Below are 72,089 nucleotides of genomic sequence, written 5' to 3' on the forward strand. Positions count from 1 at the left end.
GACTGAATTATATTATTGGGTTGTTGGGAATTTATTGAGCTGAATATTGATTTACTGTTATTTATTTGCATAATGGATCTCGTTTTTCATGGTTAGGTGCATAAAGAATCAAAGATGCAAAATTTTCTTTTTATTTGCCTTTTGGATTTGTTTGACCTTATGCTTAGATCAGCGACATTTGGGATTTGTGTGTTTGATGATCTTCTGAATTGGGTTATGCAATTTGTTGATCCTATTGGGTTTAGAAAGCTAGGTATTTGAAGAGCATATGATGCAAGAATAAATTCTAGTTGCATGTCTTAATTTGAATCAGAAAGGTCAGAGTTTGATTCAACTTATTGAATTTCATAGGCTAGTCTATGCCTGAAGATACTGAAAGCTTGAAGAATAGTTATTAGCATTGCCTTTCTTGGTAAGGTTCACACTGTCTTGATCTCGAAAGCTACAACGATAGTCGACTACTATTTATTTACCATAAAATAATCTTCCCTGAAGGTTATATAGGACTCACAACATTTTAGATCATCTGATACAAGATTATCATTGTTTGGTATGATTTGACTTGTTAAGAAAAAGATTGATATGCAGGATTGTGTACCTGTGATCTTTGAAATGTTGTATTGTTTAGGAAGAGTACTTTATCCCTAATACTTACAAATGTTTATTAATCAAATATTTATCATCTTTATGAAATTAGGAAGAGTAAGGACAAGGTTGTGGGTTGAGCTCTCTTCACTGGTTGCAACAAAAACTTGATGGTGAGTTGAGCAAAATGGAGTTTTTGGCTCCCATGGAATTATTTAAAGTCACCAACTTCTTGGCCAAAGAACATGACCTTCTAAGGGTCTTTTTGAACATGTATGATGAAAGAAAGAGTGCATATGTGGCTACTTTGTTGCAAACTTTAATGCATAATGACATCTAAGCGATGGTCCAAAGAAAATGAATGCTAGTTGTTTGCTATGATGTGCTCGCTGCCATGATAACATATCAGGGAAAATTGTGAATGTTTTGTAAAGCTAATGACTGATTAGATGACAACATGATGGTGAAGAACTACTTTTTGTTGATATTATGATGTTTAGGCAGGTTAGGAATATTTTGTTGACAATTTGATGTGTAGACAGGTTATGAATATTTTGTTGATGATATGATGCCTAGGCAAGGTATGACTAGTTTTTTTAGGTTGGTTATGACGGTTAGATAGATATACTTTTATGTAAAATATTAACTTTAATGAAGTTATTTCCTACTCTTTGTTTGTTCCTAATGTTTTTTCTTCATTTATTTACTATTGTACAAAATCCACCTCGTGAAGATCTCTTTAGTTTAAGGAGAATCAAGTTTTTTTTTTTTGGTTTGAAATGGTAAAAATCATTCCTTCTACTCATTGACATCATGTAACAAAATATATCCTCGAAGAGTTAACTAATGCTCCTAACAATTTCTTTCCATGTCCTTCTACCTCATCAAGCACAACTCCATGCTCATTCACATTATGCACAACTCCATGCTCATTCACATTATGCACAACTCCATGCACATTCACATTATGCACAACTCCATACATATGTCGAAGAGAAGAAACTACAACTTGAGCGAGAAAATTTCGATATTAAAGTAAATGCTTAAATTTATAAATAAATAAAAAAGAAAATCATTTTAATGTGTCTATGAAATAAAAAAGCAATTTAATTTTTTCTTACTATTATATACTATATCAAATTTTATTAAAAAAGGTATATAAAACATTTGATTTGGGACACGGGCATTTTAGTAATCATACTGGTTTATATTCCGATTCTGGTGAATTAGTAAACAGCTTTATGGAATTCTATTCCAATTCCAGACAGTTTTAGTAAACAACTTCGACAGGAATCTGATTCTGATTCCGCCTCATTTCAATTCCTCCTCAATTCAATTCCTCTCAATTTGATTGCGGATTAGTAAACGCGCCCTTAATATATTTCCTAGAAGTTTCTTTTATTTATCTGAGGAAGTTGCTTTGAATGTCTTGAAAATAACAATACGTGGGGTACAAATAAGTGGAAAATATAAGGTATCAAGTAGTTTTCCAACCGATAAAAGATTGCACCTAACATCATGAACTAGTAAAGCATGGACCAGTGATAAGGTCGGGGTGAGAGAGATAGTGGCTTCACCCTTCACAGGGATGATCTTCCATTTGCACTAGTAATATACGGATCATGAAATAGTCACATAGCTCATCAAACACTCCAGGGTCACCAGTCACATGATCAGTGGCCCCAGTATCAATTATCCATATATTTGTTCCACCTAGATGCATAACAACACTATGATTATATTGAGCCATTTAGCTCAAACACGAACAATAAAGGCACAAAAAATACGCAGGCGAAATTAAGATAATTTACTAGATCACTGTTCTGGCATTATAGCAATGCTCTGTTTATGACACTGTAGCATGCACTGTTCACTTTTTTTTTTTGGCACGATATTAAGAAAAGTGGGCACAAAATTAAAGCACACAAGTCACTAAGAGCAAACTACTCCGAGGCCAAGTTGAATTAAACATGGTACAATACCAAAAATATATATGACAATATTTGGGAATTTCTTGTATATTCATTAATCTTCAAAGTGAAGTATATATAGGAGTTACCATTAATATTCCATATGCACTTCTTCAATGTGAAACAACGGACTACTATTTACACTTTAACTAATATATAAATATATAACTCTCAACAGACCCCTTAATTTAGATAGTACTAAACCGATATTTAATTTAAGGACCACGCACAATATGAGCAAGGGATTGGTGCATGTATATCATTTTCATGGCGGAGTTTCTGTATTCTTCCTGCCAACAAGACCTTTAAATAACCTTTCCAGAAGAAAAATATATATATTTTTAAATGAAAAAGTAAGGACTTGATCTTGCTCTTCATAAAAATAATAAACACAGCATGTTATTAAAATCCTTTTTCATGAGGGAAGAATATAGCTTTGGTCTTTGTTGGCGGCCATATTAGGCAACTGTCCCTTCCTACCAAAACCTACAACGACTGCTTGCTTACTTGTAATACTAATTAATGAAATTCTAATTAAGAATGATTTGGCCCTTGATATAAGCCTTCGTGTTACATACGACTTATTAAGCAAAACTTCTAGCTAACTTCTTTTACTATTTGGAAAAGAAAAACAAATACTATTAATTTAGGACAAAAATCGAAAACAAGAGTCACGTTAGGGTTGCGATTCGATTTGTATGTTGGACTGTTTTTTTGTCTTAAGCTGGGTACAAATTGTTTAATATAAGAAAACATTCTTGGCTTTCTAGTCAAACTCCCTAAAAATAAATCACAATTATAGATCAATGATTCAAAATCAACCAATTATTGAAAATGCTTAACGTGCGAAATAAGAACAATTAAAATACAGCATTAATTTGCTAGTGGAGGACGCGAAGTTCCTACAATACAAGAAAACATGGATTAGGCCTACTATGGGATACAAAACAATTTTGGAATGTTGTTTGTCACATAGCAAGTCTAAATTCCTCACAAATTTTTTGGCGCCAAATTTTGCTGCCCCAATTGTTTTCACTAGGTGACAAAAAATTGGGTTCTTCACATAACCTAAGATTAGGTCACCTAGATATGTGAGAAAAGTCAATTCGTCACCATTTGTTTTACTAAAGGCAGAGGGAAAAAAAAAAACATAAAAACAAAGCCCCAATTAGAACTCATCTATTCTACTTCCACCCCACTTCGTCTCTTAGTCTCTGAACTTTGCTGATGACGGATTGTTGGTGGCCATGACTGCATCGCACTTTCGTCTTCCTTAAACCTCAGCTGCTTGCTCTCGTACTCTACTCTCTTTGGTTTAAGAAGACCTAGTTTCTTAGCTATCTTTTCTCACAATTTCTTCTCAAAAGGTACTCAAATCTCTCTTTGTCTCTTGAAATTACTACACTTTTCTTGATTTCTCTCTTGTAAATTTGTCTCAACCGTGAAAATTTGAAATTTTGCTTAAATAGGTCTATGTAATTCACTGTTTTCCCAAATGGGTCTCTCTTGTTTTCTCCTACATTTGATAGTTTAGCTCTTGTTCTTGTGTTTGTGTAATTACTTTCATGCTTTGGATGGCCTTTGCCAGATGGTACTAAGGATGAATCAATCAAAGCGGGTTCCGCGGTACAGGGTCATATATTTAGTAGTTCTTGAATCGATTTGCCTTTTAGTTAAGTTGATAATGATACTCTATCTATGTTTACAAGTTACGATGAACAAATTTTTGAAATATTAGCACAACGCAAGTTTAATTTTTAAGAAGTACTATATATATAGTTCCTTACTTGATATTAGGTGCATTGTCTTAGAGGCTTTTATTGCATTGTTATAGAGTAGGTTTTTCGCTTAGTGTGGGATGGACCAGAATCTTCTCATTCAAGTGCTATTTAAGTAAGAGGGGTTGACCAGTTGATGAACTTTGTTGGGGGATAGTCTGATGTTATGTTCTTGAAATGTAAAATGATATTTATGAGAGCATTTAGCACATGGAGCATGATTTCTGTCGGGTAATTAGTACTATTAGACGATGTGGGGTGACTGATGATGTGTATGGATATTAGACAATATAACTGATGCTGCATATGAATATTAGACGATATGGAGTGACTGATGCTGCCAGATTTTATGTTTCCTCTTTCCATGAGATTCTCTATTAAGTCTAATCCCTTAATTTGAGGAAGATTGACATCTAGATGACTTGTTGATAGTTGTTTCCTAGCTACTTGTTGCACTCCTTTAATTTAAGGAGTGATAGCTTTAGGGTTTACCGGGTTAGTAGGATTTGCCAAGGTAAGGTTGCTTGTAACCTTCTACCTCATTATATATCCCCCCCTTGTACATTCAATCAATCTATGAAAAATACATTCAAACAAACTTAAAATTTCCACAAATACACATTTGTCTTTTAAAGTTAATATGGGGATGGGAGTGGAGTATTTTTTAAGTAGAACTTATAGAATCTGTAAGAACATTATGTGAAAATACAAATATCATCAGTTTATAGAAATGTAGGGGAACACCTGTTTAGTTTCTTTTATGTCTTGCAAAAAATTTGAAATATCTCGTTTCATCATTCGAAGAATGGTTACTTTCTTTTTCAGCTCTTGTTCTTGTGTTTATGTGTCTGTGTTTGTGGAATTGCTTTCATGCTCGGGATGACCTCTGTATTTGTTTATTTTATATGTCAATGTTTATTGAATTGTTGCCATGGGATTTGAAAAGACTTTCATTGTGCTCGTTGGTTTTTTTTTAATCTTCAAGAAGTGTCGGATCTGTTGCTGAATAATGGGGTCAATGTGGCACCAAGCGGATATGGTTCCATGTGAGCAACTTACATTGAGTAGGTTCACTATCACATGGTGTTCAGTAATACAATTCCATGTGTAAGTGGCAGTGAACCCGTTCCATTTAAGTCTTTCTCCATGTTTAGGGAAAAGGTTTGGTAGCTACATTTTCGTTATCTCATGATTTGGAGGATCACATATTTTGGAGAGGATATTAAACTACTTGTTCATAGTGTATATTTTTCTTAGTTTAGAGAAACATGACTTGTTTTGGTAATGTTTTTAAACGATTTTTCTATTGTAAATGATCCAAACACTTTCTGAAAATGCTGTTAAGCATAACACCTTGTGCAGAGTCCCCAATTTTAGGCTATATATATGATAGAAAATAACGTAGAAGTTTTGGAATTTCTCAACATTTTGTTTTATATTAAATGATCAAATGTGTGCCTGCAAGATGTTGCTATCAAATATTTTGTTAATGAGTTTCCCATGATAATTGACTAACTTATTTGTCTTCATGGATAGGGTGAAGATGAAGAGTTAAACATCAATTGGAGAAGAGTGGGTATAACCAGCTTGTTTGGATTTGGGTTTGTCGGCCCTGTTGGCCACCTCTGGTAAGGAATTTGTTTTGGTGGAATAGATCATTCTAAGTATGTGCAGAGAAACCCAGTAGTAGAAATCTCACTCGTGTTATTCGGGTAGAAGATTTTTCTATTTTTGTTTAATTAAATTTTAGGATGATGCCATCGACATAGCCCATAAGATCACGACTAGAATCTGGGCTAACCATAGAGGATAGTTAGTCCTATCTAGTTGTTCACAATAGTAGTCATGTAGGAAGACATATTTGCAGTAGGGACTGTAGGTGGGGGGGTTAATCTTCTGTCGTTGGACTTATAGGGCTTTGAGTACCATAAAGAACTAGAGAATCATAGAAGATTATAAAAGTAGAAACTCGCAGGAAACTAAAAACTATGAACAAGGTTTTCTTCAATGGTTTTGCATACCCTTAATAATGTAGGGTGCCATGTATTTATAATTCAATACATATTACATTAGGGTTTTGAAAATCCTATTTACAAGCTATAATTCAAAATTCAAAATCACCATCAGATTAAATGATGGAAGCTAATCACAATAATCTTTGAAAAACAAATATTCAAAAATATAAAACCTATCCAACGTAGAACTGTTGACCGAGTAACAACTTAAGAGTTTCTTTTGGATGAGGAGTCAGGACTTAGTCTTACAGTTGATATATATTTCTAAATTAGGGTTTACAATGTGGGTGTGAATACTTAAATGACATGCTTTTTTCTATAAAAAAAACAAAAAAAATTGTATTTAGATGGGTGCGAATGCTTAATGGTCTACTTTCTTTGTTTTAGCATCTTCCTAATCTTGAATTTCGAGTTATACGAAATTCATCTTGCTATATTGTATGCCTATCTTTGCTTTCTTTGTTTTATTGACATTCATCTTTACTATATTATATGCCTATCTTAACAATTCTTTTTTTAAATTTTTATGGCAACCTATTAGAATATATGAAAGTTTGCGCCCAATACTAGTATTGAAGTGATCTGACGTTAAGGATAGACAATGGATTCGTTGTTGGAATCGCCTTAGTTCCAAGTATAGAGAAGGGGACCAATCATTCATTGACGCTGCTTGTCACCTTGTGAACCAGAATAATCAGATACTGTGTCCTTGTAGGGTTTGTCATAATAGATTTTTTCGCTCAGTTGAAGATGTTCATCTTCATTTATTGAATTCTAGTATGGATATAAATTATGATCTATGGATAAATCATGGTGAGCATATTAATCAAGTGCAAGTAGAGTCTTCAATGTCTACGAACAACGAGCTGATCCATAATTCTAATGTCAACATGTTAAAAATGATGGATGATGCATTTGGAAGAATACATGATGATGATGATGATCAAGATACACTGGAGGTCTAAGATACCATGTGGGGTGGAGATATGACCAATGCTCTTAGGGTAAATGTTCATACTTATGATATGTTGCTTCGTGAAGCTCAAAAGGAACTATACACTGGACGCAATTAATATACAATTTTGTCTTATGTTGTGGAGTTAATTCAAAACAAAGTTGATAATCACATGACAAATAAGGCCATTGATAAGATGCTAGCAATGATGAAGAAGATGTGTCCCAAACCAAACAGTGTTCCCGAATCGTTCCGTAAGTGCAAGAAGTTATTGAAAAGTCTTGGATTGGGGTGTGAGAATATACATGCTTGCTATTATGAGTGTATATTGTTCTATAAATAACATGAAAAGAAAGATAGATGTCCAGTTTGTAATGAGCCAAGGTATAAAGATAGTCATTATGAGCAAAGAAAAAAGGTTCCAAGAAAAGTGTTACGATATTTTCCACTTAAACCCAGGCTACAAAGGTTGTTCATGTTGAGACATACGAGTAAAGACATGAGGTGGCACAAGGAAAAAAAAGTTAATAATCTGAACACAATGAGACATCCAGCATACTCTATCACATGGAAAGAATTTGACCAACTGTACCCTCATTTTGCTTAAGACCCATGAAATGTCAGATTAGGCCTTGCAAGTGACGGTATTACTCCATTTTTAGATATAAGTAAGCTATACAGTATGTGGCCAGTTGTTATATTTCCATATAATTTGCCCCCTTGGAAATGCATGAAAAAACCACTCTCTTTTTTAACCTTGTTAATTCCTAGGCCAAAAGCACTTGGAAATGAGATTGATGTGTATTTGCGCCCATTAGTTGACGAGCTTAAGGAATTGCGGGAAAATGGCTTTCAAACTCATGATAAGATGACTGGGAGTACATTTAATTTGTGTGGAGCTGTTATGTGGACCATTAATGATTTTCCCACTTATGGAAATTTATCAGGTTGGAGCACTTACGGTAAGTTGGCATGTTCTGTGTGCAATGAGGATGGATCGTACACCAAGTTGAGAAGTAAGTATTGTCATATTGGACATCATCGCTGTTTACCTATGAATCATTCATGGCGTAAAAATACTCAACTGTTTAATGGTCATCGAGAGATGAGACATCTTCCACGAGAATTCTCAGGCGATGATCTACTTGATCAATTTGATTACCCTGTATCCCGTAAGTTTGGTAAGCATGATAGCAATAAAAATAGGAAGAGGAAGCGGAATGCTGAAGAATTAAATTGGACAAGGAAAAGTATTTTTTTTTTCGAGTTGGAATACTGGTCCAAATTAAAGATTAGGCATAATCTTGACGTTATGCATATTGAGAAGAATATATTTGATTATTTGATCTGGACATTGCTGAATACGGGGAAGTCAAAGGATACCCTCAAGGCGAGGATGGATTTACAAGACATAATATCAGGGAAAGTTTGCATTTGAAACTAAATGCACTTAATATATTGGATAAGCCTTTGGCTCAGTATGTATTCAAGCCATCTGAGCATAAAGATTTCTTGCACTGGTTGAAATCAATAAAATTTCCAAATGGTTATGTAGCAAATATATCCCATAAAGTGAGTGTGGATGAAGGGAATGTGTTAGATTTGAAGAGCCATGATTGTCATGTGTTGATGCAACGTGTGCTTCCAGTGGGAGTTAGAAAACATTTGAAAAAGCAGATATATGGCCCATTTGTTGAGCTGTCAAGTTTCTTCCAACAAATATGTGCAAAGACACTGATTGTTTTTTATCTTGATAAGTTGGAAGAAGACATTATACTCATATTGTGCAAACTAGAGAAAATATTCCCGCCTGCATTCTTTGTTCCCATGGTTCACTTAACAATGCACTTACCACGTGAAGCAAAATTGGCAGGACCAGTTGGATACCGATGGATGTATCTTGTAGAAAGGTAAAATGCCATCAGGTTTACTTTAATTGCATTAAGTGTGTCTTTCTACATACTGATAATTGTTCATTTACTAGATTGTTGGGCTCATACAAGAAATCTGTATGTAACAAAGCTCGCCCTGAAGGCTATATTGTGGAAACACACTTGGCATACGAGTCCTTAACTTTTTGCTCAATGTATTTGTGTGATGTTGAGACTTTATTCACTCGACCAGAATGAAACGATGACGGTGGTGATCCTAATGTGTTGCTCTTAGTGTTTGCACAAAAAACACGTTTATTTGGAGCTCATGTATTAGTTGAACTTTCGAGGGAAGATATAGAAGTGGCATATTGGTATAACTTAGACAATTGTGAAGAAATAGAAGACTTCAAGAGGTATGTGATAGTAATGGTTTTACATATATTGAAACTGTGGAAATTTTAAGTTTGTTTGAATGTATTTTTCATAGATTGATTGAATGTACAAGGGGGGATATATAATGAGGTAGAAGGTTACAAGCAACCCTACCTTGGCAAATCCTACTAACCCAGTAAACCCTAAAGTTGTCACTCCTTAAATTAAGTGAGTGCAACAAGTAGCTAGCACACAACTATCAAAAAGTCATCTAGATGTCAATCTTCCTCAAATTAAGGGATTAAACTTAATAGAGAATCCCATGGAAAGAGGGAACATAAAATCTGGCAGCATCAGTCACCCCATATCGTCTAATATCTATATGCAGCTTTAGTCACCCCATATCATCTAATAGAAATATTTATAACTCTACAACTCTAACTTATATTTTTTTATTTTTTATGTATCCAGTGAGCATATCAGATTTTGAAAAGAGATAATCATGTCAATGTACAATTGAGACATAAACAATTATTTCCTTAATGGTTTAGGCAGCGGGCCATGTCATTGTATTATCAAGAACCTAGACTGGTGAGTGAAGAAAAATTTTCATTAGCCCAAGGTCTGGATCGACGTATTGTCCAATACACAGGTTGTATTGTGAACGTCATTCATTATTTGGTTGCACAAGTTGTTCAAAATCGTACAATGCAGAACAGTAGGGTAATGACACCAGGGTCGCATAACGGTGAACCATGTAACTTTTATGGCAGATTAATTAATGTCATTAAAGTACAATTTATAAGAGGTTATAAGGTGATTGTTTTCAAATGTCAATGGTACAATACAGATATCAGAGGAAAAAGATTTATTCAGGATTATCATCTTACATCAGTCAATGTAAATAATTGGTAGTACGATAGTGATCCATATGTGCTAGCTAGACAAGCACATTAAGTATTTTACATTGATGACTTAAAGTTGGACCATCCTTGGAAAGTTGCGTAGAAGATTCAACATAGGCACGTTTGGGATATCCCTGAGAAAGATGATGATAGTGTGGACCATGATAGTGATGAAGACGATGATGATTATGTAGATGAAAATAAAATTTTCATGAGACCAATCTTGAATGAGGATGACGAAAATAATATTGAATTATCTAGAGATGATGTTAATTCTGAATCTTTTGATGCTAATGACAAAGAGGTACGAATAATGTTAAGGCTAGAGAATGAGGGGGATGAGGATGAGGAAGAGGATGATGAGGAGAAAGAAGAGGAAGATGAGGAGGATGAGGAGGAGACGGAGGAAGGGGTTGCAACTTGTGACACATATAGTGATTGATGTTACATCCCGGCCCGGGCCCCCACCACATCCCGGACTCGATTCCACTGTAGCACGATATTGTCCACTTTGGACCCCGACCACGCCCTGACCAAAATCAAGGCGTGATGGCCGTCACGTGAGGGTGACATAGCCAACACGCCTTGATTTTGGTCGGGGTGTGTCAATTGATGATTATGGTGAGATATGTACATTAGAAATCAATATTTATATTCTCCAATAGTCTATTTGCTTATATATTTACTAATAGTCATATTATTTATAACAAATTAATGTTTATTATTATATGGTTATAATGATTTATCTATGATGTTAGTTTGTTACGTACATATTATTATTATTATTTTTTAAATTTATTAGATGACAACTCCTACTCAACGAGGAAAGAAAGTGAAACGGGTGAGGGATGCCCCACCTCCACCTTCACCACCACAACCTCCTCCACCACTGGCTTCTTCACCGGAAGAGCCAGCAGACATGAACTTAGGTATTTGAGAAATGCTACTTACAATTCTTTCAACAATTTTATTTAGGAGTTGATCTTTTAATGCTGTTTTAAACAAGTTATAAAAATAATCTAACACATATATTCTTTTTTAATTTTTAGAGACAGATTTTAACTTTAATGCCAAAAAGATGACACATGGAAAGTCACGTGGGAAATGCCTCCACGATATTTTGGAGGCAAATAATGGGAAGAAGATGCTAGTCATATTTGATTTCAAACTTCAAGTTCCAAGTGATTTGGTAGTATCAGGTTTTTTCATTACCGAGATAAGGAATATTGTTCAGACTCACTCGCCAATTTGCTACAAGAAAAGGATGAAGGTCCCATCTTCATAAAAGAGGACACTACGGAATAAGTTGCTTGTGAGTTTGATTTTAATTTAGTTTATTCATAATAATTTCAAGCACTCACTTTTATATATTTATGCTTGATAATATAGGTATTATTTGTGGTGGACTTATCACATCCAAAGATAATTGAATATGTTGATAAGAAGATGGCGAAGTTGTACTCTGTGTTTAGGCACCAGTTGTATCAGTACTTCTTGTCATGTGGAACACCTGCAAAAAGGACGAGCTAATCTGCCAAATGATCAGATATGGAATGGGAGACCTAAGAGTCTCTGGGACTGGCTATGCGATAATGTTTACACTACTACCCACTTTTTGGTATGCGTTCTATACATCATTTTCTAATATATGTCCAAGTTAGATGCCAAATTTTTTGTATATTGTTGAACAACAATTTTTTTTTATCACAAGTTGATTTTTTAATAAATGGAATGAGCATGGAACAGTGCTTTTATTTATTTATTTATTTTATTTATTAAAAGTTAATATATAAGCATATATTAACTTTTACATGTATTTGTTGGTATTAATATATATATATATATATAAGCTTGTGATAAATAATCAAATGCAGGGCTTGTGATAAATAAACTATGCTTCTCCACTGGTGAGCTTATATATATATATATATATATATATATATATATATATATATAATAAAGAGCTTGTACATCAATGTTATTGATAAATAAACTCTGCTTCTACACAAGCTTTTACATGTATTTTATTGGTATTAGGCAAAATTGAATGCAGAGCTTGTTTGCATTTATTAGGCTATTTATTGCTTTTAGTTCTACATTTTCAGGTTGGTAAAATTTGAGAACATCTACAAGAGAACGAGAGCAAAAATCATTGGATATAGTGTTTAAGAAAATTAGATTCTAATTGATTGGAGAAGATGTTAGATAGTGGTATTCTATTGCATTCGAACAAATATGTACAACTCAAATATATGAATATGTATAAGTCTAGGAGGTAGGAGCTTCCCAAATTGTACACCCTTACAATACTAACACTTCTTTTGCTTGTTATGTACCACTTGTGTAATGTAGGAGCTTTCAAAGCAAAATGTTAATAATAGGAAGAAACTGAAGTATCACCACAAGGGAGAAGCAAGGCCATTCATCCAACATGCTAGGACAGCTCACAAGGTAAACTAAAGTACTTATAATACTCATTATGCACTCTCACGTTTGTATCCTCATTATTAAACAGAAAGGAGATTCATTATCAGTGATTGACAATTGGGGTGCTCTTCACAAAGACAAGAACGGCCAGTGGATCAATGATGTTGCTCGAGAAAAATATGTAAGTCATTCATGGGCCACTCATTTTTTTTCATTTCAAATGCACTGGAGATTAAAATTTTACAATTGACAAGATACAACTTAAGAAACACAGTTGAAATGAACATGCAAAATTGACATGATACTACTTGTTTGTCCCACCAATATATCTTATGTTAACTTTGCGTCTGTTACTTGTTGAGAAAAATATTATATGTGCCTAGTCCAATTTAATCCATAGTCAAATAGAAACTACAAATCATGTTTACATACAGGTTTTGCATGGTGATTTGCTTCTGCATCAGATAAGGATAACATACAAATGGTCAAGTTATGTTTTCTTAAGCATATTATAGCTGAAATGTTTGGAATGAAAGAAACTAAATCGTTTCTATTTAATTATGAAAGGATAACATGAAGAAAAAGAAGGATGAAATGAGGGAGAAATTGATCCAAGAAGCACATGAAAGTACACCATCAGATTTCGTACATTTGCCATTGGATGATGAGTTTGGAATCATGGCTGAAAACCTCGAGAGTAATGATGATGAAAATCTGTTCACAAAAATCAAGGCATTCATTGCTTCAAGTCAGGAGAAGACCAACAACTCTACAAAATCTGATGGTGATATTTCAGAGGGTGAAAATACTTATCTTGAGCTGGAAGAACATGATTTGGAAGAGGAATGATGTCCATATTGTGTCTTTTGCGGTTAGTTTTAAGTATGCACATGGTACACCTATTTTGTTAGCACATGGAACACCTCTTTTGTTAATTAGCACCTAAATGTGCCTTGGACTTGTCATTTGTTAGTACCCAAGATGTCTATATATAGGTGTTACTACTCTTAATTATTCTAGCTTAGACTTTTCTTTTGTTGGTACCTCAAGCTGTCGTTTGTTAGGCACCTCAAGCTATCTTTTGTTAGGCACCTCAAGCTCTTTTAAACTTCTCTTTTGAGATAGGTCACCATGACTTTAACTTTTGGGATGTACATTTGGTGAATGTATTCGACTTATGTGTTTTAATTTTTGATTAATGAAAATGTGAAGTATTACCTTATAATTGTTATGAATTGCAATTCTAGATTATGAAACAAGGGTTTTTGAGACGGAATAAAATAAATATTTTCAATTGTCGGGCAAGGGTTTAAGCGACAAGATGTTCGTCGCTAGAACCTTTGCGGGACGAGATTTCGTTTCACAAAAACATTGTAAATGGTCGGTTAGCATTTAAGTCATTGTATTTACTGCTTAATGACGCGACGGAAGTTTGGTCGCGCAGAACTTTGTGGGATGAAACTTCGTCATGCAAAGCCATGATTGGTGGTGTTGAAGTTGTGTTATATATTGCGTATTTATTTCGTTCTTTGTGCAATGAACAATTTGTTGCACAAAGGTTGTAGTCCTGAATGCACTACGAACATTTCGTCGCATAAAGTGTTACGTGTTCTTTATAAGCACAAATTGTGTTGCAGTTTTTATCACATTATTTTGTAACGTGATGGTAGATAATAAAGACAGTAGGAGAACGGCAGTTCGGGCTCAAATGGAGGAAGGAAACTGATAGAAAAGCATGCCCCCCGAGCCCCATGATATGACGCAATATGTGGAGTTTGTGCATGCGATTGGTGTAGAAATGCAGAACAATTGCCCTACTGCTGAGTGACGTTCTTAGAAATATGTACCCGAGGATGTGAAGAAGGCGGTGATGGATCAATTATTAGTAAGTGTGACAAATGTTGAAAAATATTTAATTTTGCGAAATTGTTTGTTATATGTTGTAATTAATTATTTGCATATATGTGTAATAATGTAACTGTACTCTTGATGATACGAACAAAGATGAAGTTGATGGAGAAGGCGTTGAAGACGGATTACAAGTAGTGGCGTTATGACGTGGAGCGGAATGGAGGACCAGTGGAGCTGTAATTTTAAATTTATGTTTTTGAGGACAATATCTAATTTTAAGGTTTTCTTCTAAGTTATGTATTTGGACTTAATTAGGCTTTAATACATGTTTTGTTGTTTAAATAACTAAATGGGTTAATTTAATTTATTTAAGTTTTCAATTATTTTTAGAATAAATATTATAATTGAATATTTGTTTGTAATTATGAAGTTACGTAAATAACTTCATAATTACAATCACTTACGTATTCGTTCGTCGCTATAAATTTTGCGCGATGAAATGTTAGTCTCATAGAATTTATGTGACGATCTCATAAAAACTGTGGTTAAGTTTACCGTCATATTTCGAATCCATATGTTTTGCGTGACGAATGGTTCGTTCCGTAAGGTGGTAAAAACAGGGGTATATTTGGCGCCATATTTCAAATCTATATGTTTTGTATGGCGGCTAATTCCTGAATGGGATTAGGGCCCTAACCAGAGGTATAATGTGACAATATCTCGTTGAAGTTGTGTATTGATTACAATTTTATTGTGCTTGCAGACATTATGGACAGACACTGGATACAGAATTCGAACAGATGTGCACCCGAGTACTTGGATGGAATAAATGAGTTTATTGAGTTCGCATGCAGACACAACATAGGGGTAACTAGAATCTGGTGTCTATTTAGGAGGTGTAAAAACACCTTAAAGAAGACCTTTGAAAATGTTTGATTCCATTTACTAAGAAATGGGATGATAGATACATATACGACTTAGAATCACCAAGGGGAACAATTAGACTATACTTCGTTGTCAAACGTGACACGAATGGAAAATGTTGAACCTAATGTGGATCCTAACGAACAGGTTATGAATATTATAAATGAAACTTTTCCATTTCCCTTGATTAATACGAACGAGGGAGGGGATGATGATGTGCTTAAACTGATGGACAGTGAAGCTTTCGAACAATTTGAAAACTGTTAAAAAGTATGAACCAAGATTTATACCTAGGATGTGAAGACTATTCGGTGCTCATGACCATTATGAAGTTGGTGCATGGCAAAATAAAATATCGAATTTCCAACTAGTGCTTAGACTATTTTTTGGGGGTTATAAAGAGAATGCTGTTAAAGGACAATAGTTTGTCGAAAGATTATAAAAGTGTGCAAAAAGTGTTGAATGGTTTGGGATTGGGTTATGAAAAAATTCACGCTTGCAAAAATAATTGTATATTGTTCTATAAGGAGAATAAAGCGTTGGACAAATTCCTGGTATGTAACGAGTCGAGTTTCAAAATGACATCGCAGAATAGACTGACGAAGATTCCACAGAAAGTTATGCATTATTTGCCACTAAAGCTGAGGTTGCAATGATTATATGTGTCGACGCATACTGCAAGTGACAGGAGATGGCATAAAGAAAGTCGGGTGAATGATGACATGATGAGGCATGGAAAGATTTTGACCGGATGTACCCCAATTTTGTAGCTGAGGCTCGTAACATTAGGTTGTGACTTGCCACTAACGAATTCAATCCTTCCAGGGTTCTAAACCATTACCACAACACTTGACCGATATTTGTTTTTCCTCATAATTTGCCGCCTTGGAAATGCATGAAGAAAGAATATATGATGTTGACTCTTTTGATCACCAAGGTCCTTGGTAAGTCTATTGATGTTTATTTGTAGCCGATGGTTAATGAGCTAAAAGATTTATCGGAAAATGGTTTCTGCACGTACAATAAGTCTACGGAGAAGATGTTCACATTACCTGCAGCAGTGATGTGGACAGTATACAATTTTTTGGCATATGCCATGGTTTCCAGGTGGACACTAAAGGTTATTTTTCATGTCCAGTTTGTAAGGATGACATGACATCTGGTTGTCATGCCGGAAAAGTTTGATATCTTGGTCATCGGACATGGTTGCCTTGGGACCACGAGTGGCATGAGAAGGACAAAGAGTTCGACGGAAAAATAGAGCCTCGACTTAGACCTAGAGAGTGGTCCGGTGACCAAATTTTAAAAACAAGGCCTCGACCAGCAACCCATCTGAATTGAACCCACAAATCTATGTTTTCTAAGCTCCCGTACTAGTCTAAGCTAAAACTGAAACATAACCTCGATGTTATGCATGTTGAGAAAAATGAGTTTGACATATTGGTGGCCACAATTCTAGATATTGAGGGCAAGACGAAGACACTGTCAAAGCTCATCTTAATCTGGAGCAAATGGGAATACAACCCCGTTTATGGATGAATAGGGACAGCGACACAACGAGAAGGTTCCCTGCGTTTTTTTCACTCTAACCAAATTTTTGGGGGCTGAGCGTGATGACAAGTTGTGTACACAAAATAACGGTGTCCATGTCCCGAGTGGTGGCAAAAGTACAAACTTTGAGTTTTATGGCAAACCATCCAGTGTCATACAAGTGCTATACAAAAACCATTACCAAGTTGTCATTTTTAAATGCCGATGGTTTGATACAAACCGACATAGGTAAGGAAGTGTTAAGAGGGACCATGGCTTACTCTCAGTCAACACTACCAGAACTTGGTACGATAAATTCAATTTTTTATGATAAAAAATTAAATTTTTTTAAATTATTACACATTCTTGGCACACTGTTAAATTTAACAGTGTGCCAAATATTATAAATTACATGCGAAGCCTATTTACGCAACGAATTTTCATGTTTGGTTGTGTAATTTCTAATATTTGGCACATTGTTAAATTTGTCTTGAAAAATTTAAATTTCCACAAAAATTCAAAAAATGTGCGACGACTTTAGGGTTTGCGCAATAGATGGCTTTATAGCGCGAATAAATATACGACTTCTGCGCAACAAATCGTGCATCGCACAAAGGTGTTCGTTTTAATTATTTCAAAAAACCATCCTCCTTTCCCCTCACTTTCTTCTTTCTCTTGCCGTGCACTCCCTTTCTCCGCTGTTCTCACCCTCTCTCAGTCGCACTCTCCTTCCTTCCTAGCCATCGTCCTCCTCTCTCCCACCTACCCTCCCCTTCTCTCACCTACTCTCTCCCTCACTCAGGTGTAGTCTCCCTGTCTCTCTCCTGCACAACCCACGCCATGCGTCCCTCCCTCTCTCACTGTTCGTCAATGCAGCCGATGTTCTCTATTCTCAGGTATCTTGCTTTTCTTTTCTTTTCTTTTTTAATTTCATTTTAATTAACCATTTAGGCTTATTACATTAGGGGATTAGGATTTGCCGATTAGGATTTCGATTTGGGGATTAAGGTTTAGAATATAGGAGTAGGGTTCGACATTAGGGTTTCCTGATTTGGGGAATTTTATAATTTGGCCTTAATTTGTAATTAGGGGGAATTTAATTAGAGAATCTAATTTGGGGGATTAGGGTTAGGGATAGGCACGGATTAGATTAGGGATAAGGGAATTTTCTAATTTAAGGGAATGGTATATAATTAGGGCTCAATTGAAATTAGGGGTAGTTTTTAATTAGGGGGAATTTAATTAGAAAATGTAATTTGGGGGTTAGGGTTAGGGGTAGGCATGGATTAGATTAGGGATAGGAGAATTTTCTAATTTTGGTGAATGTTGTATAATTAACTTATAGTTATATAATTAAAATTACATTTAGCTTAATTTTCTAAATTATAGTTATATAATCAAATTAAGGTTAGGGATTGTTTTTAGTGGCCAGATTAGGTTAGGGTTCTAGGAGAATAGGTTACGGTTGTAGTGGATTAATTTAAATTTGTACATTCATGTTATATAATGTTATTTTGTAATCACACATTTAGTTTAAATTTGTTTACCTATAATAGTTAAATTTTAAATTTTAAATTTTTTTCTCTGTTAATTTTGTAGATGTCTCACCTTACATCTACCTGAAGGGCTGCGAGTAGTGGGTCCCCTGCACCTTGTCCACCACCTCCTACTGCAAGAAGTGCTCCAACGACAGTGGACCGTCCTATGACTGTGTCAAGAGGATTCGATGTGGCATAGGCGCCGGCATCATCGACGCCTTTGGTGGCACTTCCGCCTAGTGCAAGTCTTACTCATCAGCATGCCTGGACTCCCGCCACGGCATCCACATCCACATCCAAAGCCACCCGCTCATGTAAAATAACAAAATCCATTTAATTTAGCTAATTCAAATACAATTATTTGCAACTTTGACAAAAAGAAATGGAGAAGAAAAATCTAAACCTAGCTAAATGACTAGTTAAATATATTGATTTTTATCTTAAAAAATGTGTTTTAGATATTTCATCCCTTAAAAAATTGTTCACAATGTTGCTTGCATGTGTGCTTTATTGTTTATTACGGTTTGCATGTTTTGAGAATTGGTATAAATGTAGGGGAGGTTTTGTTGAAATTTTGGTAAATTTTTAACTTAATGTTTGACGTTTATTTTGTTGTTTTGCAGCTAAGAAAAACACCAAAAGACCTTGCCAATAGCTGAAGACGGGGCAGATCACCTAGGTGACAAATGATGGTATCACGATTGGATATGATGAGAGGCATCGGGCTACACCTACAACGGAGCAGCTCAGTGCATTGGCCCACGACATGGGACATGTCGTTAGGACCAAGTGCCTTATGCTGTGGAAATTGTGGCACGAGATCCCGACGAAGATGAAGAACTTAGTCCACAATCGTTTATCGGTAAGTTCCTAACTTTGTTTTATTCAATTATATATCAAGTTCATATTTTTATATTAATTTTTTTCCTTTTTTAACTTTGACTTCAATTTTAATTTAATACTCGGTAAATTGTAGACAAATTACAATTTTGAAGACATAAATGAGTCGATGGACAACTAAATAGGCAGGTTGTATTACGAGTGGTACAAGTAGTGGAAGAGCAACCTCAACAAACATTATGAGTTGTTTGATGATCCGAAGGTCACTTTAGAGGAGGGTTGCCTATTGGAGTTGGAGAATCTGCCGGACAAGTGGGCGTAGCTTTGCGGCCATTTTCAAGACCCCTCCTATGTGGTACGTTTTTATATATGTATTACTTATTTAATTTTAATTGTTTTAAAAATTATTCCTAATTTGGGCTATGCGTTTGTTTCATTATCTTTAAATATTACACTAATACGTTTCTTTTATGTTAACAAAAGAAGGCGAAGGCGAAGGTGAACAAGATCAACTAGGAGAAGAAAAGTCTTCTCCACCATTCTGGTTTGAGACCCATCTCCTATAGGATGGAGGCACAACGATAGGTAATGAGAGTTTAATATTTGCACTTATAATTTCTTACAAATATTCAATTTATTTTCCGCTGTTTTTATGTTTTTTTTGTTGCTTTTATTCTAGGGGGTTCTAAATTTCCTGAGATAGACGTCTTTAAGGAAGTTTATGCTTGGGTCGGGGATGAGCTTGCTAAGCAGCTACACATAAGTACTTTTTTTCAATTTCCTATTTTACGCTTCCAAAAAGTACAAAATTTAATTTAATATTAATTCTTACTAATCCACTTCTGTCTTATTGTCATAGTTGATGATGGTGGAGAGGACCTAGACCGTCCTTTAGGAGTCTGCCTTCCAGCTTCCCCTGGACACTTCTATCGAATATTTGGCTCCGCCTGAGAATGCAGGGTTTCAGATCTTAACTGAGACCTTGGATATGACCCTTGGGAGGAGGCTGGGGAAGTATTGTCGGGGGATGGGGCAAGCTCGTTAGTGCACTACTAGGGCCTTATCATCATCACAACCACAAGGCCCTAGCGTCACTAGATTGACGCATGAAGTGGTCGACCTAAGGAGTAAGGTCACGTTGATCGTTTAGGCCTTTAGCTTGAATGGCATCTGTCTCCCACTTGGCGTTATGGTCCCTTCCATCTTCGAGTCACATAACTCGTCAACCTCCGAGCCCGTCCACTAGCTTGATCATCATCCTGCCTAGCACACCAACTCGCATCTCATCCAACAGCCCGACTTCCAGCCTGACCCATACCCCTACTCGCACCTCGACCCGCAAACGACCCCATTTAATGACCAAATAGATTATAGGTTTCTTTTTTCTTAGTTTTAAACTTTTTACTTGTATGTACATTTTTATTTGATATATAAATGGCATTTTCCCCTCCATTCATTATAGTTGCAATTTTAATAATAAAAAATTAATTATTATTTAAATAAATTATGTAACCAGAACCAAAAAAAAAAAAAAAAAAAAAAAAAAAAAAACTAATTAATTAAAAAAATTTACACCACGCAACGAACACTTGGTCGTGTTAAGTTTTTGTGAACTAGTGTCCTATATCAAGTATTCGTCGCGCAAACATACTGGCCACCAAAACCACCGTCCCATGTACTGTATCCCTTCCAGCTCACTTTGTTGCATTAGGTTACGTGCGATAAACTCATTTTGTTCCCTTAAATTTTGCGCAACAACGTCTTCGTCGTTGCTCATTTTCATTCTTGTGCGACAAAATTTTTGTTCTTGTCGCGCAAGTCTGTTTTCACGACCCTTGTGTGATGAACTTTTTGTTGCATGAATTCCAATGTGGTATCCTTTACTCGACGAATTACCTTTCATCGCGAAAAGTGTTAAATGTAGTAGTGTATTAAGTAATAATCTTCTTATAATAATAAAATTATTTAGTCCAAAAATATTATTGTAGAGAAGTTTTACTGTATATGTTAGCTGAAGGTTGAACATTGCCCTGTCATTTAGTTCAACTTTTAGTAAGGTTATTAGGTTTTTATAATTAATTTATTTATTTTTAATAAAATATTTTAAACTTGGGAGGGTGACATTGTAGCTTGGCTATAGTGCAATTGTGGAGAAAATTTGGTTTCAATTTCAAAATTGTCATTTTTTTAAGGGTAAATTACACAGTAATTATCTCAACTATTGGGTCATTAACAGTTTCATACCTCGTCTTTAAAAAGTTTCAATGTCATACTGTATCTACGAATTTCTTGCAGTGTCATACATTCCGTCAGTTTGTCTGTTAATTCTCTGTTAAATGCTGACGTGTCTTTAAGCGGGACCCACTCTTTATTAAAAAATTAATTAAATATTAAAAAATTAATTATTATATTTTAATTTTCAATAAAATAAATTTTTTTAAATGGGGTATCTACCCGTCCACCCGTGTCCCTTCTTTTTCTTCTTCTTCTGTTCTTCCCCATCCACCCGTGTCCCTCCCCCTCCCCCCCCCCCCCCCCCAAAACAACCTTCTTTCACCACCCCACCGCTGCCCTTTCTTCCTCATATCCACGCCGACGAGGAACACCGCATCAACAATCCACCCAAACAGTCCCTTAAACCCACTAATCCATCCAAACAATCCCTTAAACCCTACCATCGCCTCCCCCAACCTGCAGCTCACCTCCGCCAGCACATCCAGGTCCCGAGAGTGAGTCACCGCCTATACAATCTCCCTTGCCCGCTTCACCGAATCGCCGTTCCTAAACACGTCCGACCCGACAAACACCTCGTCTGGGTTTAGGTCGATGTCACCGTTTTGCGCGTTAGGGTGCAGATTGATAGAGGGAAGGGGGATCCATAAGTGAGATGAAGGGAGGTGGAGATGGAGGAAGAGAGGGCGGCGATGGGGTGGTGAAGGAAGGTTGAAGGAAGGTTGACAGACAACTGACGGAATGTATGAAATTGTAACAAATTCGTAAATGAGGTATGACATTGAAACTTCTTAAAGACGAGGTATGAAACTGTTAATGACCAATAGTTGAGATAGTTCTGTATAATTTACCCTTTTTTTAATGTAAATATGGGCTATGTTGTGGGTTTGTGGGTTTGGGCCCTACATGGGTTGTAGTGTAAATCTGTAAGTTTGGCCTTGTGGTGTTCCTTGACTAGAGTAATGCCTTTGCCCATTTAGGCATGTACTAGGTCTGACACAATTAGTTGTGGCCCATTTAAATATACCTGGTTTTTCTTTAGAGTTAATGGTTTCATTAGTAGGGCAAAGTTCATTTTCGTTAAATAAATAGTGGGTTAGATGCCATAATATAAGTACAATTAGTGGTATTATTGTCGAAAACAAATGTATTTCTTTTTTCATATTCCTCTAATTTTATTTTGGGAAGAGAATAGACAAAAAATTTTTTTCTTGCACAAATATATGGTATTAATACTTTTAGTATATTTCTTTATTTACATGACAAATTTATCTACCGCCATAGGACACGGGCATGAATACTTGTTTACAATTAGATGTGGGGCACTTGAGGTACTTACAAAATAATTTTATCATAATAATTTGATATTGAACTGGTCATCCACAATTATAAAATAACAAAACTTTGTGTGTCGCACCTTATCAATGATTATGAAAAAAGTTGTACTCTCATCTCTTCACATATCAAGGTTTTAACGAGGTTAATCGCCTCCAGCACCTTATCAATGATTATGAAAAAGTCATAATATCTTCCCTTTATTTAGGCTGTCCCATTAGGTTTTTAATTGGAGGGTTTTAACGAGCAACAACCATTGACTAGTGAATATTTTGTTTAGATTTTGGGTTCATCTCGTTAGAATTAGATTTTAGTTTGCTTGCTTATAATGAATTATGGTTAGTTTATTATAAATAGGGTGTTTTTTTTTCTTTCTATTTTTTGAACAATCGATATTATTTACACTAAGGGGATGGGGTGAGCTTAATCTCACAATGGGCTAGCAATAATGTGGTTCAAATTCATCCTTGGCAAGAATCTCAAACCTAAGACCTCCCATTTATCAGTGAAGAGGAATACTGTTAGATCGTAAAACTAAGTGGCAATAGGGTGTTTTGTTATTCAATTGAGAATAACTCAATCAAGATGTAGTCCCTTTCGTTTGTGTAGCCTTCTTGACTGTTAAGATTGTGGAACCTAAAATAATCCCAAAAATTCTAGAGGCGACACATGTCCTTTTATTCAAGAATGACAAGATTGCCCTAAATAAATGGGCAGACTTCTCAGATGCACCCACGCGCAGCTCATATCCCTGAAAGATTCAACAGCTGAACACAACTGCCCACAGTTCACCTGCCTTTTACAAGGAATTAAAGATAAGGATTAATTATCCAAATCCTATCTTTAATACATTCCTGATTGAAGATTGACTCCAATCAAGTAAGTAATGCTAATTTAATTCAATTAAGGATTATTAGCCTATTATCTAAAGATATTATCTCCTATTAAATATCTTGGAAATATTCAGAGAAACTAACTTAGGCATCAGAGATCCGTTGACCTAAAACCCTTCTCTCTCCCCCCCCCAACAAATTGGTGCTTTCATTGAGAGATGATTCAAAATACTCGAAAAAGCCTCTCGCATTAGTTTCTTGAATTTTCTATTACGTTGAATTTCTTACACGTCGTATTAATTAAATTTTCCTAGAAAAATTTCTTGATCAATCCTTGGAGAAAGGATACAATGGTAGGAAATTCAGAAATTAGGAAGAACAAAACCCTATACGTGGAAAGATTTGGACCAGAGAGTGGAGACGAGGACATAGCCCCACGACGAAGATCCTTACGGCTCTTGACGGCAGGAGAAGCACAGCCGCGGCAAGGCCACCAGGCCACCGCACCTCCCACCAAACCCTAAGCAGGAGGCCCAGGTCCACTTCGAAGCTCCTGGCCAAGAGGCCCCGAACTTGGCAGCGGCCACAACAAGCCCTGGACAGAAGGTCCAGCCCAATGCAGTAGCAGGCCTTATTCCATAGCAGGCCTGAATCTGAGCCCAGAATTCGGCAACTGCTGCTAGCCAAGCAGCTCAGCGAGCCCGAGCCCAAGCCCAAGCCACTTAGCCAGCAGGCCAAGATGTGGTGGCCCAACGGCCAGGAGGGCCCACGACAATGCAGATCCAAGACGAGCAGGCACCAGTCTAACACACCCGCGACCCACTCTGATTACCTGACATGCGACTTAACCTATTCTAAGGCCACCTCCAGCGGTCCAGATTCCGACCACATGTCCTTCGATCAACTCAGGGTTACTTACACCCTACTTTTCTGCAGGATTGCCCGCTCTGGACTCAAGCTTTGTACATGCAATTCACTATACTTCCACCACGCATGGAGATATCCATTATCCGGACTCTTCCAATCCATACGGCGAGCACCACCTACCACAGCAAGTCGCTAATTTGACGAACGCCCTCGTGTAGCAGACCACCTTAGTGAACCAACTCCTCGAGAACATCAAGATGCAGCATGCCCCAGATGAGGTGTCTCGAAGCAGGAGAATGGCGGACGAACGTGACTCATTCTAACGACGTCCCGGCAAAGAGCCGCTCAACCAACCATGAACTGAGCGTTCGGGTAGTGTACACTCTGGTTTCGGCCCTCGGGGAAATATCTTTTCCTCGTAGCAGAGCAGCTGCGCAGATTCCAACGCATTAACATAACCGACGATGCCTTCCTTAGAGACGTGGTGAACCTGAGCAGGTCACCTTTTACAAACAAGATCGAGCGAACGGATCCACCACGGAAGTTCAACCTGCCACATTTCACCTGGTGTAGGGGAGATGAAGATCTCGACAGACACTTGATGCACTATCGAAGTGCCATGACCCTCTACGCTAACAATGACGCTCTCATGTGCAAGATCTTTGCCATGACGCTACAAGGCGAGGTGCAAGACTGGTTCCACACCTTGTCGCCATATTTAATCCAGAACTTCGATGAACTTTCCTTGGTTTTCAGTAAGGAATATTCGTCTTACCGCTCGATCAAGAATAGGTCTGACCAACTTTTCAGCATGAAAAAGGATCTGAATGAGTCACTCCGCACCTATGTCAAGAGATTCAAGGCGGAAAAGGCAAAGATCGTCGGATGCGATGATAGCATTGCTTGTTCAGCTTCCAAAAAGGACTCCCAGCAGATCACCAACTATGTGGAGAATTGATTATGGGTGAGAACCTATTCCTAGCAAACTCTTATGCTTTGGCAGAAAAGCACTCCCTTTGGGATAGAGAAAAGCACTCCTAGAAGTTGCTTGAGCAGTCGCACAAAGACGCGAAGTCGACTTAAAAGAAGGTGAGCAATAAACTGCTCGATAACAAAAGTAAGCCAGGTGAAAAATACAGGGATCGGACCCCAGCTAAGGGGGGTGCAACACGCAAGACGCACACTAGGTTCTCCATCCCAGTCAGCCAGATCCTTCGCGACCTCAAGGATAAGCCATGGTTTAAGTCACCGTCACCTTTAAAATATGACACCTCTAAGATGGACCAGACTAAGTACTGTGCATTCCACAGAGGTCCTGAGCACACAACTAATGATTGCACCACATAGAGGAGGCACATCGAGCAATTTATGAAGAAAGGCAAGTGTGACTAGTATGTCGACAGACCAGCTGCCCGGCCAAGGCGAGAAGCAGATGTTGTTGCTAAACCCCCAACCAAGACAATCCGAATCAACGAAATCTTTGTCAAATCCGAGCATCTGGGGGCCACCAATAACTCCAAGCAGAGGAAGATCCAGCAGACGAGATTGGTCAATCAGGTTCAAGCCATAAATGTTGTACCTAGACCAATCGTCGGCTTCACCGAGCAGGACGTTGAAGGAGTAGATTTTCCCCATGACGAAGCCCTGGTGATTTCTGTACAACTGGCCCATGCTATCATTGACAAAGTCATGGTGGACAACGACAGCTCAGTCAACTCCTACAGTTGTTAGTCATCTAGAAGATGACCCTGCAAAGCACGATCCAACGCAAAGCAGAAATCTTGACCAGATTTAACGGACTCACCTCAACTGTCATTGGCATTATCACACTCGATGTAACTAGCCTACCGATTGTTTCATCGTAAACGGTCATGATCGTCAGCGACCTATCTCCCTATAATGGGATATTGGGTCGACCATGGCTAGTGAAGATTGGAGCTGTAACCTCGATCGAGTACCAGAAAATCTGATTTCGCATCTCAGGAGGAATAGTCGGAGAAATCAAAGGCAACCAAACCATGTCCAGGCGATGCATTGTACAAGTTCTCAAAGAGTCGAAGAAGAAGTTTTTCGCCCCAGCAATAGCAGCTGAAGTGCAGAATGACAACTCCACTTCCTCCAAATAGAAATTACAGCATGCAGGTCAATAAGATGGCATCAAGGTCGACAATGCCCTGGAATATGAATTAGGATGGAAACTCGAAGAAGGCGCCGAAGACATCATTTTTCACCCCCACCAGCTAGAAAAGAATGCTAGAATCGGCTCATGTCTGAGCTCAGCAAAAAAGGAAGAGCTCATGGCTTTCCTTAGGGAAAATCGCGATGTCTTTGCATGGTCACCCTCTAACATACTCGGCATTGATCCAGCGATAGCTTGTCACAAGCTGCACGTCGATCCTACTGCCAAACCTGTGATCCAAAAAAGGAGACATTTCACACCCGAGCGAATAACGATTATTGAGGCGGAGATCAACAAGGTACTAGAGTCTGGATTTATTGAAGAAGTGGCACACTCAGCATGGCTGGTTAACGTCGTGCTAATAATGAAAAAAGAAAAGGGCAAATGGAGAGTATGTGTAGATTACACCGACCTCAACAAGGCATACCCTAAAGGCAACTATCCGGTTCCCCGAATCGACCTGCTCGTTGACTTAACATCTGGGAACCAGCTGCTCAGCTTCTTGGACGCATACTTAGGCTACAACTAGATTACCATGCACAAGCTTGATAAAGAAAATACTGCATTTGTGATCGAGCGAGGCACATACTACTATAAAGTCATGCCCTTTAGCCTTAAGAAGGCAAAAGCAACCTACCCGCGACTCGTAAACACAATGTTCAAGAAGCAGATCGGAGTCACCTTGGAAGTCTACGTCGATAACATTACGGTGAAGGGTAAACAGCAGTCAAACCACATTCGTAACTTGGCAGAAACTTTTGCTATTCTCCGAGAATACAACATGAAGCTCAACCCAGCTAAGTGCACATTTAGCGTTTCCTCAAGCCAATTTTTAGGGTACCTTGTAACCCAACGAGGAATCGAGGCTCATCCAAGGCAGATCAAAGCGATCCTGGACATGAAATCACCCACAACTCTGAAGGAGATCCAAGGTCTGACCGACTAGCGGCCACATTTATTCGCTTCCTTTCGCGATCTACCGACCGATGCAAGCCTTTCTTCAAGAAAATCAAAAAGGCGCAAAATGACAAGTGCGATGATTAGTGCGAGAAAACATTTTAGGACCTGAAGCAATACCTGACATCACCTCCACTACTATCCAAACCAAAAGCAGCGGAAAACCTATACATCTATCTGGCAGTATCAGAAGTAGTAGTGAGCTCTGTCCTTATACGAGAAGAGCTAGGGGCCCAATTGCCTGTATTCTACATATCCAAAGCTCTTATTGATGCGGAAACCAGATACCCAAAGATTGAAAAACTAATTCTGGCACTAGTTATTGCAGCTCAGAAGCTCAGACCCTACTTTTAAGGGCATCTGGTCATCATCATGACCTAGTACCCACTGCGATCAGTCTTGCATAACCCAGACGTTTCTAAACGAGTCATGAAGTGGGTGTTGGAACTTGATCAATATGGCCTAGCATACCAACCCTGCACGGTAATAAAAACCCAAGCATTGGCGGACTTCATAGCAGAATTCACCCCAAGCTTGAAAGATGCAATAACACAGCCCGAAAGCATCCCAGAGGTAGTCAAGCACACCATAGCCGTACCTGCCCTACCGGATAGAGGTTTTTGGCATTAGCAAGTCAATGGATCATCCAACTATTAAAGATCGGGGCCAGGTCTAGTTCTTACTACCCCAAACGACTTGATGCTCGAGCATGCTATCACTCTGAGCTTCAAAGCATCAAACAATGAAGCGGAGTACGAAGCCCTATTAGCAGGTCTCCGATTGGCAAAAGACCTAGCGGTGAAGAAGCTTGCAATATATTCCGATTCCTAGTTGATCACCAACCAAACCTCAGGGGGGTACGTAGCAAAGCATCTAAGGATGGCCCGATACCTCAAAAAGGTATGAGGGCAATTAGCGACATTCTAGACATACACACTCACTCAGGTTCTATGAGCAGAAAATGCACACGCAAACGTATTGGCAAGCTTAAGCTATGCGCTAGACCATTAGCTTAGGCGCTCTATCCCAATCGAGTACTTGGAAAAGCCAAGCATGAATGAGGAACCAGCAGTAAAGTGGCATAGATTAGCACAGCCCCGAGTTGGCAAGATCCCATCATCGACTACATAGTCAATGGAACACTCCTCGCAGATAGATTGGAGTCTATGAAGCTCCAAATGAAGGCAGCACGCTACTTTATGTAGAATGGCATGCTCGTTCGAAGATCCTTTTCAGGACCACATCTTCGCTGCTTATTGCCTCCCGATGACCTGAAGATTCTTAGCTCAATGCACGAAGGCATTTATGGAAACCACTCTGGATGCCATTCCTTGGCACAAAAAGCTTTCAACGCTGGCTATTATTAGCCAACCATACATCAAAATACCAAGGAGTATGCATAAAGGTGCGACAGCTGCCAGCGTTTCATGCCCGTGCCCGCATTACCTGCCAACGAACTCCACCCACAGATGAGCCCATGGCCATTCATGCTGTGAGCGATCGACTTGGTAGGACTAATGCCATTTGCTACTGGGGACAGAGGCATGATGATCGTAGCAGCCGACTACTTCACAAAATGGGTTGACCCGAACCTATGACCACAACTACCCTGACGGACATAGAGTGCTTGATATGGAAGAACATCATATGTCGCTTAGGTATCCTACAGTCCATCGTCACCGACAATGGTCCATAGTTTGTGGGCAAAGACTTGGCGAAGTTCTTCGAAAAGTATGGCATCAAGCAGCACATGTCCACACCCTGATATCCACAAGGTAATAGGCAGGCCGAGGCATCTAACAAGACCATCCTCAACTACCTTAAGAAGACCCTCTTAGACAAGAAGGGTAAGTGGTCAGACGAGCTCCCTAGTGCTCTATGGGCATATCGCATCACCAAAAGGCGAACAACCGACGAAATTCCATTCTCCCTGGCATATGGTTCTGAAGCAATCATTCTTGCCAACGTCGTAGTGCCAAGTAGCATCACTGTACTGCCAAACCTCGAGCAGAATGAAAAGGAGATGGCCACCAACTTAGACCTGGCAGAGGAGGAACGCAAGAAAGTTATTACTCGTATTGTGGCTTATCAACATCTCCTCTCCAGCTACACAAAGGGCAAAAATTTGGCAGTTTCAACCAGGAGACTTAGACCTCAGAAAAGCCTTCATCACCGCCCGACGGGAAAGCTTCAAAAAGATGCCTCCCATTTGGGAAGGTCCGTACAAAATTATCTGAGTTGGTGGAAGGGGCAGCTACACCCTCACCATTATGAACGACAAAGAAATCGACAAGCAGTGGAATGCCTACAACCTGAAAAGGTACTACGTGTGCAAGACACTCGCTGCCCAGCAGACATGGTGTAAAACACCAGCTGCCCGGCGGACATGGAGTGAAAACGCTCGCTGCCCTGTAGAAATGGCGTAAGATGCCCTTTACCCTGTAGAAATGACATGACCACCCTTGTGACAATCAGAAGACACCCTCTGCACGTTCAGACACGGCATATCCTGAATATCCAGACGTGGATGGGTAGTACGACTACTCAGTTTCCCCTGATGTCAGCGACTACCTGAGCCGGACGACTTCAGGAATTGTCCAAAATAGTCATTCCACAAGAATAGACTTCGCCAACTGAAGGATTTAATTCCACGGGACTGTGTCTCTAACTGGAAAAGACAATTGAGCAGAGGACCCCTACCTATAAAAGATGTCACGTGAATAAGATGGTCCGTCCTCGATTTGCAAATCTTCATGAAGTGGCTTGCTTTTAAAGTGTTGCAATACTAGTTAAGCGACGTGCAGAATCAAAGCTGCGACTTGGAAGGATATGGTCTTTGAGGAGCGACTTCGCCTACACCTCACGCCAAAAAACACGCCTCCTATTGCTAGGGATGACGCATAAAGTGGTTACGCGGGACATCTGCTTTTGTAAGTAAGATGCCCTACCGACGACCCTACAGCTACAAGCCCAAGGTAGCCTGTAAACCGAGACCTACACCTGCTATGACAACACGGACATGCCTGCTTACTTGTAAGCAACACTTCCGGCCGACAGTTTATGGTTTAAGTTTTGCTGGGACAAAGTCAATTGTCATGACTATAGTAGCTACACATACCTCATCTGCTTCCAAAGAGAAGCACGAGTCCGGCCGATGGCTCTATAAGTTAAAAATCTCACATCTCGCCCCGGGAAGGCCAAGGCTCAAGAAGCCACAAAGTCGAGTGTCACAGCTATAGTAACTACCCGGACCTCATCTGCTTTTAAAAAGAAGCACGAGTCCGGTCGATGGCTCTATAAGTTAAAAATCTTGCATCCCGCCCCGAGAGGGCCAAGCTCAAGAAGCCAGGAAGTCGAGTGTCACGACTATAGTAGCTACGTAGACCTCCTATGCTTCCAAAGAGAAACACGAGTTCACCCGACGGCTCTATAAGTTAAAAATCTCGCATCGTGCCCTGGGAAGGTGAAGGCTCAAAAAGCCACAAAGTTGAGTGTCACGACTATAGTAGCTACGCGGACCTCCTCTGCTTCCAAAAAAAAGCACGAGTCCAGTCGATGGCTCTATAAGTTAAAAATCTCGCATCGCGCCCCGGGAAGGCCAAGGCTCAAGAAACCATAAAGTCCAGTGTCACGACTATAGTAGCTACGCGGACCTCCTCTACTTCTAAAGAGAAGCACAAGTCCGGTTGACGGCTCTATAAGTCAAAAATCTCGCAACATGCCTCGGGAAGGCCAAGGCTTAAGAAGCCACAAAGTCGAGTGTCATGACTATAACTGCTACGTGGACCTCATCTGCTTCCTACGAGAGGCACAAGTTCAGCCAACAGCTCAAAAACCCACTAAAGTCGAGTGTCATGACTATAGCAGCTGTGAGGACCTCATCTGCTTTCTATGAGAAGCATGAGTTCAACCAACAGCTCTATAACTCAAAAATCTCGCAACATGCCCCGGGACGGCTAAAGCTCGTGAAGCTATGTAAAACCAAGATTCATAGCTATAGTAGCTACACGAACTCACCTACTCCCTATGAAGACAACTAGTTCGGCCGCCGGCTCTATAAGTTGGAAATCCCGCATTTATTCCTTTTCCAGGCAAAGCTTCTGAAGCCCCGAAGCCGAAACCAAAACCTAAGTGACGACGTGGGATGAACTACTTCATTGAAGTAAGTTCACCCAGCCGCCCGTCCTACGGTAAAGTTTTGCAAAAGACATGGCGAAATAGGAGGATGAAGAAAAAACAAGGAAAACTGTTTATTAAATTTCTAACAAATTGATAAACCAGCTCGAATGCCAGTAAAGTCCAAGCAAAACAGAACAGAAAGGAAAATAAGAAAACTACTAAGTCTAAGCAAAAAAACTACTCCTTGGTAGCCTGTGCAACCATTGGTTCCTTGACTACCACGCCTTCTGCAACCGTGCCATTCATAGCAACTAAAGCTTCCATTAGCTCATCCTCAGCCACCCCTGCCTAGACTGCCTGACCTTCAGCTGCTTCACCAAAGGCAGCCTCAAACAAGAAATCAAGCAAATCAATTGGAGAAATGGAGAAAGTCTCGAAGTTTTTCTCGAAAAACTTATAATCTAACGGCCTGCCCTGAAGATGGTCTACATAGCTAAGCTTATAGAAATCGGCCTGACAAGAAGCAAGCGCCACTTCAGTACCAACTTTCTCATTCTTCAGTTGTGCATTCTGCTCAACAAGCCCAGTATGAGCACCATGCAGCTTATCCAGCTCATTTTTTAGGTTCACACTAGCAGACAACGCACCTTGCAGATCCACTTCCTTCGACTCAAGCTTTCTAGTCATCTTCTTGAGATGAGACACTTCAGCATGCATGAAGATAAGCCCCTCATCCTTGGCAAAACAAGCAGATCGTAACTCCAAACTGACACACTTAAGGTCCTCGACCACCGGAGAAACACGATTGATTTCCTTCTCTTCAGCTTCCAACATCGCCTGAGTCACACTAAGCCTAACATTCAAATGGGCAGCCTTCTCATAAGCGATCTCCAACTGCAAAGAAGTGGGGGTAGAGACATCAGCAGCCGAGCAAAGTTGAGCCACCAACGCCATTTTAGCCTTCTTAGCACATTTGATAGCATCCTGATCAACGCGTATAGACTCAACTGCCAAGATTAAAGTCTTGTGCATTGTAGCAATTAGGGAGGACCTCATCGAGTAGGTAGGACGTTTCGCAAAAGAGTATGAACGGATGACAACTTTCCCAACACTATCAACAAGCTTGGTGCATGCATCAACATCTTCAAGCAGGTCAGTTTTCAGCACCGCAAAAACTTCGGGAAACTCTCCAACCTCAGACTCAGTGGATCTTTCACAACTATTTGTGCGAGCATATTTCCCTTTTTCAGTAGACGAGTCAGTCAAGACAGAAAGAGGAGTAGGCCCAGACGCCACCTTAGCAACAGAATCCACTTTCCCACTCTTTATAGCAGCAAACTTCTCATAAGCAAAGCCAGACTTACCTCTCGACAGACGTTTCGATATAAACCTGAATACCAGAGGCACCATCGAACTCTTCTGCTGGGCAAGTCTCTCAGCAATGGATGCGGTCACCTTCAGAGCAGCAGGTTTCACAGACTCGGGCTCAACGATTATCTTCGCCCCCCTTAGAGGAAGTTAGATCAATGACAAGCTTCTCGACAGCAAACAAGCTCACACGAGCAGCAGAAGAAATCCTTGGTTTTTTCTCAACCGAAGGCTCACAAGCAGGTGAGGAAGACCTCTTCTTTCTACCACCATTGGTAGCAAGCTCTACAGTAGCTATCGGGCAAGCCAACACCTCGTTCTTTATCCGCTTTATTTCTTCCCTTGGGGGCAGGCCACCCTCCTCTCAACGAAGAGGATTGAGCAGCCAACGCCACTCATGGTACTCAACTGGAATGCCCAAGGCAACGTGCACTTTCTTCATATCCGCTAAAGTCCTTGGAGTTGAGTCAAACTCTGAATCTACACAAAGTAAGAAATACGATCAATAAATTGAAGTGATGAAGCAGCTTAACAAAAATTCAAGCTGGACAGGAATGAAGCAGTTCACTTACCATTAATAAAGGTAGTCAGGACACGCAGCTCAGGAGAAGAGTCAGACTCCCACTCTCTACTCACCTCTAAGGTATCTCTCGCCCACTTATGGTCACTGTTGCTAGACGCATTGAACAACCTATGGCGATATCTCAACTGCCCCACGCCCTCTTTGTGGCCGATCTCAAAGAAGTACCAAAACTCATTTGTGGTCAAGCCAAGCTCAAAGAACCTGCTCAAGTTGAAGAATTCCACCATCGCATGAACTGCATTTTGGGAACACTGAGCAGGCACGCATTTCATGGAGCAAATCACCTCCTGGAAAAGATGTGGTATGGGAAAAGTAAATCCCAACACAAAGTAATATGGATGCAATTTGATAGCTTTCTTTCTGGTAGAGGCACCATTTCCACATGGTTCATGGCCTCTATCATCCTTTACCCGCTTGACGCAAACCCCAGAAGGAATCACATGCTTGTATGGCTCAAGAAAATCCCGAAATAGCTCGTCGAAATTAATCTTGACATGCGCAGCCTTGAAGTAACCCACCTTGCCGGAAGAACCACCTTGACGATACAAAGGTGGAGGATATTTGTCACTTTTGTGGTCAGAGGAAGACATCTCAAAGTCTCTGCAAAAAGCACAAAGAAAAAAAATATATATTTAGAAGGCAGTTCGAAAAAAAAAAAAAAAAAAAAAAAAAAAAAAAAAAAAGAGGTATGCATATAGACCCAAGAAAAACAGCATGGATGCGGCCCAACAAGAAGGGAAGCCCGCGCCCCAAGAAGAAAACCCATGCCTCACGACCCAAGTCCCGCACACAGGAGGGCCTGCCCACGCCAGTCCCTCTCATTCTCTTCCCACTGTCGAGGCACCAGCACAGCAACCATGGAGACCTAACCCAAGCCAGTCTCCCCATGCCAGCCAACACCCTTGCCACACCACCTGCAACCCGTGGCCTCCCTGCCACGCCATTCATGCATCCTTGGCACCCACCAAGCCAACTTTTCAAGCCCCAAGGCTCCCAAAAATTCAAGAAGAAGAAAAAATTCAAATTTTTCTTACCTTAGTGCAGCACGGAAAAGAAGAAGATCAACGAGAAATGAATCTTCGCAAGGGCAAGAAAAGAAGAACGCTAGGGGAGGGGGAAGAAAAAATATCCTTTGGCTTCTCTTTCTTGTTGGAATAATGATTGTTCTCCTAATTTATTTAATCCCTTGCTTAAGGCAGAATTAAATAGGTATTGGGGGCAATTATTTTCCTTTTCCTAGAAGAAGTCTATCTCCAAATCAGGGAAGAATTACAAATTCAAATTGGGTAACAACTCTACAAACCCAAGCAGCTTGGGATTTCTACACCTACTACCCTTTCCATACGAGCAGAACGATAGGTGTGAGGGCATTTGTGGAGCCTAAAATAATCCCAAAAATTCTAGAGGTGACACGTGGACTTTTATTCAAGAAGGACAAGATTGCCCTTAATAAATGAGCAGGCTTCTCAGATGCACCCACGTGCAACTCACATCCCTGAAAGATTCAGCAGCTGAACACAACTGCCCACAGCTCACCTGCCATTGGTAAGGAATTAAAGATAATGATTAATTATCCAAATCCTATCTTTAATACATTCCTAATTGAAGATTGACTCCAATCAAGTAAGTAATCATAATTTAATTCAATTAAGGATTATTACCCTATTATCTTAAGATATTATCTCCTATTAAATATCTTGGGAATATTTAGAGAATATTTCTCAATTAAACCCTATATGGCCAGCCCTAGCCCTATAAATACCCCACATTCTAGCAAATTGAAAGGGCTTTTGCAACCCTAAAAAGCCTTAAACACTTTACTCTCTCAGAGAAACTAACTTAGGCATCGGAGATCCGTTGACCTAAACCCCCCCCCCCCACCTCGTGGGCGCATGAGGCTTAGATCTTTGATCAAAGGTGTTGATTGTTTTGTAGGTGCATTTTCATCAAGACTGAAGACATCGGAAATTTGCATCCACAAATATGACTCTCTCAAAAGTGAGATGATCCATGGACTCTCTGTCACGTCATGTCTTTTGGCAAAATTCACATGCCAACATTATAAAACATTGTACCAAAACATGAGGTGGTAGATAGTCCATAGAAAGTCTCACTTTGAAAAAATCTCCTTAGCATTCTCATAATGTTTTATATTCAGTTAGTTCATTATGCACTCTGATTTTCAACTCATCTAAAAGGAGTGTTGTAAGTACCATTAAATATACGTAGTTGTCTACTTAGGACTATTATGTAGTATAACTGGTTGACATTCAATAATATTACTCCTATATAAAAGGAGTCTAATGGAAAATAAAAAAACTCTCAAATTGTCTCCCAATATGTATTTGATGTTCTCTCTATTTTAACTATTGCCTATTTCATTCCCAACTTTCATAAACTGTCCATATATTTTATAGCCATACTGTACCGTTCATTTAATTGGAATCGTATTAATGAATCGACCAATCTTCTTTCCACCTTTCATTGAGCCTATGAAGTCCATGCAAACTTGGGAAAATCAGTGGGACAGTTGGAAACAAAGAAATGTATTGATATATAGAGAAGTGGATATATGTTTCCACGATATAAACTAAATAGTTTGGTGGGTAAACCCTGACACCAATAAAGGCAACAACCCTATGGATCATACGTAAAATGCATGGAATGATTGCTTTTAAATGACTAATATCGTTTTTAGAGAATTTTTTTTGAACTAATTCTTAATAAAAATACAAATTAATTCTTAATTAAACATTTCAAATGCTTTTAGAACCCAAAAACATTTTATGTAAAAGCGTTTTTAGTAATTTAAAAGAATTTCTCAAATTAGACATATATTAGAAAGAAAAAAAAAATTATATATTAATACTCCCAAATAATATTAGACGTCTCTATGGGACAGCTGGGTTGGTGGTATGGGGCTTTAACCGGTTCAAAGCTTCAGAGCCATGGCCTCGTGACTCTTACTTAATTAGGGATAACAAGGAAACTCACAAAAATAATATTAGCCGTGTATATCATGTGTCGAGTAAAATCTAGCACCAAAACGAGAGATTTTTAGTGTTCTGAGAAAATCTTTCGATATACCAAGTGCAGTAATATAATTGAGTTTTTTTTAATTTTTCAACTAATTGTATTGTGTGATGCACTGGACTGTATTCTCAACATACTGAAAAATCTCCACCGCAACTTTAATATTTTTAGAGTAGGTCATGCCCAACCAGAATACTAAACCGTGTGGAAGCGTTGCTAATCCCAAGATGTGATCCACAAGTTTTTTTTCCATACATTCTTTGACTTGTTCATTGGGTAGTAGTGTGGGTTACCTTCTTTCTCAATTGATATCCAGAACTAACCAAATAATAGGCTAGTGTATGTATATATTAATTGCAAAGTACGAAAATTAAATATTCGAATTTAAGACATTGTTAATATTGAAAGTAGAGGTATTACTCAATAATTAGTGGTTTAAAAAAATAATAATAATAATTAGTTGGTCTCCTCATTGTAGATTACAAGATATTTTTTTTGTTTTTGTTTTAAACAAACAATATTATCAACAATAAGGGGTGGGAAAGTGGGCTAAGCCTCACAATGGACTAGCAATAATGTGGTCTAAATTCGCCTTTGGCGAGAATAAGACCTCTCACTTACAAGTGAAGAAGAATATCATGATGTCGTAGTACTAAGTGTCTGTAAATTAAGGTTTAGAGTTTAAAAAAAATATTATTTCGTAAAAAAAATACGAATATTGAATAATAAAAGGGGTAAAATGATTGAAGTAATTAACCCTTAATTACTCTGAATGCAAACGAACAGCTGCCCAACTGCTAGCGTGCACTCTACCTCATAATTGCCCTATCTTTTCATTATATCATATAATGGCTGTACTGCAACATATCCCTGCGCCACTCCCTCACTTGGCTTCGCATTTGAAGCATATAAATCACTCTTTAACTTGATCTCTCTTTAGTACACTTTCTTCCTCTCCCACCCTAACTCTCTGGTATTTACATCCAACTTTTTTCCTCCAATGGAGTTGGAAAGTATCCTTTATTTCATTGAGAACAAGAACATTTTAGTCACTGGCGCCACTGGCTTTCTAGCAAAGAGTACTATCCGATTCTACCTTCTCTCTCTCTCTCTCTCTCTCTCTCTCTCTCTCTGTGTTTGTGTCTTTGTTTTAGTTACACGCACCTAATATGCTTGAATAATGTATGCAGTTTTTGTAGAGAAGATACTGAGGGTGCAACCAAATGTTAAGAAGCTCTACCTTCTTCTTAGAGCTCCTGATACAAAATCAGCTAATGAGCGTTTGAATAATGAGGTATCTATGGAAGTGGTAGACTACGTAGGTGGTTAGTGTTTATCCTTCAATTCACTGCGTTGTGAGCTTAAAGTTCAAACCCTTACCCTCCTCTGGTGCATATTAAAATAGTAATATTGCTTAAATTAAGAAAAAGGGTATACATATGTACATCTATCTATGTATAATTTTTAGTTTAGTGCAGGAGAAGATTCAAAGTATATTTCCCTTTTGCTTCTGCATATCTTCTTTTTTGCGCATACCAAATAGACAAGAATGGCAAAAGAATATAGGTAATTGTGTATTGGACCACCTCAGTCTGTCTATATTAAGAAGTTTGGTGCACTAAAATAAATATATGAAATGTGGGGAAAGAAATATTTTGTTTCTGAATTTGAAATGCTATGGAAATCGAAATTATTTCAATTTTTAACTTTTTTGGTCACTTCTATTTGTAGATAATTGGGAAGGATCTTTTTAGAGTGTTGAAGGAAAAATGGGGAGCAGGTATGAACTCAATCATCTCAGAAAAGCTGACTGTGGTGCCTGGAGACATTTCTCGTGAGGATTTGGGCTTGAATGATTCTAGCTTGAGGGAAGAGATGCTGAGTCATATAGATGTCATTGTGAACTTAGCTGCAACTACCAACTTTGATGAAAGGTAAAATGTTTAAGAAATGATTTTCGCACGCCCAAACTTTTAGATTTAATAAATTGGAAAAAGATCATGCGATAAAAATAAAAAGAAGTATGTGGAAAAAGAAAAATAGTATGTGAAAATCTCCTTTAATATTTATTGTTGAGTTTCAGTTTACTTAGTTAAAATTATCGTTTCTTTTTATACTCTTGTTATACTGTGAATTTATAACAAAGTCAATTATTTTGACGCATAATTGAGATTTACAGTTTGATTATTTAGTAAGTCTGCAAGAATATAACAAATATAATATACGAATACTGTGAATTTATAAAAGAGAATTCTTTTGACGCATAATTGAGATTTACAGTTTAGTAAGTCTGCAAGAATATAACAAATATAATATAAGAATATAGCAGAATAGACTGAAATATATATTGTTGTGTGCAGATATGATATTGCACTTGCCCTCAATACTTTGGGAGCGATGCATGTATTGAACTTTGCTAAGCAATGTAATACATTAAAGGTGCTGGTCCACGTGTCCACAGGTTAGTGTCTGATCTTTGATTGTTTCTAGATCCTTTTGTTCTGAACTAATATAATAATACCCAGTTTCAAGTAATACGAGAGCAATATAATGGATCGGGTGTGCGTTTCGTTTTTTATCAAGAGACTAAAATCAATATCTAATCTCACATTAGATTTTTATTAAATTTTAATCTTCTTGAAGGATTAAAGTTTAAAAATTTCTTTATTTAATTTAAAAAGGTATACAATCATTTCAGAGAACATCGTAAAGAACATTCGAAAGTTTTTCAAACTAATACGGAACCAATTAATAAACGTTTAACAAATTTACTTAAAAAACACAGTAAAATTGCGAAAAAGTTGATAAAAAGTTTTTAAGGTCATTCGTGGTAACAAATTCACATGCTATTACCTGAACTTGTCATGTTGTGCAAAGTTTTTACATTTTGAAAGAAACTCTTAAATTTATCCTAATCTTAATTTATTATCCCACCGTCGCTCACTGCTAAAGATTCTATCATTTCAGCCTATGTTTGCGGCGAAAAGGAGGGGCTTTTATTAGAAAACACATACCGCATGGGTGAGACACTCAATGGGACCACAGGGCTAGACATCGACAATGAAATCAAGCTGGTCCAGGAAAAACTGAAAGAGCTCCGCGCGGAGGGGGCATTAGAACAAGCAATCACTCTGGCCCTCAAAGATTTTGGACTCAAAAGGTTTGTCAAAAAAAAAAAAAAAAACATTCTTCCTTGCACTTTCTTCTCTCACTTATTTATAATGAAATTGTGATTTTACCATAAAATCAATTGACAATATGAAGAGTATTCTAAAACCATATAAGTCCATAGCAAGGCATGTCCCTCACCATCATCAAATCTCAACACGCCCCCGCACGTGTGACCGATTTTCAAGCCTACACGTGGACAACAACTGTGTAACGCATAAGCACGTGTGTCCCTTAGGCTTACATACAAGGGACAATCTGCTCTAATACCATGATGAAATTGAGATTCCACCATAAAAACAATTAGTAATATAGAGAGTAGCTTAAGACCATATAAGCTTATAGCAAGGCATGTCCCTCATCGATGTGGGACAAACTTTTCCTCACATCATCAAATTTCAATAGTTTATTGGCTTAAACTCTTGTGGAACGAAAATAACTTTTATGGCACAAATGCTACGATGCTGATGTCTGTGCTGTCATGGAAGTCCTCTGATCAATTTATTGTTTGTTTTAAATCATTTCTAAAGGAAATTGTCAAATCCTAAGTGAAATGTCATATAATCAAATTTGAAAGTAGGAGCAAGTTCCAACTTATATGTCAATCATATATAGATTGACATATGAGTTATCATAAGACCATCTCCAAAGGAGATGTCAAATTTTAAACATAAAATTTGAATTTGACAACCTATACGACACTTTGACATTTTTAAAAATTTATTTTTCACCTGATATGTCAAATTAAACTATTATTTTATTACACTAATTTTTAGCAGAATTTTTATTATTTATTTTAAATTACATATAAATAATTGATAAAAAGAAATTCATACTAAGCCAGCCCCTTCTTTCTGGACTTCTCCTGATCTTTTTTCTCTCTTTTCTGAATTCGAATCGAAGGGACTGCTCTTGCGAATCCATCTTTTCATACTTCCATGGCCGTCTGGTAAACCCCATCTCGGCCATCTGATGTGGTTCTCTTCCTTAGTTGCTTTTGTTGGGTACCTTTTAATTGGGGATTGGAGGAACGATTTGGGTTACAGTATTTTAGTATTGGCTGATTCCAAGGAACTGTGGAACGGGAGGAGAAGGGAAGGAGAAAGACGAGTGGACTCCGTTTGCAGGTGTGGTGATGTACTCCATGGATTTTCTTTTTCGGGATTGCAACAAGGATTGAGAGCTCTTGTTTGAGCTACGGTACGAAATGGAGGCTTACATTTGGGTTTTAGATTGAGATCGTGAGGTTGATTTCTGGGTTTGGTTCTGAGAAAAGGGAAGAAGGCGAGCAGCGGTTGAGAATCGAGAGAGGAGATTTAAAAAAAAAAAAAAAAATTAATTAATTAAAAAATATTTGAGGTTGCTATCAAATTTGACAGCAACCTCTTTGCTGTCAATCCATATCATTGTCATATAGGAATTGATAATTCGGTTGCAGAATATTATTTTAGTCCTTTTTTTTACTGTTATAACTTATGTGGACATTTTTAACATCTCATTTAAAGATGTTCTAAGATGATATCAAATAATTTTTAATTATTTTATTATATGCGCCTCATTGCACCAATTATAAATCTTAAAAATTTTATTTTAATTGATTTCTTTTTAAAATGGGTCCTCTAAATATTATTTATAACAAAAACCATATAGATTGGAAAATAGAAAATCTGAAATTACTACATCAACCATTAAATTAGTATTTGACATTTATTTTTTATATTTCCATTAAAAATGCTCTTAATCATGGTCTAAAGCTTAACCCAAGCTGTACGTTCAGAACTAGGACAACTACAGTATAAAGCCTGACAACCTTAAACGTTAAGTGTTCATGGTAGCTTTGACTTATGGTGAAGGTAGACCATTTTAGCATCCAGATTGATTGCTTTTTATTTGTCCTATACAGTATCATGTTGTTCTTTGGAAAATATTAACTTGGTTATCTTTTCGACCACAAATGTAAGTACTCGAGTCTGTGTCTTGTTATAGCACACCTCCCAGGAGCTGCTCACATGTAAGTTATTCTCTAGTTTGGTTTAATTTCAGTCCGGCTCTTTGATTTTTGTTGATCAACTTGAATTTTTACCGCTTCGGGTTGGTCCAGTTCTTCGGTTCATCGGTTTTTATGCATGCCTACCCCTAAAGTGTGTTGGGTCAATATAGAAAACTACTGAGCAAACAGTATGTCAAAATTAAAAGAAAATAGAATAACAAGATATTGATCGTATTATGTATGAATACGCGTAACGTCTCATACTAATAATATAAAAATATGTGTAATTTTTTACTTATATATTTTTGCTTTATTAATATAAAATATGTGTAATCTTTTACTTATATATTTTTGCTTTATTAATACAACGGGTAACAGTGTACCCGTATTATATTAATTATTGTCCACCCATAAAACAACAAACTACTACATTCGTGGCTTGTGCTCTGATTTGTCATACAAACTTGCGGTGTGCATTGATTGAGACATAAACCAAACACATTACTCACTCCATACACCTTATGTCATGTTTATCATTGTCAATTTTGATTAAACAAGTTTAAAAAATAGAAATAAATAAATAAATAGTGGTGTGCAGAACAAGGAAATGGTGTGTAAAAATGATTATCCTCATGACAAATTTACTGAACTATAGTTTATGTAGTTTTCATTGAATGTTTATATATATCAAATCTACTTAATTATTACTAACTATGTAGGGATAAATAAATAAATTGTACTTCTATAATATGAAATCCAAACTATACAAATTCTAAATCTCACATTTTTGTTAAATTATTTCCTTAGAGCAATTGTATATGGATGGCCAAACACCTACGTGTTTACCAAGGCAATGGGAGAGATGCTAATAGGAGACCTAAAAGAAAATCTACCTGTGGTCATTATTCGCCCTACCATCATCTCCAGTACTTACAAAGAACCTTTTCCTGGTTGGGTTGAAGGAATCAGGTGTGTTCATACAAACAAACCTTCCTTATTATCGTTAAATATATAGCTAGTTCTTGGTCTCATATAAACATTTACGTTTTTATCTGTTCACTTGTGTCACATGCAGAACCATTGATAGCATTGCAGTTGGCTATGGTAAAGGAAAATTAACATTCTTTCTCTGCGATATTGATGCAATTGTTGATGTGGTGAGTTGACAAAATACTTCTTCAGTTTGCTACTATTTATACCCTCTTATATATCTCCAAGCTTAGAGGATGTTAAAATCAAAATACAAAATTATACTGCTCTTTATACGTGGGATTTATTTTTACGCATAAAAATTTATAATTTAACATGCATGCATATTTTTTACAAATATGTATTCATGTGTATTTGAAGCTGTGATCTTCAAAGAACGCACTTTATATATAAACAGCCGAAGAATGTTCATTAAAAAAATAAAGGTGTATACCTGTTACTGACAAATATTAGGTCGGTCAGGCATACACTAGTTCATTAGCCAATAAAGAAATTCTACGTAATTAGTGCTCATCTTTTATTATACTCTTACGCATTTACAAAACAATTGATGATATTATTTATATAAACATCGTGCGCAGATACCAGCTGACATGGTTGTGAATGCAATACTTGCTGCAATGGCAGCCCATGCAAATCAACCTGGTGAAGTAATTTATCAAGTAGGATCGTCTATGAGAAATCCTTTAAGATATAGTAATCTTCACGATTATGGATTCCGTTTCTTCACCAAGAAACCATGGATTAATAAAGATGGGACGCCAGTCAAGGTTGGTAAGGTTACAGTTATGGGCAGCATGGCTAGCTTTCACAGATACATGACTGTCCGTTACTTACTGTTCCTGAAGGTAATTGGTTCGACATATTGTTTTGCATGCATTAATAATTTTTTTCAATCATAGGTTGTGCACAAACGTAACTAAGAAAACTGTGCGGTCACGTGCTGACATGGTATTACGAGTCAACAAAAATTATGACACTTGTAATGTGATTAAGGTTGACAGCTTATGGTTTGAAGTTTGGATGTGCGAGCATGTATGGTTCCATCATCCAGAAGTCCCCCATCGCGTCTTCCTATATCATTTTCTCTCTCTAAAATTATGTAAAAGTTGCCCTTTGAGTTCAGTGTGTTCTGTCTTGATATAATACTCCGCTGTGTCTAATTTTTCCAACTCATCAGGGATTGGAGGTGGTTAATACAGCATTTTGCCAGTACTTCAAGGGCACCTACGTGGATCTCAGTAGAAAAATCAAATTTGTGATGAGGCTGGTGGAGCTTTACAAACCATACTTGTTCTTCAAAGGAGTGTATGTATATATGATTTCCTTTACTTATTTGTTGTTCATGTCATTGGTCTTGAAAGATAATTTTATTCCATATTGTGAGAACTAACTAACTATGAACTAATTATTGCATGCAGCTTCGATGATATGAACACAGAGAAGCTGCAAATGGCAGTTAGAGAAAACACCACAGAGGCAGATATATTTTACTTTGATCCAAAGTGCATAAATTGGGACGACTACATGATGAATGTCCATCTTCCTGGGGTTGTGAAATACGTCTTCAAATGATTACCCAAATTGGGATATAAGCATGTTTTGTTTCCTTTCGTTATGTATTTATGTAATGTATTTTGGAATTGGGAAGACTCTAGCAAATGTATTTACTCGAGGCTGTATGCTGTGGCTCCGAATATGCATATTATAGTATACTTCAATCAAGTGTACGAATTATGATACAGGATTATTGTTATTTTGTTTTCATAAACATTGGTGTGAAAAGTTGTTGTCGCCAATGTAATATGATATATGAAAGTGTCAACTTCTTTAATTGGTTTTTAATTGAATTTGTGTTTTCGTTATAACGAGTCCTAACTGTAAGAATATGTTTTACAAATTAAAATATTTTTATTACACAATAATTACGATTATTGAATTGGTTATTTGCAAACCACTAAATGTGTTTTGATTTACCTTATTTTCAGTTTTGGTTGGTTACAATGTCAATCTTAGTGTTGCTTAGGCCTGGCAAACGGGTCGTGTCTATCATGTTCGTGTCATTTTCATGTAACACCTGTTATCTTAACGGGTCGGGTCGTGTCACACCCGTTATCTTAAGGGGTCCTTAATAGGTCGGGAACCCGTTATGACCCATTATGACCCGTTAAGAAAAATGTATTTTTTTTCTTAAATTTTCACATTCCACACATTGCCACATAAATATTACTTTAAAATATTAAAACACATTTGTCGTTTAAGTACTACATCTACACTTGAAAATAAGAGCCTAATAAACAAACATCCATACACTACTAGTCTATTACAAAATATTAAATGTGCAAGGATATGCAAAATGAAAGAGTTTTTGTATTCAAGGTTGTGAAGTCTTTCTCAAAAGTTTAAACCATGCCAATAGAACTCAAAGATTGCATGTACCTTTTACAAAATCCTCAATTTTCATTGATCATCATGACATAAGACTTTGTGGTATCTACTAGTGTAAATATTTTAAATTGAAGATCGAATTCATTCATTGTATTCATATAGGATCAAGGAGTGTACCTGTAAAAAATCACCAAAATCGGAGTTAAAATGACCGTTAAATCATGATTTTTTGTTGATAACCGTCGAAAAGTTTTGTCTCATTACTTGATCTCTGAATGTTTTTGTTTTTGCAATTTTTGGCGTATGCGATCTCGAAGTATATACAAACATGTTTGACGGTTGGATCATTGAAACTAGTTTCGTAGAATGTGTATCCCATCAAAACAATAGATTCACTAACACTTAAGAGTTTATTCATACTTTCATTAAGTATAACATAAGATTTTGTGGTATCCACTAGTGTAAATATTTTAAATTGAAGATCAAGTTCATTCATTGTATTCATATAGGGTCAAGGCGTGTAGCTATTAAAAATCATCAAAATCGTAGTTAAAATAACCGTTAAATCATGATTTTTCATTGATAACCGTCGAAAAGTTTTGCCCCTTTACTTGATCTCTAAATGTTTGTTTTTTGCGATTTTTAGTGTATGCAATCTCGAAGCATATACAAATAAGTTTGATGGTTGGATCGTTGAAATTATTTTCGTAGAATGCGTATCCCATCAAAACGATAGATTCACTAACACTTAAAGAATTTATTCATACTTTCATTAAGTATAACATAAGATTTTGTAGTATCCACTAGTGTAAATATTTTAAATTAAAGATCGAATTCATTTATTGTATTCACATAGGGTCAAGGAGTGTGGCTGTAAAAAATCATCAAAATCAGAGTTAAAATAACCGTTGAATCGTGATTTTTCAATGATAACCGTTGAAAACTTTTCTTCTGTTACTTGATCTCTGAATGTTTGTTTTTTGCAATTTTTGACATATGCAATCTCGAAGTATATACAAACAAGTTTGACGGTTGGATTGTTGAAATTAATTTTGTAGAATGTGTATCTCATCAAAACGATAGATTCACTAACACTTATAGTTTATTCATACTTTCATTAAGTATAACATAAGATTTTGTAGTATCCACTAGTGTAAATATTTTAAATTGAAGATTGAGTTCATTCATTGTATCCACATAAGGTCAAGGAGTGTAGCTGTAAAAAATCATCAAAATCGGAGTTAAAATGACCGTTAAATTGTGATTTTTTGTTGATAACCGTTGAATAGTTTTGTCTCGTTAGTTGGTCTCTGAATGTTTGTTTTTTTCAATTTTTGGCGTATGCGATCTCGAAGCATATACAAACATGTTTGACGGTTAGATCATTGAAATTAGTTTCAGAGAATGCGTATCCCATCAAAACAATAGATTCACTAACACTTAAGAGTTTATTCATACTTTCATTAAGTATAACATAAGATTTTGTATCCACTAGTGTAAATATTTTAAAAATAAGATCGAGTTGATTCAATGTATTCGTATAGGGTCAGGGAGTGTAGCTGTGAAAAATCATCAAAATTCGAGTTAAAATAACCATTAAATCGTGATTTTTCATTAATAACCGTCGAAAAGTTTTCTCCCGTTACTTGATCTCTGAATGTTTGTTTTTTGCAATTTTTGGCATATGCGATCTCGAAGTATATACAAACATGTTTGATGGTTGGATCGTTGAAACTTGTTTCGTAGAATGCGTATCCCATCAAAACAATAGATTCACTAACACTTCAGAGTTTGTTTTATAATTTCATCAAGTATAACATAAGATTTTGTGGTATCCACTAGTGTAAATATTTTAAATTGAAGATCAAGTTCATTCATTGTATTCATATAGGGTCAAGGAGTGTAGCTATTAAAAATCATCAAAATCGCAGTTAAAATAACCGTTAAATCATGATTTTTCATTGATAACCGTCGAAAAGTTTTGCCCCTTTACCTGATCTCTGAATGTTTGTTTTTTGCGATTTTTAGTGTATGCAATCTCGAAGCATATACAAATAAGTTTAACGGTTGGATCGTTGAAATTATTTTCGTAGAATGCGTATCCCATCAAAACGATAGATTCACTAACACTTAAAGAGTTTATTCATACTTTCATTAAGTATAACATAAGATTTTGTAGTATCCACTAGTGTAAATATTTTAAATTAAAGATCGAGTTCATTTATTGTATTCACATAGGGTCAAGGAGTGTGGCTGTAAAAAATCATCAAAATCAGAGTTAAAATAACCGTTGAATCGTGATTTTTCAATGATAACCGTTGAAAACTTTTCTTCTGTTACTTGATCTCTGAATGTTTGTTTTTTGCAATTTTTGGCATATGCAATCTCGAAGTATATACAAACAAGTTTGACGATTGGATTGTTGAAATTAATTTTGTAGAATGTGTATCCCATCAAAACGATAGATTCACTAACACTTATAGTTTATTCATACTTTCATTAAGTATAACATAAGATTTTGTAGTATCCACTAGTGTAAATATTTTAAATTGAAGATTGAGTTCATTCATTGTATTCACATAAGGTCAAGGAGTGTAGCTGTAAAAAATCATCAAAATCGGAGTTAAAATGACCGTTAAATTGTGATTTTTTGTTGATAACCGTTGAATAGTTTTGTCTCGTTAGTTGATCTCTGAATGTTTGTTTTTTTCAATTTTTGGCGTATGCGATCTCGAAGCATATACAAACATGTTTGACAGTTAGATCGTTGAAATTAGTTTCAGAGAATGCGTATCCCATCAAAACAATAGATTCACTAACACTTAAGAGTTTATTCATACTTTCATTAAGTATAACATAAGATTTTGTATCCACTAGTGTAAATATTTTAAAAATAAGATCGAGTTGATTCAATGTATTCGTATAGGGTCAGGGAGTGTAGCTGTGAAAAATCATCAAAATCCGAGTAAAAATAACCATTAAATCGTGATTTTTCATTAATAACCGTCAAAAAGTTTTCTCCCGTTACTTGATCTCTGAATGTTTGTTTTTTGCAATTTTTGGCATATGCGATCTCGAAGTATATACAAACATGTTTGATGGTTGGATCGTTGAAACTTGTTTCGTAGAATGCATATCCCATCAAAACAATAGATTCATTAACACTTCAGAGTTTGTTTTATAATTTCATCAAGTATAACATAAGATTTTGTGGTATCCACTAGTGTAAATATTTTAAATTGAAGATCGAGTTCATTCATTATATTCATATAGGGTCAAGGAGTGTAGCTGTAAAAAATCATCAAAATCGGAGTTACAATAACCATTAAATCATGATTTTTCGTTGATAACCGTCAAAAAGTTTTGTCCCGTTACTTGATCTTTAAATGTTTGTTTTTTGTGATTTTTAGCATATGCGATCTCGAAGCATATACAAACAAGTTTGACGATTGGATCGTTAAAATTAGTTTTGTAGAATGCGTATTCCATCAAAACGATAAATTCACTAATATTTTAAGAGTTTATTCATACTTTCATTAAGTATAACATAAGATTTTGTGGTATCCACTAGTGTAAATATTTTAAGTTGAAGATCAAGTTCATTCATTATATTCATATAGGGTCAAGGAGTGTAGCTGTAAAAAATCATCCAAATCGGAGTTAAAATAACCGTTAAATCGTGATTTTTCATTGATAATCGTCGAAAAGTTTTGTCCCGTTACTTGATCTTTGAATGTTCGTTTTTTGCAATTTTTGGCGTATGCGATCTCAAAGCATATACAAACATGTTCGACGGTTGAATCGTTGAAACTAGTTTCGTAGAATGCATATCCCATCAAAACAATAGATTCACTAACACTTAATAGTTTATTCATACTTTCATTAAGTATAACATAATATTTTATGGTATCTACTAGTGTAAATATTTTAAATTGAAGATTGAGTTGACTCAATGTATTCGTATAGGGTTAAGGAGTGTAGCTGTAAAAAAATCATCAAATCGGAGTTAACTATTAAATCGTGATTTTTCAATGATAACCGTCGAAAAGTTTTGTCTCGTCACTTGATATCTGAATGTTTTTTTTTTGCAATTTTTGGAGTATGCGATCTCGAAGCATATAAAAACAAGTTTGACGGTTGGATCGTTGAAACTAATTTCATAGAATGCATATCTCATCAAAATAATAGATTCACTAACACTAAAGAGTTTATTCATACTTTCATTAAGTATAACATAAGATTTTGTGGTATCCACTAGTGTAAATATTTTAAATTGAAGATCGAGTTGACTCAATGTATTCGTATAGGATCAAGGAGTGTAGCTGTAAAAAATCATCAAATCGGAGTTAAAATAATCGTTAAATCGTGATTTTTCGTTGATAACTGTTGAAAAAGTTTGTCCCATTACTTGATCTCTGAATGTTTGTTTTTTGTGATTTTTTGCTGATGCGATCTCGATGCATATACAAACAAGTTTGAAGGTTGGATCGTTCAAATTAGTTTCGTAGAATTTGTATCCTATCAAGTTCAATGGTGTGTGTATATATATATTTATTAAGTAGATTTAAATTTATTTATTTTGTACGTATAACACTTAAGAAATTGAATAGTATGTATATTTCAGTTGATCCAATGGTCACCAATTTTTAATATTTAATTTAATATATATATATATATATATATATAATTGTTATAGTTTTTAGGGGTATAAAATTGTTAAATTAATATATATAATTATTATAATATTTTTTCAGGGTTATATAATTAATATTTTGCTTATCGTGTATCGTGTTACTCACGTGTATACCCGAACCAACCCGTTATCTTAACAGGTGCTTATCAGGTTACCCGATTACGACCCGATTCGTTATCGTGTCGACCTGAACACCTGTTAATTTCGTGTCGTGTTGTGTCGTGTCGGGTTATCGGGCCGTGTCAAGAATTACCAGGCCTAGTGTTGCTGCCTTTATATGCTTTTAGTCTTGATTTGGAACAGTAAAGTTACCTAATTTCTAATATATATTAATAGCTAGATAATTGTGATATTTATTATTATGAAAACATGTTACAAAGGAAAGATATATATACCAAGGGTGCGGGTATTTCAATGCACAGAGTTGCTGTAACAATTTTCATATGACCTTTCCTTATACCTTGAAGTGCTGTTATGTCATTCAATTGTTTTATACCAATGGAAAAATCAAGTTGTTCAACCAATCTAAGTATTGCATTTGTATGCCTATGAGGATCAAAGGTTGTTATATCTTGGAGACTAAGGCGTAATAAACTGCTACAGTACTAAAACATTGTTTTAAAGGGACGAAATCTACTTTTAAGGACAATGAATTTACACGCCTCAATCTAAAATATTGTTCTAATCAAGGATCGATGGAAGAGTGTTCTCTACCTACCAAAGATAAATATTTTATCTTTTTTTGTTCATTTTTATGTAATTAATTGTGGCAATGAGAATTATATACTAATATTTATCTAATGTGATTTGTTGTAGAAAAAGTAGTGCCCACATAGCCAATATTTCCAACAATCTTAAGAGTAGATTTTGGCTGCTACTCCTACTACTTCTCAATTGCATATAGTCCTCCATGGTGATTTTCTATCCAAGTTAGCTATATGGACAATTTAAAAAGGAAGCGTGATTACAATATATATGGAGCTTTCAGATAAGTACCTCCAATTATTTTAGTCATTGAATTATTTCCTTAACTTAAACATTTCTAATAGTTCGTTACTTGAGCTTGTGTTTGTGTGCCATCAAGGAAGCTAAGTCCCTGTGATTTTGTAAATCTAAAGCTAAAGAGCAAGGCATATATTTTATGTGTAATGACTTTGATTCTTAAAGAATAGTAGGCAATTCTTATATCCTTTGAAAACGGAAATCAGGTATGAGTCTTATGCTTGAGCTTGATGGCAGCACGTTTGTTTTTTTTTTTTTTGGGTGGCTAGTTTTCTATGAAGATGTAGTAGAAAATTTCAAAGTACAGAACTTAATATCATCATCTCAAAATTAAGTTTGCTGCCAGTTTTGGTTAACTGGTATCAAAGTGTTATTGTGCTATTAATTCGTGTTACTTCAGTATACCAATATAGTTTAGTTGGACCTTTTCTTGTAGAGAGTTGAATAAGGAACGCCTTTGGCATCTGATATAATTTATTTTGTATCATTTTTTTTTACCCAAGTGATATTGGCATGCAATTTAATTCAGGTTTTGTTTTTGTATTGTTTTCAATAACAACGGTTATATTTGTCTAAATTGTCCAACCTGCTAGATTACATTCCAATCTTAAAAGTGTTGAGGGCTATCTGATAATTGCATTCCTTTTTTATAATATTTTAATTTCTGGAGTTTTCTTCTGCACTCTACTTTGTGAATTATATAACTTGAATGACCTCCCAGTTTTTGTAAGTATGTCATTTCTAAGAATCTCCTAGCTCTTACTCAGACGACTCAGATGTACAAGATTACATTACTTAATTTTATGTTTACTTCAGTTAATTACTTCTCACAAATTCAACTTCAGTCATATGAAGAACTGCAAATAAATGAATTAATATTTTTCTCTTTCTCTGTTGTGAAAGCAAATGATTCTTGTTGTGCATGAGTTGAGTTCTCTCAAAAGACTAACAACTATGTTAGCATGGAAAGTTTTTATGCAAATGAAAGTTGAAGAAACAACTAAGACAAGCTGGTAGTAAGGCCAATGCTATACGCTTGCCGTCAGCTATACAGAGAGTTCCAAACGGGGTTGAAGTCTTTTTCTATTATGGAGTTTACAGATAAGTGACACATTATTTTAATTTGTTATTGATTTATATTTGTGTATAATTTAAAATTATTTAGTAATTTATTATATGAGAATGATTCCATAGTCATAGCCAAAGTATTAATAATCTATTATAATGTCGGTCATATACCTCATGCGCGTGTTGTGCTTATGATAAAGTGTAGTGATATGCTAAAGACGATTTTATGATATGAGCATGCACTATAAGGTTTTTTAAGTCCTAGATCTGCTGGAGATATCCCTCAATTTGTAGGGGTTCATGGTGAGCTAGCTATGGATACTTCTGATGTGCTACACTTCTTAATCAGATAGCTTAAATTAGAAAATATACGCGTTATAGATTTAGGACACACACATATATGCTTGAGTTGTTTTAATCTCCTTAATTAGTTGTAAAAGATGTATTATTCATTCCAAATTCTAATGGATTGTTATTTGTCACTTATATATTTGACTTGTTTGCGATATCTATAGAGTAATATTGTGTTTGTCTTCTATGGTGAAGCTGCAAGGTTTGCCCCAGCATATTGCTTACCTTATTAAAATTTTAAGGCTTCTAAGAACTTGTGGGAGTTTTTCTTCACCGTACATTGTGATTTATTAAATAAATTGGTTACACTTTTTACTGCAACATGATTAGAAATTGTGGGGGTTGTCACCATTTTGGAATTAATTGTGAGGTTTCCTTACATGCATTTTAATTGTGATGTTGATTTATGCGTGATATCAATTTGATCTGTATGGGTCTAATAATTTTGTGGTTGAGCTAAAGTGATACTATAATCAGAGCTATTACAGAAAGGAACGTTGGTTTTTTGACGATTTGGTGACAACTAGAGATCAAGAAGTTCTAATCCATCTTACAGAGGAGTGCCATTGCATGTGGAGTTAAAGTCACTAACTCCGGTTAAGGGCTTATACCCTTAATTCCTATGGAAGAAATTAACTTACAAAAACATATTTTAATATTTCATTTATAGTCGTTTTTTAAAGCATATGACATTTAACTTATTATCAGTGCGGTAGGACAATTTTAATAAAATAGTTGCAGGTCAGGTTGCGGTATACTCCAGGTAATTGCAATTAACAATATTGATGAACCACTAATGCATTTTGAGGCATTTTGAGCATGGTTGAAAAGTAGTATAATGAATGCCATGCATGAACTTCATTACTTGGTTGAAATTGTTGGGGTTCGTATCTTCATATAATGATTTGGCATAAGAACAAAATTTGTATGTACTAAATGTTTTTCTTGAAATAGTCTTTGAGACTAATATTCTATCTTGTCAGTAGTTTGGATACAAGGCTGGGTGAGATTGGTAACAGTTAACAAATTTCAAAAGTCATTTCCAATTGTGGGGGTGAAGATCCCTCATATCGAAAAGTCTTTTTCAAGAGATGACTTACATGGAAATGTGGGCGTAAATCTAAAAAGATACAGACAACAACGATATGCGATCGTCATTTCATATGTGGTGAAATACCTATATGAAGTATACTTAAACCACTGCATATATATCATGAGTTTGTCTAGATGTTAGAGTATAAATTCATCATGTATGCATTAAATTAATATATCTAACTCATTATGCAATTGAGATCTTGAGCATATACACTCAAAAACGTCCATCCATTATGCTCTATACACATGTTATCCAATCCAAGTCCAAAACTGCACCAAATTGCTCCTTTTGGCCATTTATTGTCATCTTCAGCAATTGCACCTACAATGACACGAAAATAAACTAAATCACAACTTACACGAGAACTTCGCAATGGGCCACCTATCTTGGGATTGCTCTCAAACGAACTTGCTTAACTTCAGAGTTTTGATGGAACCCGAAGCCAGTGAGCTCCCAAAAGGCCTCGTGCTAGGTAGAGATGGAAATATACATATAAGGCTTAGAGGATCCACTCCCCTGGGTGATGTGGGATGTAACACCTGCTTAGGTTGCGAGTCATTTAGACAGAAAATAGATAACTTTCATTTTGCATTTAATTTTTTTCAATAAATTGTAAGAGACTTGTTGGATACTTAAATGAGCACACACTATATGCTTGTTCCCTATGTTTTCATTATGTTCCAATACTTCATAATACATATGTCATTCTATTTTATAGTTTATGATGAAATTATATATTTTTTAAGTATAAACACACTTATTTACACGAAATATAATGAATTTACTTGAATCCGCCTAGTCTGCCTACGCGCCCACCTAGACCCTGGCTTTAGCCCGCTGCTCGACTAGCACCTAGCGTCTTTTAGAACCTTGACCCATGCTAATTATATGTATTTATTTTATGTTTGAGAAAATATCAATAGTTATTTTTTAAAATATGTAAATAATTATGTTGGCACCTTTGTTTTTTCGCTATACTTTTAGTGAAGAACAATATTACTTTAAAATTGATTTTTAACTATTTATTATATTTTAAAAATATTATTTGAATTTGTTTAAATTTCATAATTTGTGGGACATTAAATGCATAAATGCATGAGTTAAATCTCTTAAATGATGCTAAGGACCTTGATATCAAAATATTTAAACAAACAAGGTTTCAGTCTAACAATTAGGTTGATTAGAGACGAGAACCAAAATGACCCTTAAGAATTACTACTGAAGATCTAAGAGACTAAATGCCATTGCTTACGAATTTCTTTTGTAGATTTGTTTTTTATTGAAATTTGCGAAGGCCAAAGACAGTGATTTCATTGACTTGAGTCTTAGTGTTCAGCAGTGAAGTAGTTGTTTGGCTGCAATTCTTGATACTTCTAATTGTTGAAACTGGTAATTCTTGGAAGTAGTATGATAGCTTCTATAATTGTGAAAATTGAAGGATTGTTGGGAACGTTGAAAATTAAACTTGGTGATCATAATTACACAAAGTGGGATTTTTAGTTTAAATATGTGTTGAAAGGCTACAAATTGTTTGATCATTTTGATGACGCGGCTGTGTTTCCACCTAAGTTTGCGTTGGACATTGAAACTGGAGTAACTAGGGATGTTACTGCTGCTTTTCAAGAATGGGAATCCTCTGATTTAGCACTCTTGAGCATGTTAATTGCTACACTGTCTTATGGTTGAATTCTTAATTTATTTTGCATGAACACATACATGTCAATTAACCACGATTACATAGGTTAATTTAATATGATTAAACAGAATCCAACTATCTGCTAACTATGCACGTTAATATAATTATTTACACTGACTTTATTCGCCTCGCTCTCGCACACATCCACATTAAAATAGTCCACAATCCAATAGAGACAACGTTGGAAACCGTCGCTTATGGCCTTTTTGTACTAGTGGCTAAAAACGAGTCTAAGGAATTCCCTACTTTATGAGAGTTTCATACATATGTGTTAGTTATTTTCTGCCCATTACTAACTTTAGTAAACATAAAAAAGACATTCTCAATACCTATTCCACAAACCAAATATGAGACTTTGATATAATTACTTTACTCATGATCAACTTCATCACAATCAATATAGGCAGGCAATGATAGAAGGATGTGAATTTGATACATGCCTAAAGGTACAATTGTTATCATAACGAGAATGTATCTGTTCAAGTTAATCATTGAACCATAACATGCTTTCGGAGGCCAGGAATGTGAGTATTCATAAAATAGTCTTCCCAATCAATGCATTTGGGATCAAAGTTAAATTCTTTTGCGTCTATGTAACACTCACTTGTCAGCTTTTGCAGCTCCTCTGAATTGTTGTCATCAAATCTACAAATAAAACGTGTTTAATTTATTATTGTCCATGCTCTTCAATAGTGGAAAATGAGAATAAGTGTCTGGTTACAAAAGTATAGTATACGTACATGCCCTTGAATAACATGTAGGGTTTGTATAGCTCTACTAAGCGCATCACCAATGTGAGTTTCTGGCTATTGTTAACATATATGTCCTTGAAATATCCCCCTGAAGCTTTACTTACAAACATTAATCCCCTCAAAATTGCAAATAAGAACATACGAAAGGAAATTAATGAACTGAAAAAAACTACCATGTTTGATAACAGTTATTAACAATAAAACGAGTATTATTAATAAACGGATATTAATTGATTCAATCTTGATCACACAGTGGACAAGATGAAAATATTTTTGTGTATCCAGAACAAAGATGATACACCACATGTTATAATATAAGTGAACAATAAGGTTAATTGATATGTCTTACTTTAAAGTATACTTTATTATAACCTTTTACTATGGTATGTGATGTACCATCCTATATTTTATGTACACAAAAAATCTCTCCACGAGATGAGATGATCCATACTTGCAATCGCTATTATATTGGCGATTTTTATATTATATTGTATAGCACTACTGCCGAGGAAGTAGAAAGAACAAACCTGCAAAGGTATCATGAAGCAAATTTGCATGTACATGCGAAAAGAAGCCATAGTCCTAAACATTGTGCACTTGCGGACTTTAACAGCGTTTCCATCCTTATTAACCCAGGGACTTTTGGTGAAGTGTCGGAACACAAAATTATGAATATCACAAAATTGGATAGGGTTTCCAAATGAGGATCCCACATGGTAAATGACAATAGTGTTGTGCGGAAGCTTCAAATATGAAATCAAAGCTAATACGGCAAAATATTACAAGACAAATAATCCAAAATAACACAAGGATTTATACTGGTTCGGCGTAAGCCTACATCCAGTTCCGAGACGGCGAGGAAATTCCACTAATGTCAAAAGGAGATTACAAATAGAGTTTTAACTCTCAAACCCAAATCCCACATACAACCAATAGCTCTCACTCAACCTAAGAAACAAATGGAGAAGAAGAAACACATATCAAAATCCTTCTCTCCCAAAAGCTACACAAGTAACACCAACATCTTTGATTGAGTGATTACTAACAAAATGGGATTATTACAAATGGTGGGAAGGAGCAGCTCATATTCAAATGGGAGAGCCGAATGCTCTCCCTGGTTTCTCTCATCTGCCGCTCCCCCCACCTCCGAAAACAATGAGCTCTTCTCCCTATATACCAAAAAGAAAAGGCTCTCTTTCTTCTCTTTCAAAACCGAATAATGAGCTCCCTTTCTTAAAGCAACTTTTTCTTTTCCTTTTAGCCAAAACTCACGGGTGGTAGACAAAAGGAAAAACAACCCATATTTTCTTCCCCAAAACAAGGAAGGTGTTTCCCACCTTCTTTTGTTTATAATTTTATAGCCAAAGTTGTTTGTCTTGTTGTCCACTTGGTCACAAATCCAACAAATAGAAGATTGATTTGCATCACAACCATAGCTGAAATAATGGAATTTACCACCATATCTACGGGAATCTGCGCAATTTATAGAATTTAACCACACTTTAGTAACGTATTAGAAACATATTGTTTCTATTAAAATGCTTACAGAAATTTAACAAAAAGAAAATAGAGGAGAAATACAAACCAGAGTGGTGGACGTAATTTCCATTAATTTATCATGCATATATACATGCGTATGCATATGCGTGTACATAATATACATATATATAATTGTATGTAGTGTTGGGAGGCATCAAGAGATTGATTGACTTTGAACTTAACCATATCAAATACAGAAATAGGATCAACAAGTAGGCATGTCAGTTTTCCTTTGCAATAACCAACAATAACGCTATCAATGATTTTGTAATAGAAACAAATATATGATTTTTGCTTTGTGGGATCACCATACATTTTAGTTTTCGTTCGTCTTTTAAAGGCGATCACTATTGGCACTTATGACTTTTAATTATTGAATAACGAGATATATTTCAAAAACTAAGAATTTTATGGTGCATGATGCAAGATCATTACCTGAAACCTTGAATCCAACCTGGAAATGGCTCCTTATAAGTACTGGTAACCACGGTTGGGCGGATGATGACTAGAGGTAAATTGTGTCTTGAGTTCTCTAGAAATATTTCTCCCATTGCCTTTGTAAATACATAGGTGTTTGGCCATCCATAAAGTTTGGCCCTGATAATTAGGAATTATGTTAAAGAAAAACAAAAGATAATTAGCATAAGTCAACTTTGGAATGGCACAATATAGTTAAGAGTTGCAAACTTCAACCAGCACTAGCATTTCTTTTACTTTTATTGTCATCAATATATGGGGAAAATAAGCCAAAATATAAAATTTATATGTGAGGGTCAATAGGGCACAATTAGGTATTGGTGCTCAACAACCTTTCAATACCAAAATCCTTCATGGTGCCTCTAATACTTTCTTCTGAAGCACCTCGTGCTTTTAGTTCATTCAATTTCTTCTCTACAACTTTCTTTTCCCGTACTTGGAAATTAAATTTGGTGGTGCCTTTAGCTTTCTCATCCATGAATGAAGATGAGTCCTCTGGTATGGGTCCTTCCCTTTCACCACACACATAAGCTGGAAAACAATCATTGATCACCATCAGTTAAGCAAAATGTATCCAATTAAGGACACAAACCCCAAAATAAAAAGGTTTCATTCCCCATATATATTTAAAGATAATGTATCTAAAAAAATGATGATTGCAGATGACTGAAAAAGGAAGAGGATAACTACGTACAGTATGGGACAAACAGAAAATAAAAGGAAGAGGAAAAGGCTATATTGATTGAAAAACGTAAACTGACCGGTTGATACGTGGAGAAGCATCTCTAGTTTTATACATTTCATTGCAAAACTCAACACATGCAGAACTCCGAATGTATTCACGTCTAGTGCAATATCATATCTGCAAATATGTATACACTTGGTTATTTACTTATCACTTTAATCAAGAAATTGTACATACAATTACTAACAGTGTATGTGTTGTACATTATATATGTAAAACATATTGTAGTGTTTATGTACATAGGATTTCAATAGTGAAGTTTGTGATTAATTTTTTTTCTTCACACAAGCGGTAATTGGGAAGGACATCAGCCAACACATGAGCTCAATTGTAGGGTGAAAGCTCTTACCGTTCATCAAAACTCGTCGTTGTGGCAGAATTAAGTATAATTTGTATTTCAGTGAACATTTCTTCCCTCAATTTGAAGTCTTGCACCCCCAGGTTTTCAGAAGTTACATCTCCTGGGACAGCCACAACTTTTTCCGAAATAAAGGAATCAAAATCTGCACCTAGCTTCTCCCTTAGAACCTTGAACAACGCCTTTCCTATGATCTTAATATATAAATGTTTATCAAAAAATTAAAATAAAGTGAACGTCATTAACTATAGAACTAAATAAAAGAAAATGAAATGAAGCGTTATGTATATACAAACCTCATTATGCATTCGATCCTTGGCTTATTTGGTATCCGGAGCTCTTAAAAGAAGGTAGACCTTTTTCACATCCGGTTGAACCCTTAGTATTTTCTCCAAAAATACTGCATATGCCATATATTAGCAAGTAACTCAGACACAGAGAGAGAGAGAGAGAGAGAGAGAGAGAGAGAGAGAGAGAGAGAGAGAGAGAGAGAGAAGAGAGGTGGTATACCCATTGCAAGGAAGCCTGTGGCTCCAGTAACCAAAATGGTCTTTTCTTGAAGATATCCCAGAATGGTCTTCAACTCCATTGGTGAAGTTTAGAATAAAATCAAGAGACACAGAGAAAGTGAGTAGCATTTTGTTTTGAGTATATTCAAACGCTTCCATGGATTCAGAGCCTTGGAGGGAATTAAGTCGTTGTTGGGATATACCAGTACTTGTACTAAAATTTAGAATGCATTCATGTACGACGTATTCAAAGTGATAGTTGCAACTTGGAAGACGTGGTTGAGTACTCAAAACGAAAACTTGGTTCTCATTAATAAATTTAATTTAATTTTAAAAAAAAAATTAGGTTAGGGAAGGCATTTAAAATCTCCTTAACAAAATATAAGTACACATATATTCAATCAATGAGGCATTGTGCTTGGGTAGAGCGGAGTTGTGCTTGGCTAAGTATCAAGTGAGATATTGCCCTAAATTTATAATAGAATATTTATGCTAATGTCGAAAATAAAATTTTGACAAATTAAAACCCAAATTATAAAAATCATGTATTGAACTAAAATATCCTTTGGTCCTTCATTATATATATTTTTAGAATAATATGCTTTAATATCCGCATTTTCTTTTAGCAAACGGTATTGTCTATACTAAGAGGGATGAGAAGTGAGCTAAGTCTTACAATGGGCTAGCAATAATGTGGCCCAAATTCGTATTTGGCGAAAATTGAACCTAATACCTCTCACTTACAAATAAATAAAAATATCACAGGACTGTATTACTAAGTAACTAATACCCGCATTTTTAAGTATACAGAAAATTTTGTTATTTAATCTTGTTTGTAAAGGGGGAAAAGGATGATTTTCCTTTTGTTTTACAAGCAGAATACCAACTTTTATTAGAAAAGTACTAATACCACACCCTTTGAGAACTTGGGACAGCTATCTACACCAATTAATAATTGTTTTTTTGTGCTTCTAGGTATACCATTCTTGGATTAGAGACACACGTACAGAGTGCTGTTGTCATGGACGGTGTGTGTTGTTATGAGCTGACTACTCTTCATACGTGGACGTAAGGGTTTTGTGCTACGTCCAGTATCATATGATGTAATGCTGCTTCTAATTAGTTGACTAGTGTTACTGTATCATGTACATATATGGTTATTTTCCTACAGGATAATGCTCATAACTCAATCGGTCGGGTTTTGAGTTTGATTTTAATTATTATCAATACTATTTGAGGTTGTGCGTTAGTTCAGCTGCATTAGAAAGAGAAAATTGGATTGAATACCTGGAGCTTTATTGACCCGCGATGAAATATAAATCTTTTATTTTTTTTATTTTTTTGAACAATTGCCATATCCAATTAGCATACATATTGTGTTAGGTCTTGACCTACTTTCAAAGTAGGACTCGAACGGTTCGATTCGATGCATTTTACATTCATATCGATTTTGAGGAAAGCTATCAAGCTCATCCTATTTTATCGATGCATTTTGTGCTGCATCTCGTTTAGGTATAACTATTCTTCACCAAAAATTGCTTTACTTTAAAGTTGGCAAAAAAATGCTTGGTAAACATAAAAGCAGCGTCCAAATTGAACCTTTAATAAATATTTTAAATTCCCTTCATTAGTAGAAAAAATAGCTTGTGCGACGAAACAAATTTCGTTGCGCACAAAAATGGCAGGAAAGGGGAAAAAAAAAAAAATTATGCGACAAAAGTGTTCGTCGCGTAAGAATACTTTGTGCAATGAACACTTGTGGTCATCGTGCAAGAAAATGCGGAAAATAAAATTTTGCCGCCAAATGTTTGCGTGACGAAAATTTCCACATATTCGTCGCACAACGTTTCACTGAAATAGCTAGATGCCCTGAAACGCTCATATTTTATGCACATTTATAACACGTTTTACACAATGAACAAAGCAGTTTGCATGACGAAGTTGTTCGTCGTGCAAAGTTTTCTGAGTGTTATATACTAGTACAAAAAATACTTTGGGTGACGTAGGTCCTACGTCGCGCAAAGTCAAAAAAACGTCGCGCAAAATATTGCGTGACGAACCTTCGTCGCGCGTCGCGCCACACATGTGAAAGAAAGTTTTGCGTGACGAACAAGTCACATGCGTCGCGCAAAGTGGGTTTGCGTGACGTACGTGTGCGTCACGCAAAGTAGGTTTGCGTGACGTACGTGTGCGTCACGCAAAGTGTGTGTGGGTTGGCGTGACGAAGATATGCGTCACGCAAAGTGGGTTGGCGTGACGTAAGTGTGCGTCACGCAAAGTGGGGTGTGGGTTGGCGTGACGAAGGTGTGCGTCACGCGAAGTGGGTTGGCGTGACGTAAGTGTGCGTCACGCAAAGTGGGGTGTGGGTTGGCGTGACCAAGTTGTGCGTCACGCGAAGTGGGGTGTGGGTTGGCGTGACCAAGGTGTGCGTCACGCAAAGTGGGATGGCGTCATTCAAAGACACTTTGCGTGACGCATAACTACGTCACGCAAACCCTCTTTGCGTGACCTATGGAACTTTTTCGTCGCGCAAACTTTTTATGTTTTTTTTTTTTTTTTGACAAAAATATTTTTGATTTATTAATATTTTTTATTTAATTTTTAATAAATATTGTAATTCAATTCTAAACAATAAACAATAAACCAAGAAAATATTTAATTATAAACCATATGAAAATGTGCATACAAGATGTCTAAACAAAAAAAGAGAAAACTACAACAAGTAGTGTACGACATTAGTCATTGAAACAAAGTGCAAGGCGAATAAAATTATTCACACAAAAAGCATGCTATAACGACATTAGTCATACAAATATTTCCACATAATGTTCTTTCATAATGAACCTCTACTAGATCAACAGAAACAAGTTGCCAAAAACTTCTTGGTTCCACAGCTCAACAAAAGAATGTGAGAAGCGTAGGAGTGAGATTTCCAAAGATAACGCATATTACCATCAGGGTGAGATTTCCACAGCTCAACAAAAGATAACGCATAGGAGTGAGATTTCCAAAGCGTAGAATGTGAGAAGCATCACATGTGAAGCTTCCACCAAGGAATTCTGCATAAATAGTTGCACCTCTTTTCTGTAATAAAAAAAAAAAAATCGATGAATTAAATCCTCTTTTCTGTAAGATAGAAATGAATGATTAGAAAATGTGTTTGTGAGACTATAGGGGTAGCAGCAAGTTCAAGAAACGTAACAGAAAGCATGATACGGATTAACTTGAGGGAACCACAGGATACAGAATGTCCCTACAGACTTTGCACCTACAACCTTACAGTTACAGATGATGTGATCCTACACAGAAAGAAGAAAAAAGGATATCCAGACAGACACCCAAGTGCCATTGCCAAGGTCAAAGATTTAGAAAATACCTTAGCATGTTCTAACTCTTCTAGAAGCAAAGCGCCAGCTCCTTCCCCCATAACAAAGCCATCACGATTCTGTCCAATAACCAAAAACAAGATTTCGTTAAAAACAACAACTAGGTAAGTCTACATGTAAGTAAGAAACAATTATTACAGTTTCAAACTTTCTTTCGCAATGCAGTAACTTTGCACTTGTTTAACGTTTCTACAATTAAGAAACTCAAACCTCAAGCTCAATAGATATGACTAGGTTTAGTTATAAATTACGACACATCATTTCAAAAGAGCTGACTAGATTCCAACACAAATTACGTTGTGACATCCAATATGATTTGCATCTAAACTCTACCACTTAATATGATTCACAGAATACTTACTGCATCACCTCTAATGATATGATTAGCCGAATTCAAAATACAGAAATTGCTTGTAGCACAAGCAGTAGAAATTGAATAATTTGGGCCCATCCAACCCTGCAAGTGTAAGAGTAAGTATCAGTTAAATGGACAAGTACAAAATCTCAGCGGTCATCACAAACTGTAAGAGTATGCATCAAATATGTATACACACACACACATATACATATATATATATATATATATACACATAGATACATATATATATATACACACATATATACATATAGATACACATAGATACATAGATACATATAGATATACATAGATACGTTGCCTATCAAAACTACATGAAACAAATCGAAGTAAAAATGGAGAATACCTTCAAACGATCACGATCAGATTCTTCCCGTGCCTTTTTTTAGTTTGACTTTGCCTCTCCTGAATCTCCTGGTTTTTCCTTTACAAGTTTATATTAATCCTCATCTGAACTACAATAATAACTCTCGCTATCCTCACTACTATCATTTTCGGATTTCCATTCATCCTCATCTTCATTTGCCTCTTCCGGTGCATTGTATTGTGGCAGATCACCAAGGTCAATTGAAATTGACTCTATTGGTATTTCGAATTCGGGAACTCCAGCTACTTCAAACGGTTCTTGGACAACATTAGTATCTCGGAGTGTTTCTTCACCAATTTTTATCAAAGATGATAACTGTTGGTCAGCGATGTTGTCGTCGTTGTCATCTTGATTTAGTTCCGGAATATCATATAGCCCTCTTCGATCAATCTTCTGAACAACTTTCCAACCATTGCCGGCTTTAGGGTCGTCTAGAAAGAATATTTGTTTCGCCATAGTTGCCAAAATGTATGGGTCTTCATCGTACCAACGTCTGGTAGTGTTTATTGATAGTAAACCATGGTCTCGCTTAACACTCGTTCGGTTATGTGGGTTTGTATCAAACCAAAGACACTTAAACAGTATCACTTGACACCTGTCTTTGTAAAGCAATTGTACCACACTAGTTAGTTTACCATAAAAATCAATGTCTTCACTGTCGCCCGCACCCGGGACGTGGACACCACTATTTTGAGTAGACGACTTGTCATCACGTGTTGCCCCCAAGAACTTGATCCCGTTGACATGACAACCTGAGAACAATTCAACGTGAAGCGGTCCTCTTGCCAAGTTATATAATTCTTCATCGTAAGATGGTGAATTCAATTCCTTCAATTTGTTCATCTAATATAACATATACAAAAAGTTAACTTGTTAGTGTAACCAAATTTGAAGACGTGCATGAACAAGTTGGAAAATATGTTGAATTCAAAACACATACAACTTACATGTTTGTGAAACCACGAAGGAAACAATTCACGGTGCTTCTTCGCATATAAATGTGAAGGATGTTCCCGCTTCATCAACCGTTCATGCTCTTCAAGGTATGGCAAAACCTCATCACAATTGTTGAGTATGAACCAATGTGCTACCTCCATGTCTTTTTTGGTAAACGATTCGCCTTTTACAGGCTCGCCGAATGGTCGCGCAATTTGGGCAAAAACATATAGTTTCTCTTTTCTGACACCACCGTCATTATTGCGTTGAGGACGATTGAAAGCTGTCTCAACATCTTGAAGATACATTGCACAAAAAGTAAGTGACTCATATGCGACCCATGCCTCCACAAGTGATCCTTCGGGCTTTGCCCTATTTCGAACAAACTTTTTCAACTCACCAAGATATCTACACAAATAAAAGGTATGCTACAAATTATTCAAAGCGTTCGTTGATCATTAATATGTTATATATATATACGCTTAATTAAGTACCTTTCTATTGGATACATCCATCGGTAATTGACTGGTCCAGCAAGTAATGCCTCATCTGGCAAGTGAATCATCACGTGAATCATACTTGTAAAGAAAGCTGGAGGAAATATCTGTTCGAACTTGCATAAGACGTTCACAATGTCGTCCTGCAATTGTTTAACATCCGACTTCCGCAAACACCTTGCAGTCAATTGTGAAAAAAATGTAGACAACAACACGATTGGTTTCACCACATCAAGAGGCAATAAGTGTCGAATACCAACCGGTAGAAGGCGTTGGAGTATCACATGACAATCATGACTCTTCATGTTTGAAAATTTACACCCTTTCACGTTCACGCAACGCGAGATATTGGAAGCATACCCATCTGGAAACTTTACAGAAGAAATAAAGTTGAAAAACTCTTTCTTCCCATTTGGATTAACTGTAAAAAAAGGATGGCCTTTCTTCAATGTACCACCAACTTTCTTCATCCACAAGGATGGCCTAATGCCCATTCGTTCCAAATCAAGGCGAGCTTCGACCGTGTCTTTCGTTTTTCCTTCAATGTCTAGAATTGTCCCGACCAAAGTATCAAACACATTTTTCTCAATATGCATAACATCGAGGTTGTGTCTCAATTTTAACTTTGACCAGTATGGGAGCTCAAATAACATACTCTTGTGTGTCCAGTTCAGATGTGTAGTTGGTCTAGGCTTACTGACCCCTTTGCCAAAATGACCAAATTCCAAACGGTTTAATTGATCCAAAATCTCATCTCCAGACCATTCTCTTGGTCTTGGTTGAGTCTCTTTTGTGCCGTGGAAGGCTTTATCGTTCTGGCGCCACTCGTTGTCCCAAGGGAGCCATCTACGATGACCAAGATAACAAACTTTTCTCGCATGCCAAGACGATGTTACGTTCTCCTTGCATATTGGACATGCCAAATAACCCTTAGTCATCCACCCAGAAACCATTGCATACGCGGGAAAATCGTTTACTGTCCACATCACTGCTGCTCTCATGGTGAACATTTGCCCAGTATACTTATCATATGTACGAACACCATTTTCCCATAAATCTTTTAGCTCATCTACCAACGGCCGCAAATACACATCAATGGACTTTCCTGGATCTTCAGTAATTAATAGAGTCAACATCATGTATTCTTTCTTCATGCACTTCCAAGGCGGCAGATTATAAGGAAACACGACGACCGGCCAAGTGCTGTGGATTTGGTTTAGAACCCCAAACGGATTAAATCCGTCGGTGGCAAGTCCCAATCTGACGTTTCGCGGGTCAGCTGCAAAATCAGGGTACATTCGATCGAATTCTTTCCATGCTTCTCCATCTGCAGGATGCCTCATAACATCGTCATTTACTCTTCCTTCTTTATGCCATCTCATATCGGTAGCGGTGTGCATCGACATGTACAATCGTTGCAACCTAGGCTTCAATGGAAGATAACGCATTACTTTTTGTGGAATCTTGGTCTTTCTATTTTGTGATGTCATTTTAAACCTTGGCTCATTGCATACAGGGCATTTATCCAACTGCGTGTTCTCCTTATAGAACAATATACAATTATTTACACATGCATGAATTTTTTCATACCCCAATCCAAGACCCTTCAACACTTTTTGGGCACTTTTATGATCTTCAGGTAAACAATTGTCCTTTGGAAGCATCCTCTTGATAACTCCTAAAAAGTAATCGAAACACTTGTTTGACAAACGAAACTTGATCTTGCCATGCATCAACTCCACAATTGCTGTGAGCATCGAAAAGTTTTCACACCCCGGATATAATTCTTGCTTGGCATTTTTCAATAGTTTTTCATAGTTTTTGAATGCTTCACTATCCATGGTTGGACAACCGTCATCTCCCCCTTCCTCATTGGTGTTGGTTGTAGCATATGGATAAACATCATTTAGAATATCCATAACTTGTTCATTAGGATCCACATTACATTCAACAGTCTCCACTCGTGTCATGTATGAAGATGAAGCTTGGTCTAATCGTTCTCCATGATGATACCAAGTAGTATAGGTCTCCATCATCCCATTTCTTACTAAATGAAATCGAACATTTTCGAATGTTTCCCTCATTGAGTTGTTACACTTCCTACAGGGACATCGAATATGAGTTGAACCTCGGTTGTGTCTAGTTGCGAATTCAATGAAATCATTTATTCCATCCAAGTACTCGATGGCACATCTATTATGATTCTGTATCCACTGTTTGTCCATTTTGCCTGCAATCCCAATAAAAGTACAACAACTTCAACTATTGTCTTCTCACCTTATTCCTCCGGTAAGGGCCTATCCCATTCAAAAATACACAGTTATGTGCCGTAATTTATGATTCCAATGGATTAAATTTCGACATGGGCAAATTTCGACAGCATCTCCTTACAATTCTTCAAGTGCATGCAGTAGATACATAATATCCACTGTGTACTCGAAGAACATTAGGAAATGTTACCAAAATTTCCACTATCGAAACCTAATCTATGAACCGCGAACTACAACACATAACTATGCATTCCCAAACTGTCCAAAAAATGGGACAATTCAATAATTAATTGGACCGCAAGCATGCTTTTGCATCCATGCACAAAATCCAACTAACTCTCAAACGGGAAACTAAGCTTTTCTTGAAAAAAAAAAGTGTACGAAGTTAAGTTGTATTAACTTCATACAACACAAAACAATTTTGTAATTGATGTACAAAAATATGTGCTTACAAATAAATTTAATCACAATAATTAGTGAAACTAAATAAAATAGATACAAAATATTAATCCTTGTAAACTATAATGTTGATGGCCTTAGTTTTTATTTGTTTATACTAATTATATCATCGAATATACATATTCTAGTTAGTTACACTCGAGTAATTTTGGTGGTGAGATAAATGTACTGTTAGAATATGAACACAAGTGTAAGCGTATTTTGGCTACATATTGGTTTTAAAAAATCTTATCGAAAGATGTTTTGGTTGTCTTCAAGTTTACAAAGGATTGAGACTAAAAATGAATCCTAAATTACTTACTTGTATTAAAATTGGAAGATGATATTGAGTTTCTACAAGGATTTAATAAGAGAATCATAGCCATTGTTTATCTACATAAGTATGGCATATGCTCACAAAAATCAACCCGCTCATTATTGAACTAAAACCTATTGTCTTAGCATTGAGAATTTAATAGTGATGATAAGATTAGCTTTGAAGATCATGGCCTTTGTAGGTTTTCTATATAATTCTTAGTTGCAACACATTGCATTTACCCTCAATTCAACCGTATAGCACAAATTAAGGAAATTTCAAGGGGAAACCAACATTTCTTACAATTTCTTCTATGTAAATATATAAGTTAACCTCGATAAAGTATTCAAATGAAGCCCAAACAAGTCTTCAACAATATATCTACAATCTCACTCCTTTTAATAGGTAAAATTAATAAAGATTACTTCAAAACTCAATCTCACAAAACTCCACCACTATCAAAAAAGGGCATAGCAAGTAAGCAAAGGTACATATACAAAAATCCCATATGCAATATGAAAAAAATACCTTCAAATTCGTTCTTCAATGATAATTGTATACAAAAATCCTGTACAAAACAAGTTTAGTAGTTTTAGTTTGAATTCTCAATTCAAAGTTGCATATACAAAATCAAATTGCTTACCAGATACAAATAGATTAAGGAACGGAGAGAATTGGAGAACGTTTAGAACAGAGATGGGGGAAGGAGAGATAGCTGCTGCAACCAGTTTGCAGCTTCTACCACCCAAACTGACTAAGTAAAGGAAAAAAAAGTCGTTGACTTTGCGTGACGTATGTGGCGTCGCGCAAAACAGCTTTGCGCTTTTGCGTGACGCCACATACGTCACGCAAAGATGTTTTGCGCGACGTAAGTGCACGTGCGTCGCGCAAAGCTGTTTTGCGCGACTCACATAGCCCTGCGTCACGCAAAGTCAACAGAAAAAGCGGTAAAGCTTACTTGCTTAGCGCCAAAATCTTGCGGGACGCACAAAAACGTCGCGCAAATGGCCTTTGCGCGACTGCAGTTTGCGTGACGAAGATTGGCGTCGCGCAATACCGTTTTGCGCGACGTATGGGGACTTGCGTCGCGCAAAACAGCATCGCGCGACGCCAACCTTCGTCACGCAAACTGCAGTCGCGCAAAGGCCATTTGCGCGACGTTTTGTGTTTAACGTCACGCAAACATACTTTGCGCGACCCATTTAGCTGCGTCGCGCAAGTATTCGTCGCGCAAACATGTTTTTGTACTAGTGACAATTTCAGAACCCTAATTTTCAAAGGTTTTGTTTCAAAGGCAATGGCCAATTCGAGAGAAGGGTCTCGCGAAAGGAAAGGTGTATTGCGTATAGGGATGGGCAGCGGTTATGGTGGGCGGGTAACCGTGGTTATTTACCCATAACTGTTTATGCTCATACCCACATAACCATTGACCCGTTGGGTAATTGCCTAAACGGCCAGAGGTGTCTACAATCTGGCAGCAGCTGCATCATGTCGCTGTTCTTGTAGTCCGCAAGACATATGGAGCAGTATGAGGCAGTGGAGTTTTTCTTTTGGAGCTTGGCCTCGGAGCAGAGCATTTTCGGGTAGCTTTGAATCGTGTTATTTCTTTCCATTGCCTAGGAGTAGTTAATGGAGTCTTTCTACAAATTGGATGAAATGTTAAAAATAAATAAATAAATAAATAAATTGTTAATGGGTGACCAGTTAGCTTAATGGGTTGCATTTAGATAACCCTTTAAATTAACAGATCGGGTTCAACCCGACCCAAACCCAATAAACCCAACCAGTTTACAGGTCTAGTGATGAGTATGCTAGCTGACCAATTTGGGGCTTAATCGACAAATAAATAATTGTTAATCTAGACACACATTCTTTTGTACTTATAAACTGCTATTTACATGCCTATTACCACATAAGTCTTGTTAATTGTTATTGTGGTGTATTGGATCAAATTTCAATAACTGGTAAACATTTTCTGATAGTACTTGTCCGCACACCATTGTATTCACTTGAACTCACTATACAATTTAGTTCCTCCTATTTTTTTGTCCATACAGTTTCATTGAAATTTTCCATTTTGGTCTAACAATTTCCATTGTTTCTCTTGAATTCTTACTGGTTGTGATTATTTATAGTATCTTCAGTAATTGCTGCCTTTAACATAGTATGATTATTACTTTGGTGACATGAAAAGTACGTCTTTGTATGCTATGCACTAATGGTAGTTTTGGTAAAGCTAGTGGCAGGAAAGAACTTTGATTGTCTTGTTCCAAGGGGTGTCTGATTAAATTTATTCATCAATAGAATTTCTCTATCCCCTTGGGTTTCTTTTGCTTGCATTTTCAGATAGATGATTGTGAATTATGCGTCTATACGTGGGAAGAAGGGAAAATATTAACCAGGGGAACTATAAAGAGACCAACCAACTAGGAAAGAAGCTAAGCTTCATAGTGAGAGGCACCAGTTAGCAAGACAAACCAAAAGCAAGAGACACAGATTGAATTGACTAGGAATAGAATAGTTATGCAGCAATATCACTTTTCCTCAATACCCAATGTTTGCACTTCTATATGCATTGAATTTTTTATTTTTTTTCTTCTAATTATGCAGATATCGCAGCTTATTAAGACTTTGAATCAAGCTGTGCTGGCTGACACTTGGAAGGTGACGAAGCCATAAAGTGTAGTGATGTGGTAAATTGGAATAAATTTAAACCTAAAAGTACCTAATATAAGAGTGCACTGGTGAGCGGGAATGAATCCATTTCACATGTGATGACAAAGCATAAGTAAAGTACAGTAAGGTAGGATAAGGATTATACCATCATAGGTAGCCACCTATACTGAGTGATGCGTGATTATTTATGCGCACACAAATTAAACCCTATTTGTGACAATTGTAGTAATGATGTAAGTAGGGATCGTTCTAACCGGGGATTAACTAGGGGTGCTAATCTATTTTGAATTGACTTGAAAACACAAAAACTGAATGTAAAGACTCTTAACAAGACTACTATGACTCAGAATAGCTTTGAAAAACTCAAACTGCCTAAAACAATCAAATTGACTCAAATAGAAACTAGAACTTGATTTAGACGAATTTGAAAATGTTTATGACTCCAAATGCTTAAAGACACAAAAATAAAACAAATACGAATGATTAAGACTCAACGAAATATGGGGGAAATGTGTTTGGACGATATTAAATTAAATGGACAGAATATAATTAAGGGCAAAATGTAAATATGAATGTGATGAAAATATGGATGATGGAATAGCCAAGGGGCTCTTCTCCACACATGTTACACTTGCATACAAGATTGATTTTCAGTTGGTCTTTCGATAAGTTATGAAACTCAACGCCCCGGGTTAATTAGGTCCGCTTAAATTAACCGTCAAGTTTTCCTTAAGTTAATGAATTGGATGGGTTAGCGCAACGCAATTCACAACATTCTCCAAAAGTCCTTTACGTGAACAGCACAATAAAGATACAGTCAAAGATCATTAAGCATCATGAAAACTATAAGTGTTGACGAGGCATTTGTTACTATGATGAGCATGAAACTCGTGCCAAGAATTCATTTAACGCGATTGTTTATAAGCAACCTCCAC

The 72,089-nt window shown here is 36.6% G+C and overlaps 3 protein-coding genes, 1 long non-coding RNA gene and 1 pseudogene across 4 annotated transcripts; 3 read left to right on the plus strand and 2 right to left on the minus strand.

The window, feature by feature from the left end:
- Nucleotides 1–17,810: 17,810 nt before the first annotated feature.
- Nucleotides 17,811–21,008, plus strand: LOC137741363 (uncharacterized). The gene is made up of 7 exons (XR_011069288.1): nt 17,811–18,082; nt 18,786–19,038; nt 19,348–19,586; nt 19,701–19,919; nt 20,048–20,149; nt 20,244–20,327; nt 20,424–21,008. It is a non-coding gene; the product is annotated as an uncharacterized lncRNA (long non-coding RNA).
- Nucleotides 21,009–25,450: 4,442 nt separating this feature from the next.
- On the plus strand, nt 25,451–25,789 carry LOC137743016 (uncharacterized). Its single transcript, XM_068482938.1, has one exon. The coding sequence runs from the start codon at nt 25,451–25,453 to the stop codon at nt 25,787–25,789; it is 339 nt and encodes a 112-aa protein (XP_068339039.1).
- A 12,163-nt stretch (nt 25,790–37,952) lies between these two features.
- Nucleotides 37,953–45,052, plus strand: LOC137742661 (fatty acyl-CoA reductase 3-like). Its single transcript, XM_068482584.1, has 10 exons — nt 37,953–38,149; nt 38,261–38,364; nt 38,802–39,004; nt 39,431–39,531; nt 40,038–40,230; nt 43,036–43,197; nt 43,304–43,385; nt 43,800–44,066; nt 44,399–44,526; nt 44,640–45,052. Exons 1-10 carry the CDS (start codon nt 38,071–38,073, stop codon nt 44,791–44,793), a joined length of 1,473 nt encoding a protein of 490 aa, XP_068338685.1. The 5' UTR covers nt 37,953–38,070; the 3' UTR covers nt 44,794–45,052.
- A 10,948-nt stretch (nt 45,053–56,000) lies between these two features.
- On the minus strand, nt 56,001–59,972 carry LOC137741346 (alcohol-forming fatty acyl-CoA reductase-like; annotated as a pseudogene).
- Nucleotides 59,973–64,093: 4,121 nt separating this feature from the next.
- LOC137743018 (uncharacterized) lies at nt 64,094–67,424 on the minus strand. Its single transcript, XM_068482939.1, has 3 exons — nt 65,452–67,424; nt 64,969–65,365; nt 64,094–64,864 (listed from the first exon to the last, which is right to left on the minus strand). Exons 1-3 carry the CDS (start codon nt 67,422–67,424, stop codon nt 64,094–64,096), a joined length of 3,141 nt encoding a protein of 1,046 aa, XP_068339040.1.
- Between the last annotated feature and the right edge of the window lie 4,665 nt (nt 67,425–72,089).

The sequence above is a fragment of the Pyrus communis genome, chromosome 8, assembly GCF_963583255.1.
Source record: "Pyrus communis chromosome 8, drPyrComm1.1, whole genome shotgun sequence".
Taxonomy (NCBI): Eukaryota; Viridiplantae; Streptophyta; class Magnoliopsida; order Rosales; family Rosaceae; genus Pyrus; species Pyrus communis.

Bases quoted from the DNA above. Each gene is read 5' to 3' on its own strand.
- LOC137743016 (XM_068482938.1), top strand. From the start codon at position 25,451: ATGACCCTCTACGCTAACAATGACGCTCTCATGTGCAAGATCTTTGCC.
- LOC137742661 (XM_068482584.1), top strand. From the start codon at position 38,071: ATGGAGTTGGAAAGTATCCTTTATTTCATTGAGAACAAGAACATTTTA. The intron at 38,365-38,801 runs GTATCTATGGAA...TTCTATTTGTAG, and splicing joins ATGAGCGTTTGAATAATGAG to ATAATTGGGAAGGATCTTTT. The intron at 39,005-39,430 runs GTAAAATGTTTA...TGTTGTGTGCAG, and splicing joins ACTACCAACTTTGATGAAAG to ATATGATATTGCACTTGCCC.
- LOC137743018 (XM_068482939.1), bottom strand. From the start codon at position 67,424: ATGACACGAGTGGAGACTGTTGAATGTAATGTGGATCCTAATGAACAA. The intron at 65,366-65,451 runs GTACTTAATTAA...TTATTTGTGTAG, and splicing joins TGGATGTATCCAATAGAAAG to ATATCTTGGTGAGTTGAAAA. The intron at 64,865-64,968 runs GTAAGTTGTATG...ATGTTATATTAG, and splicing joins CTTCGTGGTTTCACAAACAT to ATGAACAAATTGAAGGAATT.